This window comes from Rhinatrema bivittatum, chromosome 16 (assembly GCF_901001135.1).
Source record: "Rhinatrema bivittatum chromosome 16, aRhiBiv1.1, whole genome shotgun sequence".
Classification (NCBI taxonomy): Eukaryota; Metazoa; Chordata; class Amphibia; order Gymnophiona; family Rhinatrematidae; genus Rhinatrema; species Rhinatrema bivittatum.
In genome coordinates, this window is record NC_042630.1 from 4651229 (window position 1) to 4720820 (window position 69592).

A 69592-nucleotide genomic window follows, 5' to 3' on the forward strand; every position below is an offset into this window, starting at 1 on the left:
ACAATGTGCAGATGTGCAGCAGGATTAAAGCTCTGGCGATGGCCCGACACGGCTCGTGTTTCTGGAAACCTTCTTCAGGGGCCGCTGTATGCCAGTACTGTAATATAATACAACTAGATTAAGACTAGAAAGAAGAGATTTTTAACACAACCTGCTAAGCTGCTCAGTACCTACTTTTTTCCAAAACTGCCAGTGTGTTCTGTTACGGGGCTGCAGCGATATTCGGGCAGCAGGATCTGCCATTTTAGACTGCCTGTTTTGTACCTACCTTTGAGGGAGGAAACAATTGATGCTGACGTCAAACCACTTAACTCAAATGGACCTATGGTTAGCCACTGTATTACATTAGGCCACTCTTTTGACCAACTCCGATGGACAATCCTGGAACAAATAACGCCGAGTTCCCGCGGTGGTGACAGCAATCAATTACTGAATCTCCGAGAACAATGGTGGATCTTTACGTTATTATCTGAATCACCTCTTGGTCTTAATGAATCTGTGGAATGGTCGTCACTCATTTAGTTTATCCATTTGAGTTAAGTGGTTTGACGTCAGCATCAATTGTTTCCTCCCTCAAAGGTAGGTACAAAACAGGCAGTCTAAAATGGCAGATCCTGCTGCCCGAATATCGCTGCAGCCCCGTAACAGAACACACTGGCAGTTTTGGAAAAAAGTAGGTACTGAGCAGCTTAGCAGGTTGTGTTAAAAATCTCTTCTTTCTAGTCTTAATCTAGTTGTATTATATTACAGTACTGGCATACAGCGGCCCCTGAAGAAGGTTTCCAGAAACACGAGCCGTGTCGGGCCATCGCCAGAGCTTTAATCCTGCTGCACATCTGCACATTGTGCCACGATAAGTGTTCACCCTTTCTACTGCCCTTTATAATCTTGTGTACTTTTGACACGAGGACTTACCATTAACAATTGGCAGAGAGACCGATGATTATAACATTTTGTTACGGTGAAGCCACAATTTTATCACCGCACATTATAGATATTGGCGTTCAAGGGCAAACGAATCAATAGCCCGCCATAATATATGAGGTCTCACTGTCAAAATAATACACTAGGCTAGAGCTATCTTCGGAGTGTTGTGATGGTATTTTGAAATAGTGCGTTAGAAGAATCCATCAGCATTTTGACAGTTGTAATTTCAAAGGTAACATTGCAAAGCATTACCTCTTAAATCCAATTATTTCCTGCTACGGCATCCATAAAATAGTAACTAGTTCCAGTTTCTTATTTAATCTAGACGCCTAGACAAGCGAGATATTTTACCAAAGCACAAACTTTTCCTGGCTATAAATTTAGGAGAATGGGTTAGACACCAGGAAAAGTCCAAACGGTTCTTTATTTGAGTGGAGACAAATTTGATACAAGCGCCTTGTATCAAATTTGTCTCCACTCAAATAAAGAACCGTTTGGACTTTTCCTGGTGTCTAACCTTGTATCAAATTTGTCTCCACTCAAATAAAGAACCGTTTGGACTTTTCCTGGTGTCTAACCCATTCTTTGTTGCCTACACGGCTTTCTTAGACAACCTACCCTCTTGCTTCATCAGTCCTATAAATTTAGGAGTCCAGGTGAAAATTCCCAGGACATCACAGATGGGCAAAATAAAGAGAACTGGAGGAAATTATTTTGCTCACTGCTTCTTTACTGACTTAGGAAGAGTCTGAAAAATAGTTAAGCTATCATTTTTAACTTTCTCTTAAAGAACTTCCATCTCCTAAAAGAGCTTGATCGTGGGGGAAACTCCTTCGTGTGCAAGCTCTGCAATCTCTCTCACATCCACCTTGACTTTGTGACCTTACATTGCATTATGAGTAGTAAGGGATACTGATGGGAGCCTGTGTTAATGATCCCCGTTGGCCCCTGTTGCTTGGGTACTCACGCCACACAGGCTTCCCTAAGAAAGGATATGCTGTGATAGTGGGCACCTAACCTGCATACTGATAAGATTCAGCCAAAAAGAATCAGATAGGAGTATCGACTAAAACTATACTGAGATATTGGATCAGGGAAGAATGCCCCCTAACTGCATGTAGGGACACTGGGTCAGTGCTGGCTCAGAGGGAAGAGTGACCCCTAACTGCATGTAGGGACACTGGGTCAGTGCTGGCTCAGAGGGAAGAGTGACCCCTAACACCATGCTGGGACACTGGGTCAGTACTGGCTCAGAGGGAGGAGTGTCCCCTAACCCCATGCTGGGACACTGGGTCAGTGCTGGCTCAGAGGGAAGAGTGACCCCTAACACCATGCTGGGACACTGGGTCAGTACTGGATCAGAGGGAAGAGTGACCCCTAACACCATGCTGGGACACTGGGTCAGTACTGGCTCAGAGGGAAGAGTGTCCCCTAACACCATGCTGGGACACTGGGTCAGTGCTGGCTCAGAGGGAAGAGTGACCCCTAACTGCATGTAGGGACACTGGGTCAGTGCTGGCTCAGAGGGAAGAGTGACCCCTAACACCATGCTGGGACACTGGGTCAGTACTGGCTCAGAGGGAGGAGTGTCCCCTAACACCATGCTGGGACACTGGGTCAGTACTGGATCAGAGGGAAGAGTGACCCCTAACACCATGCTGGGACACTGGGTCAGTACTGGATCAGAGGGAAGAGTGACCCCTAACACCATGCTGGGACACTGGGTCAGTGCTGGCTCAGAGGGAAGAGTGACCCCTAACTGCATGTAGGGACACTGGGTCAGTGCTGGCTCAGAGGGAAGAGTGACCCCTAACACCATGCTGGGACACTGGGTCAGTACTGGCTCAGAGGGAGGAGTGTCCCCTAACACCATGCTGGGACACTGGGTCAGTACTGGATCAGAGGGAAGAGTGACCCCTAACACCATGCTGGGACACTGGGTCAGTACTGGATCAGAGGGAAGAGTGACCCCTAACCCCATGCTGGGACACTGGGTCAGTACTGGATCAGAGGGAAGAGTGTCCCCTAACACCATGCTGGGACACTGGGTCACTGCTGGCTCAGAGGGGAGAGTGACCTCTAACACCATGCTGGGACAGTGGGTCAGTACTGGATCAGAGGGAAGAGTGACCCCTAACACCATGCTGGGACACAGGGTCAGTGCTGGCTCAGAGGGGAGAGTGACCCCTAACACCATGCTGGGACACAGGGTCAGTGCTGGCTCAGAGGGGAGAGTGACCCCTAACACCATGCTGGGACACTGGGTCAGTACTGGATCAGAGGGAAGAGTGTCCCCTAACACCATGCTGGGACACTGGGTCAGTACTGGATCAGAGGGGAGAGTGACCTCTAACACCATGCTGGGACACTGGGTCAGTACTGGATCAGAGGGAAGAGTGACCCCTAACACCATGCTGGGACACTGGGTCAGTACTGGATCAGAGGGAAGAGTGACCCCTAACACCATGCTGGGACACTGGGTCAGTACTGGATCAGAGGGAAGAGTGTCCCCTAACACCATGCTGGGACACTGGGTCAGTACTGGATCAGAGGGGAGAGTGACCTCTAACACCATGCTGGGACACTGGGTCAGTACTGGATCAGAGGGAAGCGTGACCCCTAACACCATGCTTGGACACTGGGTCGGTATTGGCTCAGAGGGAAGAGTGTCCCCTAATCCCGTGCTGGGACACTGGGTCAGTACTGGATCAGAGGGAAGCACATCTCAACAGCACACTAGGGAATGGGACAACTGAAAAACTCAGGAGATATTTTTAAAACAAGGAGTGTAGCCAAAACCAAAACTCTTTTTCCCAGGAATGTATAAAACATGACAAAATATTTTAGGACATAAAAGAAAGGACCACAATGGCAGCCAAGAAGCAGGATAATATTTTGGTGACTCTGCCACCAGGTATTACTTAAAGCTGACATTAAAAGGTAGAACAAAGTCATCTAAACTTTGTTTTTATTCCCTAGGGAACAAGAGGAAAGCAGTCCCATAGTCACAAGTTTCCTTCCTTACTGAAAGCCTTGTTACTGGGTTTGAATGAGCCTCATTAATGTAGAGCAACAATGATTACAAATTAACAGCTAACGAGCTCCTCCGGGAATGCACACTTAGCACTGTATCTAGTGAAGATCTGCTATTAAATCCAGAAATGATTCCAAACTTTAACCTGTATCTTATAGGAGAGCTCTTTGTAAGAGGCTCTCACTCCGCTGGGACAGCTTCTCTAAGGAAATCCTTGCACGGATTCTGCTCTCTGAAAGACAAAGAGAAATGCTGGACTAAAATACTCAGCTTAAGTCTCTTACAGGAAATCCAAGCCAAAACTGCAGAGAATAAACAGTATCCCACAGCCTTTATCAATAAAACAGGTTATTCCTCAGCTCTTGCAGTGGATTTTTTCCCTCTTACACTCTCCTGATATTCCCAAAAGTTGACACCAAGATTTGCTGGTCACATCGCATCCAGAGCTGCCCAGACACTTAGCTTGGAGAGGCCAGCTCAAGGCCAGCCCAGGCTTCCTGATAAACCCCTAAAGTTGCAGTACGGGTACTGAAATCCTGAATTAAAATGAGGGAAGCAACATTTTAAGTAGAAGAAAGACACAAGATGTTAAGATAAAGGTTTAGAAATGAGCAAACGTCTGTTTTGACAATGATACACACAGTATCTGATTGTTTAATGCAGTTCTTGTAATGTCAGCTATGATGCTCTAATTTGAGCCAGAACTAATCCCAGTGTCCCAGCATAGTGTTATGGACACACAGCCCTCTGAGCCACCACTAACGCAGTGTCCCAGTGTGGGATTAAGGGAAACCCTCTCCTCTGAGCCAGTACTGACCCAGTGTCCCAGCATAGTGTTATGGACACACAGCCCTCCGAGCCACCACTAATGCAGTGTCCCAGTGTGGGATTAAGGGACACCCTCTCCTCTGAGCCAATACTGACCCAGCATAGTGTTATGGACACACAGCCCTCTGAGCCACCACTAATGCAGTGTCCCAGGGTGGGATTAAGGGACACCCTCTCCTCTGAGCCAATACTGACCCAGTGTCCCAGCATAGTGTTATGGACACACAGCCCTCTGAGCCACCACTAATGCAGTGTCCCAGGGTGGGATTAAGGGACACCCTCTCCTCTGAGCCAATACTGACCCAGTGTCCCAGCATAGTGTTATGGACACACAGCCCTCTGAGCCACCACTAATGCAGTGTCCCAGGGTGGGATTAAGGGACACCCTCTCCTCTGAGCCAGAACTAATCCCAGTGTCCCAGCATAGTGTTATGGACACACAGCCCTCTGAGCCACCACTAACGCAGTGTCCCAGGGTGGGATTAAGGGACACCCTCTCCTCTGAGCCAGAACTAATCCCAGTGTCCCAGCATCGTGTTATGGACACACAGCCCTCTGAGCCACCACTAATGCAGTGTCCCAGTGTGGGATTAAGGGACACCCTCTCCTCTGAGCCAATACTGACCCAGTGTCCCAGCATAGTGTTATGGACACACAGCCCTCTGAGCCACCACTAATGCAGTGTCCCAGTGTGGGATTAAGGGACACCCTCTCCTCTGAGCCAATACTGACCCAGTGTCCCAGCATAGTGTTATGGACACACAGCCCTCCGAGCCACCACTAACGCAGTGTCCCAGGGTGGGATTAAGGGACACCCTCTCCTCTGAGCCAATACTGACCCAGTGTCCCAGCATAGTGTTATGGACACACAGCCCTCCGAGCCACCACTAACGCAGTGTCCCAGGGTGGGATTAAGGGACACCCTCTCCTCTGAGCCAATACTGACCCAGTGTCCCAGCATAGTGTTATGGACACACAGCCCTCCGAGCCACCACTAACGCAGTGTCCCAGGGTGGGATTAAGGGACACCCTCTCCTCTGAGCCAATACTGACCCAGAGTCCCAGCATAGTGTTATGGACACACAGCCCTCTGAGCCACCACTAATGCAGTGTCCCAGGGTGGGATTAAGGGACACCCTCTCCTCTGAGCCAGAACTAATCCCAGTGTCCCAGCATAGTGTTATGGACACACAGCCCTCTGAGCCACCACTAATGCAGTGTCCCAGTGTGGGATTAAGGGACACCCTCTCCTCTGAGCCAATACTGACCCAGTGTCCCAGCGTGGTATTAGGGGTCACTATCCCCTCTGAGCAGTACTGACCCAGTGTCCCAGCATCGTGTTATGGACACACAGCCCTCTGAGCCACCACTAATGCAGTGTCCCAGGGTGGGATTAAGGGACACCCTCTCCTCTGAGCCAGAACTAATCCCAGTGTCCCAGCATAGTGTTATGGACACACAGCCCTCTGAGCCACCACTAATGCAGTGTCCCAGTGTGGGATTAAGGGACACCCTCTCCTCTGAGCCAATACTGACCCAGTGTCCCAGCGTGGTATTAGGGGTCACTATCCCCTCTGAGCAGTACTGACCCAGTGTCCCAGCATCGTGTTATGGACACACAGCCCTCTGAGCCACCACTAATGCAGTGTCCCAGGGTGGGATTAAGGGACACCCTCTCCTCTGAGCCAGAACTAATCCCAGTGTCCCAGCATAGTGTTATGGACACACAGCCCTCTGAGCCACCACTAATGCAGTGTCCCAGTGTGGGATTAAGGGACACCCTCTCCTCTGAGCCAATACTGACCCAGTGTCCCAGCGTGGTATTAGGGGTCACTATCCCCTCTGAGCAGTACTGACCCAGTGTCCCAGCATCGTGTTAGGGGACACTCTCCCCTTAGCCGGTACTGACCCAGTGTCCCAGCATGGTGTTAGAGGACACTCTTCCCTCTGAGCCAATACTGACCCAGTGTCCCAGCATCGTGTTAGAGGACACTCTTCCCTCTGAGCCAATACTGACCCAGTGTCCCAGCATCGTGTTAGAGGACACTCTTCCCTCTGAGCCAGCACTGACCCAGTGTCCCAGCGTGGTGTTAGGGGTCACTCTCCCCTCTGAGCAGTACTGACCCAGTGTCCTAGCATGGTGATAGGGCACACTTTTCCCTCTAAGGCAGACCTGATCCAGGATCCCAGCATGGAGATAGGGGACACTCTCCCCTTAGCCGGTACTGACCCAGTGTCCCAGCATGGTGTTAGGGGTCACTCTTCCCTCTGAGCAGTACTGACCCAGTGTCCCAGCATGGTGATAGGGCACACTTTTCCCTCTAAGGCAGACCTGATCCAGGATCCCAGCATGGAGATAGGGGACACTCTCCCCTTAGCCGGTACTGACCCAGTGTCCCAGCATGGTGTTAGGGGTCACTCTTCCCTCTGAGCAGTACTGACCCAGTGTCCCAGCATGGAGATAGGGGACACTCTCCCCTTAGCCGGTACTGACCCAGTGTCCCAGCATGGTGTTAGGGGTCACTCTTCCCTCTGAGCAGTACTGACCCAGTGTCCCAGCATGGTGATAGGGCACACTTTTCCCTCTAAGGCAGACCTGATCCAGGATCCCAGCATGGAGATAGGGGACACTCTCCCCTTAGCCGGTACTGACCCAGTGTCCCAGCATGGTGTTAGGGGTCACTCTTCCCTCTGAGCAGTACTGACCCAGTGTCCCAGCATGGTGATAGGGCACACTTTTCCCTCTAAGGCAGACCTGATCCAGGATCCCAGCATGGAGATAGGGGACACTCTCCCCTTAGCCGGTACTGACCCAGTGTCCCAGCATGCTCAATGTGAAAGATCCATCATTCCACACAGGGGAAGATACAGCAGGAACATTTTACAAGACACACAAATAACTACAAGATCCAAAAGAGATGCATGTGATGGGGGTGAAAAATTGATTGCACGACCAAGAGAGGGATCTTGGAAAAATAGTGACTGGAGATCTGGAGGTGGTGAAGCAGTGTGAGAAGGCGATGGCTAAAGCTAGAGGGACGCTGGGCTGCACAGAGAGAGGAATAACCAGTAAGAGAAAGGAGGTGGTGAGGCCCTTGGTGACATTATCTGGAGTCCATCTATCAAAGTAAGGAATGGAGGTGGTCCAGAGTGGGGTCTGCATGAGAAGACCTATGAGGAGAGGCTGAACCCCCCTCATGCACAGGGTGAGGAACCGAGATGGGAAACATGCCCAGAGGAAACCATTTGGGAAATGGCTCCTGCACCCCCCTCCCCCGTGCTGCATCTGTAAGGGAGGTTCACACAGCGGGTGAGGCGGGGCCCAGTCCCTTTACAGGGACGGGATAGGGCAGGAGCGGGGGGCAGTTTGTTCCAGTTTAGGGGGCAGCAGCAGGACCGTGAGGAGCTGCAGGACAGAACTGTGGCGGGCGGGTAGGGAGAGGGGAGGAGGCTCGGGGTTTAGCGAGGGCGGGAAGGCGCGCGCGGGAAGGCTCGTGGCTGAGTGGGCGGGGCGAGGGCGGGAAGGCGCGCGCGGGAAGGCTCGTGGCTGATGGGCGGGGCGAGGGCGGGAAGGCGCGCGCGGGAAGGCTCGTGGCTGAGTGGGCGGGGCGAGGGCGGGAAGGCTCGTGGCTGATGGGCGGGGGAGTTGGTAAAGGAGGGCGGTTAGAGCCGTTGCTCGGCAGTGGCGCTTCAGGCGGGGGAGCGGCCCGTGTAATGTGGCTGCTGCTGTTGTAAAAACGAGTTAGAAAAGAGAATGGGGGGAATAATAAAAGACAAGAGCAGCAAATTCCCTGCAGGGTCTCTCAGGAAGGGCGACCTGTGCGAAAGAGAAAGCAGCTGCCTGTGTGTGAAAAATAAAAAGCTTCACTTTTAACTGCAGCTATTTCCGACAGACCTTAAGTGCCCCACAGGGACACAGATTACAATAAAACAAACAAAAAAAGAGATGGGAGCCCTAGTTCTGTATGAGAGAGAGAGAAAGCTGTGTGACAGAAGAGCTGCAGGGAGAAGCTATGGCAGGTTACCTGAAAAGGGGGGGAAAATGGGAGTGACAGCTTGTGCAGAGGCAGGTAGGGCTCTGTGAAAGAGAGGGCTTAGGGGCACAGGAGAGCCTCTTTCTGCTCTTCATCAGAGCAGGGGAGAAGACTGACTTAGAAACTTTATGAAAGGAGCAAGAGTGGCTAAGAAACCACAGAGGACAGAAATCATGTTTCTCTTTCTTCTCAAGCCCAGCAGCAGGGCGGACAAGATGGGCAACTGCCCAGGATGCTAAGGCGCCTTGTCAGTGGTATTAGTATGGGGTAATGGGTACCTTTCTTTCTACGTAACCTCCGCCTGCGTCTCTCACAGGGATGCACCCCCTGAAGGGTATGTTCTGCTGTGAGCCGCTTCGGGCCTTTGTGTGCATGTACGTGTCCATTTTCTGCATGCACCTGAAACCCATCTCCGTGTCTTCCCCAGACCTTGGTAAGATCCAGTCCGTGTGCTACACAGCTGTCACACCCATGCTGAATCCCTTTGTCTACAAGGAGATAAAAAAACGCATTGCGTAAACTCCTGGGGAAGTAAGTTCCTGAAGCTCAGCAGGCGTAGAATCACAGCATGCGACATCGATCCTGTGAGAAATAGCACAGTGTGACATCATTAGCATCGACTTAAAGGTCACTGAGTTATCCGCCATTGTGACTTGTGACATCGATCCTGTGAGAAATAACACAGTGTGACATCATTAGCATTGACTTAAATGTCACTGAGTTATCCGCCATTGTGACTTGTGACATCGATCCTGTGAGAAATAACACAGTGTGACATCATTAGCATTGACTTAAATGTCACTGAGTTATCCGCCATTGTGACATGTGACATCGATCCTGTGAGAAATAACACAGTGTGACATCATTAGCATTGACTTAAATGTCACTGAGTTATCCGCCATTGTGACATGTGACATCGATCCTGTGAGAAATAACACAGTGTGACATCATTAGCATTGACTTAAATGTCACTGAGTTATCCGCCATTGTGACATGTGACATCGATCCTGTGAGAAATAACACAGTGTGACATCATTAGCATTGACTTAAATGTCACTGAGTTATCCGCCATTGTGACATGTGACATCGATCCTGTGAGAAATAGCACAGTGTGACATAATTTCCATTGACTTAAAGGTCACTGTGTCATGTAGGGAGTTATCCACCATTGTGACATGTGACATCAATCCTGTGAGAAATAGCACAGTGTGACATCATTAGCATTGAGTTACAGGTCACTGTGACATTTAGGGATTTATCCACCTTTGTTACATGTGACATCGATCCTTTGAGAAATAGCACAGTGTGACATCATTAGCATTGAGTTACAGGTCACTGTGACATTTAGGGAGTTATCCACCTTTGTTACATGTGACATCGATCCTTTGAGAAATAGCATAGTGTGACATCATTACCATTAACTTAAAGATCACTGTGTCATGGAGGGAGTTATCCACCTTTGTTACATGTGACATCGATCCTTTGAGAAATAGCACAGTGTGACATCATTTCCATTGACTTAAAGGTCACTGTGTCATGTAGGGAGTTATCCGCCATTGTGACTTGTGACATCGATCCTGTGAGAAATAGCACAGTGTGACATCATTAGCATTAACTTACAGGTCACTGTGTCATGTAGGGAGTTATCCACCATTGTGACTTGTGACATCGATCCTGTGAGAAATAGCACAGTGTGACATCATTAGCATTGACTTAAAGGTCACTGTGTCATGTAGGGAGTTATCCACCATTGTGACATGTGACATCAATCCTGTGAGAAATAGCACAGTGTGACATCATTTCCATTGAGTTACAGGTCACTGTGACATTTAGGGAGTTATCCACCTTTGTGACATGTGACATCGATCCTTTGAGAAATAGCATAGTGTGACATCATTAGCATTGAGTTACAGGTCACTGTGTCATGACTTAAAGGTCACTGTGACATTTAGGGAGTTATCCTCCATTGTGTCATCGATCCTGTGACAAATAAATGATCACATTTAACTTTAGACAGTTACGCCTTATTTTATGATTTGGATACTCAAAGAGACTTTACAATTTTCTCAATGTTAATTTTTGAATCTAGTTTTCCCTGTTTCCAAGTTCTATAACCTTGTTATATGTACCGCCTCTTGGCGTAATTTTATGTTTCAGTGTAAACCGATGTGATCTGTATTTCATACAGGAACACCGGTATATAAAAATCTAAAAATAAATAAATAAATAGCACAGTGTGACATCATTAGCATTGACTTAAATGTCACTGAGTTATCCGCCATTGTGACTTGTGACATTGATCCTGTGAAAAATAGCACAGTGTGACATCATTACCATTGACTTAAATGTCACTGTAACCCACTATTCAACTGCAAATATGATGTAACTTATAACAGTATAGTTCAAAAAACATCACACATGGAAGCTGATATTGATCTATTTGATTTTTTTGATACTTTTGTTTGGTACTTTTGTTGATAATTTTTTGATAGAGGGCAGAGACCTCATAAAATTGTGTAAAGAGCACATACAGTCTGTGCTCACATTCTTAGGTGGTCAATTCCACAACAGTTACGAGTGCCGGTCGTGACAGGACCGCGGTCGGGCCCACTTACCCCCGTTTGCCTGCTTCGGCGCCTGGTTCCACCTCTCTGGCGGCCATGGGCACTTGGGCTGCCTCCGTTGCTCCCAGCTCCGCAGCGGGCCTCCCCGCGGGAAGACGTCGCTGTCTCGCGCCATACCTCTCCCTAGGCGCATACGCAACTGGTCTACCTTTAAAGGGGCCGCGGCGGGAATCCACCCTGCGGCCCCGGATGATGACGTCACTGGGTCCTGGTATATAAGGCCGGGCCCAGCCAGTGCTTCCTTGCCTTGGCAACAGGTCTCCATGCTTGTTGTGTTAGTTGCTCGTTCCTGCGTTTCCTCTGTGTTCCTGGTTCCCGGTTTGTTCCTGATTCCTGGTCCTGCCTTACTCCTGGTATCCGTTTCTGTTCCTGAGTTCCGTGTCTACCCTGCTTGACTACGCTACTGTTTGATACCTGGCTTGACCTCTGCTTCATCTGACTACATTCCCGCTTGACTCCTGGTTCGACCTCTGCCTTGCCTGACCATCCTCTGCTTGTCTCCTGGTCTGACCTGTGTCCGTTTTTCCACTACTCCTCGTCTGCCGCCTGCCCTGATCACAGCCTGTTCTACCACGCTTCTGCTGAATCTACTCTGGCCTGTTCTTACTCGGACGCCCTCTGTCTTGATCCCAGTTCCCCTAGGCGTCCGAGTCTCTGGGATTCTGCCTCGTCTGGACTTGTTCTCCAGTCTCAGTCACCGCTGCTGGCCCCTGGCTGATTCTCACCTCGCTTCTGGGAAGAGTTCGGATGGAGACCCACCTAAGACCAGCCGGCCCCGGGGAATGAGGGTTGGTATTGGCGAAGCTCCAGCCGGTCTCCGTCAGTCAGCCAGCTCCGCCTGCTGACGGTGGGAACCCGTAGGGCTCACCCTGTGGGTAGCGTCAACTCCACCTTGGCTCAAGGGTCCACCTCCTGCGCAACAGAAGCGATCCTTAGACATTTGTAAATCAGCATCTGTGCCATTCTGTCACGCAGATACAAACGGAGTGAGAGGTTTAATTGTCTTGTAAAGATTTTCTCTCCATTTGCATCTGTAAACTGAACCTTGATATTAAACATAACTATGCAAAAACATCCCATAAAAACCACTGCCACTGTCTCACCAAACCCTCAAGAAGGAAGTGTCTCAGGAGGTGACAGAATCTCTGCACAAGGTAAGAGGGATGCACACCCTGTCGTGATTGTCTGGGTGCATGACCGTCACTTGTGCAGGGCAGCAATTTTACACAACACTTTGGGGCTTATATTATCATCCCAGTGACTCCAGATTCAGTATCATGAATTGGGTCCTGAATCAAAGTCACCTGGGGGCTGATACCTGAGTCATAAGAGTCCTGGAAACAGAAAAGGAACATCAAGTTCAGGGACCCTTGTGCAGTCCTGGTGGGGAAAGGTCCCGAAGGATCTCTCTGAAAATTCAGGAAGTGGCTGCCCCGTTGATTGTCGGCTGCTCCTTAATACCCCAAGCCCACCACTTTGCAGCATTTTAACAGATGTTGACAGTCACTGTTCTGCACCTCACTGGGTGTCCCATTAAACTCATTAGCATTGTGTTGGGAGGAGATTGTACAGACGAAGTGTTCTATTACCCAAACTTTCATCCTATTCTGCACTGGATGAAAATGCTTTGGAAATTAGGTCCAAATGCTACAATTAGTTAAAAGTAAACCAGGGATGATGTATTTTATGGGGGCAGTTTTCAAACTGTTCACATTGAAAGAAAGCCTGTGGGATCCTTTTCCTGCAGGCTGTCCACCAATTTTCAAAAAGACTGCTAATATCTCTCCATCAGGAAAGATAACCCACAGGAAGCTGAAGATCCTGACAGAGCAGGCTGTGAGTATGGCATGCACATCCATTAGGTTTTATTTGCACCATGTTGGAGGTATTTACAGGACCTTTATCAGTAGTAATCCTGCAGATGAATCTGAGGAAAGGCCCTCAGTAGGCAGGAAAGCTCCCGTCTCTATCGAGCTCTCATAGATTGATCTCACTGCCAGGTGCAAACATGGAAACTCTTGCTCTATGTAAGCTGCTAGATTTAATTACATCCTTCCTAATTTAATATCCAGTGGCCAGTCTGGGCTTATCTTGTCCTGAAATCCCTCTTCCTGACTTGCACAGATTCCTAAAGCAACGGATTTAAGTTTTGTGTAATAGTAGGTGAAAAAACTTTTAAAAATCCGTAAGTCAGTTTTCTTATGCAGTTCTTTTAATAGCACATCTCTGCTACTCTTGAAAGGGAAAATATTCCACAGAAATAATGAGCAAGAAAAACTTCAGACAAATTTCACCTCAAAATGCTAAAGTTTACAATCCGGGAAAAGACCCCACAGCTTTGACATGAATTTTTGCATGCACGGTTTCTTTTCCGAACATGTTTTCCCCTTTCCAGAAGGTGCAGACAATTATTTCCTTTAGCAAATGTTGCAGTTGGTTCAAATCTGTACAAAGAAAACCAACTCTCGGGCATTTTGTACCTCTCTTGCCTCTGCTTGCGCAGAACATAAATCTGGCAGTAATCCATGTGCATCACTACGAAAAAAGGAGCAAGTCTAACCCCATCAAAAGGTAAACTCCAAACAATTAAGTGGGTCAAAGTATTTTTTGAAAAATGCTTGTGCTCACCAAAAATGAATGGGAATATTATTTCGTGGTCGGTATCTATCTGCTTCAATCAGTGTAATGTCGCCATTGCTAAACTGAATTTCATAACAGAATCATGTGTCAACATTTGTTTTTCCAGATCTTTCTAACAATATTTTATTATGCACCGAAATTACACCAATGCTCAGAGCTCATTTACTCGTGTAACTTCGTGTTGAAAATCATCCTGGCAAAGCTCTGAGCGCACAATTACACCTGCTGTTTGCTGCTTTTAGTTTTGGTGGGAGATTTTATGTGTAGAATATTTTTTAAACCAAAAAGTGTGCTTGTAATTCCCATCCCTGCCCAGACTCCACCCCTTGGAACGCTCTCTCCCGTATGTGCGTGATTTTATGCACAGGTCATTTCAGCAATTTTCTGAAAGGCTATTTCTATGGGCAAAGCACTGCTTCACTTGAGCTCACAGAAAGCATTAAAGTCATGTGTTACAGGATTGCCTGGGGTTTCTCCTTACCTGTCAGCAGCGTCGCCTCCTCTTCTCCACTATGGATCAGGCAAGGGCAGCGCAGGAGTCTTAAATGCTTTAAGAGGGTGAGAAGGAGAAAAAACAGTGTTCTGTCCATCTGGGAAATTAAAAAGTCTCACAGACAATTAAGGGAAGTTTTATGCTCTGGGCCCGAGTTGTCTAGAAAGCTCAGAAATTATTGAGCCACGGGGAGAGTAAATTTTGAGTCTCTATCCCAGCTCTGGTAGAGGAATCTCCCCTCAGATATGGAAGGTTTGAGAAGATTAAGATCCCTTGCACTGATCAGTGGTCAACATTTGAAAATGAAAAGTTCTTTTAAATCCTTTTCCCAGACACAAAGTCCCCTTTCCACTTGCTTCTTTCTCCCTCCTCTACTTCTTCCATGTCGTACTCCATCATAATCCAACTTAAGTGTTACTGGACCAGGCTTTGCAGCCTCGATTAAGGCTCTTTACTGATTGTGGTTATAGTGGTTCGTGCAGTTAGTACAGCTGGGTTTAAAAAAGGATTGGATAAGTTCTTGGAGGAGAAGTCCATTACCTGCTATTAAGTTCACTTAGAGAATAGCCACTGCCATTAGCAATGGTTACATGGAATAGACTTAGTTTTTGGGTACTTGCCAGGTTCTTATGGCCTGGATTGGCCACTGTTGGAAACAGGATGCTGGGCTTGATGGACCCTTGGTCTGACCCAGTATGGCATTTTCTTATGTTCTTATGTGATCAGCTTAGCAGCATTTAATTTGTGCCCGCTAGAGAGGTCGATTCTATGTGGGGAGAAAATATTTCTCACTGCTGCAGCTGTGCCAGACAAAAAGAATGTTTTTCTTCAGACCCATAAATCTTTCTGGAAAGAGAAGCTGCAATGTTTTTTTGTATTATAAAAATCCCTCTCCGTTAAAGACAGGGACTGGGAGACACCAGGAATCATTAAACTGGAATAAAGTTGTAAAAGCTAAGGAAGAGCCAGACCCTCTGCCCAGAAATTACCCCCCGCACACAATCAAACACACACACGTGCCGCTGAGACCTCTGCTGAGCTGCTTAACCTCCCTGTTCTCGGTCTTTTTATGCCCTAAGCTCTTTGGGACAGGGGACACTGTAACCCTGAGAATTTTCTCACACAGCGCCCTGTGTGCTCTGCATTAGCCATGAATATCAGCTGTGGCCATGGGAGTAGGAATCGCGCCTCTGTTGACTTCTGGATTTCATTCAGTGGAACACAAGTTCAGATTCACCCCTCAGAAATGTCAACATTTTACCACAGAGATACACATTTTTTTAAAGGCTCCTTTCTCTGAGTCCCTGGGAGTAACCCTGCCTGGGGGCTAGGGCGAGGGGGAAGGACCAAATAAGCAAATCCAGTCCTGGCTTTGCCCTATTGCATGTAGGGACTTGTAGTTTTGATTCCCTATTGACCTACTTCAAAACCAGGACTGGATCAGCCTGTTCAGTTTTTCTGGAGTGAGATGACAGCCCTAGGGGCAGGGGAGGGGAATGAGCCTCGTTTTGATGTTGGTGTGATAGTGGCATCACTTCGTGAACAGAGAGGAGCACTTTTCACCCTAATCCTAAATGGGTTTTTTTATTTTTATTAAGGTCTATTCAAAGAGATACAGATACAGCCACAGACTTCCATTTGTGGGCAACGTTTTGCCCAGTGGCCACCAACAAATGAATCCCTACAGCAAGACCCCTAGCGCGGGAAGCGATGAGACCCGGTGTGGGAAACTCCCATTAAAATTAAGACTGGGTCGGATGTAAGGGAGACCTTGATGTGCCCTCTTCCCAGTGAATTGTTATCTGAGGGCTGTGTCCACCACCACAGGTGAATCACAACCCCGCCAGCACCTGTCTGAGTCACAAAGTTTCATTTTGTGCAGACGTACGGGCTATGATACCAGTGACACAATAACTTATCCAGTTTCTCTGGCGGTCAGACACAATTTTAAAAAAAGGCTTCTTCAGTGATTCCCCAAGCTGCCATCCTTCAGTGAGCCACAAAAGTGACTTTCATTTCCTGCTAATCCAGCACAAAGGTGGCCCGCGATCTCATTCGAAGGTCAGGAGGGCGGCGGAGAGGAGACACCAATACACACCAAAGGCCTGAGAGTTTAAAACGGGGCAAAAGCCCCTCAGCGCTACTTCTGCATCTTTTACCGGCTGTGAGGAGGGGGTGGGGTGAAAGCTGTTTGATTAACGCCAAGCTTATTCTTCAGGGAGGTGGGCGGGGGTGAGGAAAACGAGCTAAATGAATGTTATTTCTCCACATAACTTGCTTTTAATGGTGGGGAGTGCAGGGGGACAGGGGATGGGGTCCTCAGCACCAGCCTTCCTCTTAGCACAAGTGCAGAACAGGCAGGGCATGAACCTTGGCGGGGGGTCTGCCCCCGGATCCTTAATTCAGACCCTCATAGAGCTCATGGGGGCCCTGATGGGTACAAGGTAAGAGAAAAGGAAGTCACATCCTGAGCACATCGGGATACAGGTTACGCCCTGCCCAGGCCCACAGTTAACAGCAGAGCAGGCAGGGCTCATTCCTGCCGATGCACTTAGCATTTTCCAGCCTTTATTAAATCAGATCCCTCAGATGCAGTTTGACGGGAAGGTCCCTCTTTATTTTTCCAGGGCACTGGGCTGGCCGCCGTGCAGGGGAAGTCGCACCGCCATTCTCTTGCAGATCCATCTGTGCGCGGAGCGGCACTGCGCAGCGTGAAATTTCCCATTCCTGTAGACGCCGCAGGAGTACCCACTGCCCCCAGCGCTCACTTTAATCCTGGAAAGAAAATCAGACTCTTAGCATGAAGGAATTTAAAAACAAATTGGTTTTTATAAGGGGAAAGCTGGGCGGAGAGGGAAGGCGCCACGCTTCACCTGGTGTTCTGGAGCATGGAGGAGCCGTCCGTCCAGAACCAGGTCCCTAGGCTGCCGTTGTACTGAAGCCCTATCCAGAAGAAGTCGTCTCCCCTTCTGTCCACGAGTTCCTGCTGGGAAGGAGTTGGGAGGCTGTTAGCAGGAGGGGGAGGCTGAGCTGGGGTGATCCACAGTGCAGACGTTAAGGGACGGATTTTAAAAGCCCTACGCATGCCGGGCCTAAAGCCTCAGGACGCGCGTAAGTCCCGGAGCTTGCAAAAAGGTGCGGGGTGAGGTGGTCCAGGGGCAGGGCCAGAGGCCTCTGACAAAGCAGCCATTTCAAAAGTCATATTTGTGAAGTGATGTACCAGATGCCCCACAACCCACAGAAACATGCCCAGGCAACCTGGAAAATGCAGACACACACGCACTGTGATGCACACAGCTACATGCATTCTATGCTATATACACACACACACACACATACACACTGTCATGCACACAGCTACATGCATTCTATGCTATATAAACACACATATACACATGCACACTGTCATGCACACAGCTACATGCATTCTATGCTATATACACACACATATACACATACACACTGTGATGCACAGAGCTACATGCATCCTATGCTATATACACACACATACACACTGTCATGCACACAGCTACATGCATTCTATGCTATATAAACACACATATACACATGCACACTGTCATGCACACAGCTACATGCATTCTATGCTATATACACACACATATACACATACACACTGTGATGCACAGAGCTACATGCATCCTATGCTATATACACACACACACACACATACACACTGTCATGCACACAGCTACATGCATTCTATGCTATATAAACACACATATACACATGCACACTGTCATGCACACAGCTACATGCATTCTATGCTATATACACACACATATACACATACACACTGTGATGCACAGAGCTACATGCATCCTATGCTATATACACACACATACACACTGTCATGCACACAGCTACATGCATTCTATGCTATATATACACAGACATATACACATACACACTGTGATGCACAGAGCTACATGCATTCTATGCTATATAAACACACAGAGAAAAGCAGACATACTCATTTCTATAATGGCACAAATACACACATCTACCACTGACCTGAGATCTGTTTAGACATCAAAAGACAGTGTCCCCTGCATTCCTCAGTTAGATGAGCAGTGGGGGTATCATTTCTATAAGACAACCCCCCCCCCCCCCCCTCCAGTACCTCCCACTGATATGATCCCATAATCGCCCCACTTAATCCCCACACTTCCTGCGCCCACAATCTGAGTGGGGAGCCCTTGTGGCCAGACGCGGTACTTCACCATCTCCGAGTCCTCGTGCAGGGTCAGGAGCTGGGAATTCCGGGATCTGCAATCTCCCAGGCTGTACTGCCAGTCTCTCTCTTCTTCAGAGAAGTAATAGCATCTTCCATGGGACAGCAGCCAGCCGTAGGTGCAGAAGTCACAGGGAGAGCCTGCAGGAAGGCAGAGAAAGCCCTAGGAGATTATTGATGCTCTTTTCTGTCCTTCCAAAAATGCACACAAAGCTTTAAACGTTTCATCAGTCTGTACCATGGCAAGAGAGTATAAAGAGCTGAAGAGATACCTCAGTGGCAGGGCCAGCAGCACCCTGACATACCCAAAGAATGAATACAGCACAAACAGCTGAAGAGAGACCCCAGGCAAGATGTTTTACGGAAAGGCCTGGAGGGAGCAAATTTAACCCTGCATTCTCTGCATTCTGAGGAGAAAAATCATTTTCCCATGGAATTATTCTGACATAGGTGGAGTAATGGCTCCATCTAGTGGAGAGCGTAGAGATTGCTCCCAATCTTTTTCCTTCGTGATTTTCCTCTCCCAAGAGTTGTTTTGTAATGGGAACATAGGAACATAAGAAAATGCCATACTGGGTCAGACCAAGGGTCCATCAAGCCCAGCATCCTGTTTCCAACAGTGGCCAATCCAGGCCATAGGAACCTGGCAAGTACCCAAACACTAAGTCTATTCCATATAACCATTGCTAATGGCAGTGGCTATTCCCTAAGTAAACTTGATTAATAGCAGGTAATGGACTTCTCCTCCAAGAACTTATCCAATCCTTTTTTAAACACAGCTATACTAACTGCACTAACCACATCCTCTGGCAACAAATTCCAGAGTTTAATTGTGCGTTGAGTGAAAAAGAACTTTCTCCGATTAGTTTTAAATGTGCCCCATGCTAACTTCATGGAGTGCCCCCTAGTCTTTCTATTATCCGAAAGAGTAAATAACCGATTCACATCTACCCGTTCTAGACCTCTCATGATTTTAAACACCTCTGGCTTTGTCCCCCTGCCTACTCGCCCTCATTTGAAGTTTCCCCCATCAGGTTTCACCTTCCTTCACCTCCCCACACAGATAATCCTCCATTTTCTCCAACAGCAGCTGGTCCTGCTGGATGCTGAGGTTTGAATGCTGGCAGGTCTGCGTCAGTCCACTGCAGTTAATGGGGATCCCTGAAGACCAAATGAGTCAGATTAGAGACCTGGCAATCTTAAATCAATAGTTGTAATTAGCATTAAGTATTTTTCCAATAATAAAAATCCCTCCCTAAGTGCTGCCTGTATGTGTAGATGTCTGCTCCTTGACTCCTTGCTCACATCTGCTTTATTCACTGATTAGGAAACTCCTGCATTTTATTTTCATTCTCAGTTCCTGCATGCAGAAACCGGAGGAGGAAGCTCAGGCTGCGTTTTTTCCCTTTGCAGCTAAAGCCGTAGGGTGTTAGGATAGACACCTGTCTAGCAGCCTGGGCTTGTTTTACCATGACCTCAGCACATCACAACCACAACATCACATCCTGGACCCCACATTCCAATAGCTAAGGATGGGGAGCAGGGGGGAGAGTGTGTTAGCCTGTGAGCCGGGGGGAGTCACAGGCCAGCTGTGCACACAGGTATCACACGAAAGGATGCTTCTATCACCAGAGAGAGGATTTAAAGCTACAGGCAATGAATATCAAGTTCCTGTCACCGAGCCACTGCATGGAAAGTTATGAATGCATCTTGTTATCTAAAGCAAACTATTTTATCCCTCACTTGCTCCGGAAAGGGTGCTGTGAAGAACAAACACGTTGCCTGGAGTTTGTGTGTGAGGGGCAGGGACTTACTCAAGGCGATCAGCGATATCAAGGCGCCCGTCTGCAGAAGGAGCACGACCCCCAGAACGATGGCACAGATCCGACAGCCCCCACCCCTGGAAACATCTGTGGGTAGAAAGAGACACGGCAATGGCTGAAAAGAGAGAGGGGAGAATGAGATGGGGACTAGAAATCCACTTAACTACTCATGTGGAAATTTAAAAAGAGCTCCGCTAAGGATTTTACCATCAAATAAAATAACTGTCTAATCCATGGGGAAGCTCTGAACAGAGGAGTTGTAAGCTGAGAGTCAGAGCAATAGATTATTCTAATTCATCATATCCAGGCTTGCTTGCTTATTATCCTTAAGCCAAGTCAACTGTTGCAAAACGCTGCTGCTCGGTTGATGTCAGGACTTTCGATTCAGGAGCATATTACACCAGTGTCAGCACAGTTGCATTGGCCTCCATTTCAGTACCAAATTAAACTTATAGCTGTCTTGCTATCTAGAAATCTGTTAGCTCTATCAGCAGCAGCTCCTTGGATCACATACGTGTTAAAAAAAAAACAAAACATACTGCCCTCGAGAGCCTTATATTCTTCACATTCCTTCCCCTCGTTTGGTCCATTTATCGGAGATTGGTAGGAGTACATTTTTTGGGTGTTGCCCCTGAATTTTGGAACTTATTACCCTATGAGGTACAAAGAGCACAATGTCCAAAATATTTGAAAAAGCAATTGAAAGCATTGTTTGTATCGGCTTTTACATCATTTGCTTTTGTTTTTCATTTTAGATGATATTTTAATTATTAATGCTACCGGTGACTTGATGTTCTTGTAATTTCATTTGATCGTGTTTCATTTGTAAGTTATTTTATTGTGGGTGTTTTATTGTAAGCTGCCTAAGGTTTTGTACATATAAATAAAAGAAGCGTAGAACTATACTGCACCTGAGTTCTAATAGCAGCTCGGTCACTGAATCTCTGCCTCCCTAACCACACAGGAAGCCTGCACTGCCCTGAGCCTTACACACTTCCTCTAAGCCCTCGCCACTGGCCGCTTGGCTGACCTACTTTAGCCAATTCTTGTTACTTCCCCAATGCATCTCAGGGTCTTCTCTATCCATTCTTTTTGCTATAAACATTTCCCCTTGCATTTTGACTTTTTTCCATATTAAAAGCAAGGTAAAGGGGTTTTATCTTGCTTTTTATATGCAAAAACACTCAATATGTGATTTAATTTTTAACATGGCCCAACACTCCAGGGATCTTTCCTAAGGCACTGACCGCTGACTTTTCTGAACAGGTATTGCCCCTGTAACTAAACCCCTTTCTGATCCTACAAGCAAAACTGTTCCCAATTAAGAACATAAGGCTTGCCATACTGGGTCAGATTGTGGATTCAATGAACCCAGTATCCTGTTTGCACAGTGGCCAATCCAGGTCACAAGTACCTGGCAAGATCCCAGGCTGCCAACACCCAGAGATAAGCAGTGGCTTTTCCCGATTAATAACAGGTTACAGGCTTTTCAAAACAGTTTATGGACTCCTCACAGTGGCAATGCGTTGACAGCACATTGGATGTATTTTGGATAAAAAAATGTCATTTACACTTTTGAAAGAAGTTAATAACAGAACTGGCCTAGAGAGGTGGTTTAGGAGATCTTCTGTTTCTTCTTTTTGTAGAAACTTACGGGCCGATACAGTAAGGTCCGCGGGAGAGTGGACCTTACTGTGTGCCCGCTGTCCCGGCGCGTGCACAGGCCACTCTCCTGTACACGCGATTCTCTATTCAAATGAGGCCCGGCAGTAAAAATGGGCAAAAGGAGGCGCTAGGGACACTAGCGCGTCCCTAGCGCCTCCTTTTGGACCGGAGAGGCGGCTGTCAGTGGATTTGACAGCTGACGCTCAATTTTGCTGGCGTCGATTCTCGAGCCCGCTGACAGCCGCGGGTTCGGAAAATGGACACCGGCAAAATTGAGCGTCCGGTTTTCGACCCGACAGCCGTGAGCCGACTTCAATATTTTTTTTTTTTTTTTTGGAAACTTTCGGGACCTCCAAATTAATATCGCCATGATAGTAAGTCGGAGGATGCACAGAAAAGCAGTTTTTACTGCTTTTCTGTGCACTTTCCCGGTGCCTGAAGAAATTAGCGCCTACCTTTGGGCAGGTGCTAATTTCTGAAAGTAAAATGTGCGGCTTGGCTGCACATTTTACTTACTGAATCGCGCGGGAATACCTAATAGGGCCATCAACATGCATTTGCATTTTGCGGGCACTATTAGGTTCGGGGGATTGGACGCGCATTTTCGGCCCCTTACTGAATAAGGAGTAAGGGAAAACGCGCGTCCAATGGCGATGGAGGGCACTGTACTGATTCGGCCCGTGTGGCAGGAACAGTTAAGTCCTTTTCTGTCTGTATCACAGCGTTTGACATTCGGTTTCCTTAGGCAGTTCTGTTAGCTCTGCTGTCAGTCTCCCTCCGTTTTCTTTCCCCTCTGCAGACACATCGCTCCCACTCCCCCACTTCTCACCAATCCTTTCACTTTTCAGACTCCTTTAGCCAGCAGAAAAATGGAAGCGATGTTACCCCTCTATAAAACCTGGTGAGACCTCACTGGGAATACTGAGTACAATTCTGGAGACCCCACCTCCAAAAGGATAGAAACAGGATGGGGTCACTCCAGAGGGGGCTACTAACATGGTCAGGGGTCTTCCTTCTAAAGCGAATGGGGATGGACTTAAAGATCTTAACCATATAAACCCTAGGGGAAAGGGGAGATAGGATAGAGGCATTCAGATAAGGAAGGTGGAATAAGGGGTCAGGCAGGCTGAGCATTTTAAAGATCACTTTTCACAGCTAGAGAGGGCAGCAGGGCTGAGAGCCCAGGACAATGGAGGGGAGGGGAGGGGAGAGGGGATCTGGGGTAGATTGAAGTATGGGGAAGCAGGGACTGGGACAGGCCAATGGCCCTTTATCTGCTGCCGGCTGCTATGTGTGTGATCCAATCCCATCCGGACGATGCAGGAGAAGAAGGTTCAGTCCCAGTTCTCTGGATCTTTGGGTAAATGCTTAGCTCCTTTCAGCTTTGGGATGGGGGAAATTCATGGTTTTCCTGACAGTAACTTTCCCATCGAGACACTTCCTCTGTCTCTCCCTCCTTTATCAAATAAATCCGTCTTTTTCATTATTTTGTTTGTTTGTTTTTGGCATCAGCCTGTAACGCTCATTTAATTCTAAATTATTGGGAGGAAAGCTTGCCCTGCACGTTGCACAAGGAAATGCACGCACAGGACATGTGCACAGCAGCATTAGAGAAAAGGCGGCGGGGACCCGGCCAGAGAGCGCAACGGACTGATCCCCGCGGGAGAGGCCGAAACCCGCCCGCAGCCCCTTCTAAAGGCTCGCTGGGTAAGAGGTCAAAATAAACAAACCGTTTCACCCAGGCAAAGCTAAAAACTGAGGGAGGGGGGAGAAAAAGAGCCTCTGGTACCAGGACCCGTCCCACCCTGCAGTGTCACCGCCTCGTCCGCAGCGGGTGCAGGCTCTGCCCTTACAGCGATGGCCCTGATGCCCCTTATGGGAGGGGGGGGGGGTCACTCAGTCCTGATCCCCCTCCCCCCTGGATTCTGTAATACGGAGGGGGTGGGCGGCAGTGCTCTCTTTAAGGGCTGACGGTGGAGCAGACACCGTGGATGCGCCCTGAATTTGCTTCCTTCAATAATTCAGTTTTGCTTTGGTTTCTTTCAGTGCAGGTTATCCTCACCCTCCGCTCCGATCTTTCTAAAGCTTTTCTGATTCGGGCATCTTGGATTAGGGACTTTATCTAATTATGCGCATTCACTGTCCTTTACATTTATGGTTTGTGGGCGACTGTGAGCTCCTTGACCTTACAAACATCTCCTTTCGGAGAAGGTTCTTTCTCTTTTGGTCTCCGTCGCGTCAGTGCTCTGGGGAAGCTCCTTGGAAAACACCGATGAGAAAGATGGAACAACTCAAGCTGTACCCGGGATGCAGGGCTCCCAGGCAGCTCCAGGCGAGAAAGACAATGAAATCTTTCCTGTCAGAGGCTAAGGGTCTCCTTCACAGAAGAAAAGTGCAACAGATTCCACTGCACCTCTCTATAAAGCTCTGACGGCTGCCTGCCACTGAACGACAAGATTTCTCCTCGGCTTCTCCTTAATTTAACACATAACCCCTGATAAAGCAGCCCCTTCTGTCATCGGGGGATTTCTTTCTTTTCCTGCTTCAGGTGCTGTAAGTTTTTCCCTATCCCCAGAGAGCTCACAATCTAAGGGGCCGATGCTCAGCCAAGCGCACTGTAAAATCCGCAGTCGGACGCGGAATAGAGAGGCGCTAATCCACCCCTAATGCAACAGGGGGATTAGCGCCTATTCAACACGCATCTGACGCGGAGTGAATGAGTTAGCGTTCATCACATGCCTCTTGCTCATTCACTGCGCATGCAAAAAAATAAATGTGCGTCTGAGACGCACATTCATCGCTCAGATATTAATGCCTGCCTGGAGCAGGCGTTAGTAGCTGAGCGCATTGAAAAGAAGTACAGAAAAGTTAAAGAAAAAACTGCTTTTCTGTACTTCTTTAAAAGATAAAGAAAAAAAGAAACCTCTGCCGACCGCTTTGAACACTGACGCTGATATGCTCAGCGTCGGTGTTCATAACCGGCAGACCGCCGGTAACCGCGGGGTCGCATTAGCAAGGTTGCGCAAGCGACCCTAGCGCCTCCTTGCTAGCGCGACCCCCTAATTTGTTTATTGCATGGCGCCCCCGCGGGCACCATGCACACATTAAGAAAGCGGACGCTGAAAAATCAGTGCTCGCTTTCCGCATTTAATATTGCATCGGCCCCTAAGTTTGTACCTGAGGCAAGAAAGAGTAAAGTGACTTACCCAAGGTCTCAAGGTGCAGCAGGAACGGCCACCGCCCCGGGCCTGATGGCTCGCCAAAGTTACTGCCCAGCACCCGTTCCCCAGCACAACCACCGGGACTTCTTGTCATCGTTTTCTAACTCAGGGTCTATCTTGCAGTGAGAAGCTGGCAGAGCCATCAGAAACCCAAACCCAATTCCACCTTACTGCTATGGGCACTGTGTGACCCAGGGAGAGCGATTGCATCTCCCTGTGCCTCAGCTCTAATCCCCGGCTCTGTCACTGACTCTGAGTGTGTGACCCCGGGAGAGTGATTGCATCTCCCTGTGCCTCAGCTCTAATCCCCAGCTCTGTCACTGACTCTCTGTGTGTGACCCCGGGAGAGTGATTGCATCTCCCTGTGCCTCAGCTCTAATCCCCAGCTCTGTCACTGACTCTCTGTGTGTGACCCAGGGAGAGTGATTGCATCTCCCTGTGCCTCAGCTCTAATCCCCGGCTCTGTCACTGACTCTGAGTGTATGACCCAGGGAGAGTGATTGCATCTCCCTGTGCCTCAGCTCTAATCCCCGGCTCTGTCACTGACTCTGAGTGTATGACCCAGGGAGAGTGATTGCATCTCCCTGTGCCTCAGCTCTAATCCCCGGCTCTGTCACTGACTCTGAGTGTGTGACCCATGGAGAGTGATTGCATCTCCCTGTGCCTCAGCTCTAATCCCCAGCTCTGTCACTGACTGTGTGTGACCCAGGGAGAGTGATTGCATCTCCCTGTGCCTCAGCTCTAATCCCCGGCTCTGTCACTGACTCTGAGTGTGTGACCCAGGGAGAGTGATTGCATCTCCCTGTGCCTCAGCTCTAATCCCTGGCTCTGTCACTGACTCTGAGTGTGTGACCCAGGGAGAGTGATTGCATCTCCCTGTGCCTCAGCTCTAATCCCCAGCTCTGTCACTGACTCTGTGTGTGTGACCCAGGGAGAGTGATTGCATCTCCCTGTGCCTCAGCTCTAATCCCTGGCTCTGTCACTGACTCTGAGTGTGTGACCCAGGGAGAGTGATTGCATCTCCCTGTGCCTCAGCTCTAATCCCCAGCTCTGTCACTGACTCTCTGTGTGTGACCCCGGGAGAGTGATTGCATGTCCCTGTGCCTGAGCTCTAATCCCCGGCTCTGTCACTGGCACCGAGTGAGCTCAGGGCAGTCTCTTTACCTCCCTGTGTCTCCAGGACCCAGTTGCTAACAATCTTTACCTTTATTGGCTGCTTTCCCTCTTCCTTTGAAGCTCAGGGAGGCGTACCCAGTCTCATCTTCCATAGTCCACGAAACCCTTTGCAGGGCAAGGAATGACCAGCTCGCTAAAAGGTTCCCTGCAGCAGGAAACACTGCCTCAACCTCCAGCCCCCTCCTTCCACCCCAGCAGGGCAGGAAAGGGAAACCGCAGGGCCCTCAGGCCTGAGCTCTTATGTGAATCGGCCACCGCACACACAGGAGGTGGAAACTCCCAGACCTGAGCAGAGCTGCAGAGGAGGGAAAGACCCACTCTGTCAGAATAAAAAACTGTTGCAGAGCCTTCGGGCACGATGGCAGATAAAGGCCACGCAGTCTGCCTTATCAGAGACTGAAGCCCCTTCAGCCTGACGTTACCTAGGACAGAAAGTTACTGCAATTACTCACTAGGAAGATTTGCATACAAGAAAGAAAGGGAGAGGGCTTGAATGTCACTTTTTAAAGCTGCAACGGTGCTGTCGCCTCATTCAGGAAAGGATAAAAAAAGGCTCAGGTGGACCCCCTAGATCTGATTCCATCCCCCACCCCCCCATTAATTCTCAGCTCCCGGGCTGCCGCCTCTGAAACCCAGCGCTCAATCCATTCTTACAGGCCGATGCAATGCCAACGCGCTAATAACGTGCGTCCAAACTCAACCCATGTTTCTTTAATATGCGCGCAATCACCTCTCCTGGGCGCTCGATGCAATAAGCAGACGAGCGCTGAAAAGGACGCGCCGGGGATAGATTGTGCGCCCATGGCACAGAGCGCCCAGGGCACCTGGCTGTGCGCAGGTTAGGAAAGCGGTTGCTGGTAAAATGAGCGACCGCTCTATAGACTTTCTTTCTTCGCTGCTTCCTCCTGCTTAGTAGCGTGACAATATTAAGTCGAAGGAGGCACAGAAAAGCTGAGTATTTTCTGCTTTTCTGTGCATGGCTTGGGACGTCTCGAACCTTAGTGCCAGCTCCGGGGCTGGCATTCACTTTTTAGTGCAAAAACATGCGCGTGCAACACGCGGTAACCTTTTACATCGGGCGTACCAGCTAATATCCTCATCAACACGCATTTACATGTGATGGGCGCTATTAGGTACGCAGTGGGCTGGGCAGGCGTTTTGGACCTGCTAATCCCGGTATTACATTGGGTGTACATGGCGAGCTCAGCGGCGCACTGACCTTAGCCCCTGCTATTGCCTCGGCCTGTGCCATCCGCTGTGCCCATCTCCCAGCTAGCCTGCCCCGAAGTGGCGGGTAACACTGTGGGGCGGATTGTGGGATACTGACCCAGGGGTACCCAATTACACATGCAAGATAATTTACATATATATGCACACACCCCTTAAAACATAAAAAAAAAGCTACCCAGCATGCACGTGTTGTAAAATCCATGGGCCGGGCCCACATATATCATTTACAAAATATTTCACTAAGTACTTTCATTCAACAAGAAACCTGTTGTGCTGCTGCTCATGTGCTCACTGAGGAGGTAATTTTCAAAGGAGTTACATGTGTATACGTAACATACTAATTTAGCAATTTTCAAAAGTTCATTTATGCACTTTCATCTAAGAGCTAGTGATTATTCTTCCTCCCCATCTGGACTCCACCCGGACCTCTAGCCCTCCTAGTTAAGGCTGAAGCACAGAGAATGGGGGACCTGCGACACATTTCAAACAGTTAAATAGATTATCAGATAATTAATCTTTCATATAAAATGTATAAAAAATTTCCCAAACACCAATAAAATATTTCAAAACAGCAGACAATGCCCAACAATTAAAACCAATAAAGATTTAAAAATCCCCCATTCGTAAATAAATAACAGGTTTCAGAACATTTTCTTTTGATTCCAAAAGCTCAGAGATGGTCAGGAGTGAGGGATGTGCACAGACTTTCTCCTCTTGCTCTCATATACACACATTTAACACAGCCACACTCTCTCCAGAACTCACTGACACACACACTCATTGACTCATACGCACAGGCACTCACATACGCTCACTGACTGACACACACAAATCCTCAGTCTCACACACTTTTTCAGACATAAAAACGCTCAGTCTCACACACTTTCTCAGATACTCACTGATACAATTGCTCAGTTCTTATGTTCAGAAACTCTGTTTATTGTAACGCCTTAACCGCAACAGTTTTGTTCTATGGAAACCGACCTGATTTGATATTTGTATTGAGAATGTCGGTATATAAAAATCCTAAATAAATAAATAAATAAATTTTGTCAGATGCTCACTGACACAAATGCCCTGTCTCACACACACTTTCTCACATGCTAACACACAAATAGTCAGTTTCACACACATTTTCTCAGTGTCACACATGCTTACACACAGGCCGATAGAGTACAGTGCGCTCCAGCAGAGCGCACTGTTAACCCGCATTTGGATGCGCGTTTTCGACGTGCTAGCTTTACCCCTTATTCAGTAAAGGGTCGAAAATGCGTGTCCAACCCCCCCCCCCCCCTCCTCCGAAACTAATAGCGCCCGCAACATGCAAATGCATGTTAATGGCCCTATTAGTTATTCCCGCTCAATTCAGTACATAAAGTGTGCAGCCAAGCCGCACATTTTACTTTCAGAAGTTAGCGCCTACCCAAAGGTAGTCGCTAGTTTCTGCCGGCACCGGGAAAGTGCATAGAAAAGCAGTAACAACTGCTTTTCTGTACACCTTCCGACTTAATATCATGGCAATATTAAGTCGGAAGTCCCAAAAGTAAAAGATAATAATAAAAATGTAAAATGGGCCCGCGGCTTGAAAACCGGACGCTCAATTTCGCCGGCGTCCGGTTTCCGAACCCGTGCATGTCCAAAAAGAGGTGCTAGGGACGCGCTAGTGTCCCTTGCGCCTGTTTTTAGCGCGGGCTCTAATTATACCTCTGACTAGCCTAGCCTCCAAGTTATCTACCCTTGTTATATGTAACTTCCGCTTCTAGGGAATTGTTCTTGTTTAAGTTATACCCTTTGTTACATGTAAACCGATCTGATATGACATTTTTCATGAAGGTCGGTATAGAAAAGTGTTAAATAAATTAATGTCAATATTTTGTTTTCTGTATGGGCCTGTATGGTGGAGGGGCTCCTGGAGAGCTGACTGCCTGTGGCTGCGGGAGGAGGCAGGCTGCAAGTGGCCCAAGGAGTAGGGGGACCCTCAGCAGAGGATCAGAAGCTCTTGCAGCATGGAGCCAGGGGGGGGGGGGGGGGGGGGGGGGGGGGGGGGGGAGGGCCTGCATAGTTTCAGGCCTCCAGGGTGAAGGTGGGGGGCGGGCCTAGCTGCAGCCCTGCCTCCTCGACCTTGGGCTGCAGCACAACCCCGCCGACGCAGCTCCGGACTCGGGGCACCGATGCCCCTGAGGGAAACTCTGGTACAAGAAAGGCGACTGGGGACCCCGGGTTGGTCACAGCAGCCTTGCAGGCATGGGGGCTGCTGCGACCACCACCAAGCACCAGATTCACTGGGCCATGCTCCGCCCCCTCCGTATAGCGCGTGCTCTCTATCAGCAGGAGCCCCACCTGCATGCACTGCTTCCTTGTGTGCAGACTCATTGGGGCTGTGCTGAACGCCTGTCTGGCCGGCTGGAGGCGCCCCCCTCTGTATACCGCATGCTCTCTATCAGCAGGAGCCCCACCTGCATGCACTGCTTCCTTGTGTGCAGACTCATTGGGGCTGTGCTGAACGCCTGTCTGGCCGGCTGGAGGCGCCCCCTCTGTATACCGCATGGCTCTGGGACTCTGGGAGGGCTCCTGGGTGGAGCCGGGCAGGGGAGGAGCCGGGAGGGAGGAATTTGGACCGGAAGGTGAAAGCAGATGAGGGAGTGCTGCGGGCCTGAGGGTAAGCGAAATGGCGGGGGAGGGGGCACTATTTAAGCCTGCTTTGTATTGCTGGGCTCTTCGGGGCACTGATCCCATGCAATCGGCCCCCGGTTTAGGGCGGTTTGCTGGGTGTTTCATTGAATCCCTGAGCCTCTCTATAAGTGCGTGCGTGCTCTTACGCTGTGGGGCAGCAGCGTGGGTCCCAAACCCGCCCTGCGCCTCTGCTCCCTCTCCCCCGGCACACGGATTTCGGAGTAGGGTGACCCCCTCAGACAGAGCAGGCCCGGGTCCGGGGTGGGATTCATGCTTCTCTCTTTCCTGGGGAAAGCTTCCATGTGCAGATTATACAAGATCTAACCTTCCATGGCACCTCTAGGTCCATGCTGGCTCCTTAATGCGGAGGACCCCAAGAGATTGTAAAATCCCCAGCAGAGCACAATGTCTAGGAGCTACCACCCAAGAAAGAGATCTAGGCGTCATAGTGGATAACACATTGAAATCGTCGGTTCAGTGTGCTGCAGCAGTCAAAAAAGCAAACAGAATGTTGGGAATTATTAGAAAGGGAATGGTTAATAGTACGGAAAATGTCATAATGCCTCTGTATCGCTCCATGGTGAGACCGCACCTTGAATACTGTGTACAATTCTGGTCGCCGCATCTCAAAAAAGATATAGTTGTGATGGAGAAGGTACAGAGAAGGGCAACCAAAATGATAAAGGGAATGGAACAGGTCCCCTATGAGGAAAGACTAAAGAGGTTAGGACTTTTCAGCTTGGAGAAGAGACGGCTGAGGGGGGATATGATAGAGGTGTTTAAATCATGAGAGGTCTAGAAGGGGTAAAACAAATCAGAGAAAGTTCTTTTTCACTCAACGCACAATTAAGCTCTGGAATTTGTTGCCAGAGGACGTGGTTAGTGCAGTTAGTATAGCTGTGTTTAAAAAAGGATTGGATAAGTTCTTGGAGGAGAAGTCCATTACCTGCTATTAATTAAGTTGACTTAGAGAATAGCCACTGCCATTAGCAATGGTTACATGGAATAGACTTAGTTTTTGGGTACTTGCCAAGTTCTTATGGCCTGGATTGGCCACTGTTGGAAACAGGATACTGGGCTTGATGGACCCTTGGTCTGAACCAGTATGGCATTTTCTTATGTACTAATGATTCATTCTAGGCCAAACTACAAAAGATCTCACCAGATACTCACTATCTCCCTCTGCCTTAGCTCTGTCACTGACTTTATATGTGGCCCTGGGAGAGTCACATTGTTTCCTAGCGGGTCTTGGTCCCAGGTGAAAGAAAACTACTTATTAAAATCATTTTCCCCCAAGAACAGCTTACACTGGAGCGGAGGAGTAGCCTAGTGGTTAGCGCAGTGGAATAAGAAACAGGGAAACCAGGGTTCAAATCCCACTGCTGCCCCTTGTGACCTTCACGAGTCCCTTTGCCCTCCTTTGCCTCAGGTACAGACAGATTGTGAGCTCTCTGGGAAGTAACCCGAAGTGACAGGCTGGCAGGATTTCATTCTGTCATCACCCTGCTGTGGACTGGGACCCCCTGCTGGGGACCGCAGCACTTGTGAGTCATCCACGCTCACATGAAGTCCTCGGTTGTACTTCAAGACCACCGCAAGGCAAGGATAATCTGTCCCTGAGGCCTGATAAACTGCGGCCTCTCTCTCCTTCACTGCATGCAGGGCTCTGTAATTCCGATTTCCCCAGCATGCAGAGGGCTCGGCCTGTCCCCATCAGGTAATGCTACTCAGGCTCCAGTTTCCTGCCGCCCCCTTGGCAAGTCAAGCAGAGGTCCTAGCAATGCTGACTGATGCTTCGATTCTCTCCAACAGAGCTGACATCATAACCAATTCGGACCAGTCGGAGCCACCCAGCGCATGCAGATTGGGAGAGGGGAGGGTCTGCAGGTCACAGCCGCTTGAAGAATTTCAAAAAATGACAATTCGGTAACAACGTTGCAAAAATAAGCTCTAACCTAGCAGACCCTGGGAGGACGGGTAAAATAAAAACAATCCAAGGGCTGCTGGAGGAAGGGAGATGGAACCCCTTCAGAGGAAGATCAGCACGGAGCCCGATTCGGGGCAAAGCTCCATGGGAAATTCAGCCGCCTCTACCCCTTCCAACACCAGACACCATCCTGGCAATCCCTTGGAGACAGACAGTAGGATCCAGTCTCAGGAGCTCCAGCCTCTCACACCCTCCAATATCCAAATGGCACAGACACCAGCACCAGAAGCCCAGAGGCCTCCACAACGTCTCCTGTCTGTAATAGCGTGTGAGTACTTTATTTTACTGAGCTTTCTTTTTATTTTGTGTTGAATGGGAGGGAGGGCCATGTTTAGTGCCTGGGCACCCTCAGGGATGTTTGAACAGAAGCCCCTGGGCCACTGATCCCACAGGGTGGGAAAATGGACTGAGCAGATGTAGCAGGATAATGGCCTGCAGGTAAGAGCCTCTAGGCCCACACAGTTACTCCTTCTGCCATCTGTACATAGCCCCCTCCTCAATTTCTCATCATCTCCTCTCCCTCACCCTTTCCACCACGAGAGGTTTGCAATCTATCCCTAGGCTGCTGGCTCAGGAATTTCGCATATCCCGCTGTATTCCCCGGGGCTGCCTTCCAGACTAAGCTTTCCACTCTTGCTTATCCCCCAGATGTGGCTTCCTTCTGTGAGGCTGAAGGCCGTCCTCCTTGGTGCATGTTTCCCTTCAGTGACTGAGTTTCACTGCCTCTCTGTCTCCGAGGCTGTGATGCGGTGCTGCTGGGACTTAATGATTCTTTGAAAAGTCAGAAGATAGGGGGGGGGGAAATCCTCTGAGTAAGTGTCCTGTCTCTCAGGTTCCTGGGCTGGAGCTTATCACTTCTCTCCGTGCATGAACTCTAGCCGTGGATCAGGGAAGTCTTACGGGTGATGGGATCCCCTTACTCCCCGAACAGTCCTGCCCGAGTTCCAGGGTTCGGTCTCCTGCACCCAGCTGTGGAGATCCTGGTGAGGGCCTCCTGCACTTCCTCCTTCTTCCCAAACTTCCAGTGGATGTGACCTTTCTCTGAAGGAAGGTCTGATGTCTGTGAACATGAACCAGGCTCCTGCAGCCCTGCTTCCATTGTGAGGATGAGTGGAAAAAGCTCCTCGCCAACAAAAAGGAAAAACACTTCAAAAAATCCCCAAAAAATCTCACGCTAGGTAGTGCTGTCACTGACCTTGCCTCCTCTAGGGAGTAGAAGGATAGCTCACAGGTATTCAGCCCTGGCCTCTGGATTTGGGGCTTGTCCCTCCCCAAAGGGTCCTGGGGTTTCATCCAATACAAAAGAACTTCTAAAAGGATGAAAACTTCTCAAAGGCTCCTTTCCTTATTTGAGGTAGACCCTCAGGCAGGGAGTGCACTGATAAGCCGCCTCCTCTAAACAAACAAAAGAGAAATAACCACACCAAGCTGGCTTAATAGGGGAAACTCAAAATGGCTCCTCGCTCTGAGAGCCAACTCAAAATAACCACACCACTCCTACTCCCAGCCCCCCGAAGTACTCTGAGAGAGCACCAATTGCAGGCCACCTCACAGGAAGGGAAGGGAGCCTCTCTCTCTAAGCTGTACATTAAATGGCCAGGGTTCAGGCACTAGATCCTGACCAGGGCGTCGCCGCACCTCCCTACTGTGAAAATGTGACAGCAAATCAGGTTCATCCTTAAATGGCGCGCCTTGTGCATACCCCCGGGTTATTGCAGTCTCTTCTTCCTGCCAGTTGGAATAAGGTCCAGCACAGAGCCCTCCCTCAAGACCTGATCATAGCTGAATTTCCGTGCAACCTACTTCTCCCGAACGGACGGGATCAGGCCCTGCTAATGGATTGCACAGCCACCTCAGGGACGGGAGCCTCGTTCATCAGATGTACAGTGAAGGTCTCCTCTGCTTTCAGGTGCATCTGTGAACAAGGGCTGGAAGGCTGCTGTTTCTCTCCTGGTCGTTCTGGTTCTGGTTCTGGGTGGAATTGCCTTGGCATATTCTCAAGGTAAGTAGGAACCACTGAACTCTGCTGCCAGTTTGATTTTAAACAAAGTAAGATACAGATGAACCATCTCATGCAAGGGATCCGTGAGTCAGGAAACATGAGGGTGAAAAGATAAGATGAACCTGCATAACCCGATGACACTATACCACAGGGAGCTTCACAGCATGATCCCCTCCCTCAGTAATATCACTGCTCCCTCTAACCCCATTACAAAGCCTCTCTCTCCATAGCATGGTACCCCTCCCTCAGTAATATCCCTGCTCCCTCTAACCCCATTACAAAGCCTCTCTCTCCATAGCATGGTTCCCCTCCCTCAGTAATATCCCTGCTCCCTCTAACCCCATTACAAAGCCTCTCTCTCCATAGCATGGTTCCCCTGCCTCAGTAATATCACTGCTCCCTCTAACCCCATTACAAAGCCTCTCTCTCCATAGCATGGTTCCCCTGCCTCAGTAATATCACTGCTCCCTCTAACCCCATTACAAAGCCTCTCTCTCCATAGCATGGTTCCCCTCCCTCAGTAATATCCCTGCTCCCTCTAACCCCATTACAGAGCCCCTCTCTCCATAGCATGGTTCCCCTCCCTCAGTAATATCCCTGCTCCCTCTAACCCCATTACAGAGCCTCTCTCCATAGCATGGTTCCCCTCCCTCAGTAATATCCCTGCTCCCTCTAACCCCATTACAGAGCCTCTCTCCATAGCATGGTTCCCCTCCCTCAGTAATATCCCTGCTCCCTCTAACCCCATTACAGAGCCCCTCTCTCTCCATAGCATGGTTCCCCTCCCTCAGTAATATCCCTGCTCCCTCTAACCCCATTATAAAGCTTTTCTCTCCATAGGAAGGGACCCAGTGCTCAGTATTTAAACATTTATATTCCCTGTACGTACCTGGATCAGTCCAGACAGTGGGTTATGTCCCCAATCCAGCAGATGGAGTCAGCACAAGCTTTGAGGGGGCGTCACCCTATATACCACTACCCCCTCTGCAGGAGTTCAGTATCTTCTGACTCCAGCAGATGCGAGTAGGGTATCCTGGGTTTCTCCCATTGAGATAGGATTTTCCCTGTGCTTTTCTTACTGATTTTCGACTTTGGCCTCTGCCTATTTGTTTTTTGCTTGGATCAAGTTGTTGTGTTCTTAAAAAAAAAAAAAAAAAAAAAAAAAAAAAAACTGAAAAAGTTTACACTTTTGGGGAGCTGGGTTTCCCTTACCCTCTGTGTCCTCTCTCTTGCCTGTGCTGCGTTTTGGACGGGATAAGTTTGCATTTTGTGCTGTTTCTTTCTTTTGCAGCTCTCCAGTCCTCCGGTGCCTCGCGGGTGTCGGTGGTGCCGGCCTCCCCGCGCTGATTTCCTTGCCGGCGGCCATTTTGCAGCTCTTCAGGGGCTGCTGTGGCAGGCAGGCAGGCCGTTTTCGGCGGGTTGTGCGGCCAGGAGGCCCCCCCGCGGCACTTGGAGCTTCCTCCGGCGGGCAGTGCAGGCCGATCGGGCCCCCCCGCGGCACTTGGAGCTTCCTCCGGCGGGCAGTGCAGGCCGATCGGGCCCCCCCGCGGCGCCGTTATGCGCTCTCTCGCGGCCCCCCCCGAGGCTTAAGGATTTGATTGAGGCTGTTCTTCACACGCGATCTCCATGCCGCGGCCGTCGCGCTGCTCAGCCTGCGGGGAGCCGGGGCCCCGCATTTCTCGGGACGACATTTGCGCTCGGTGCCCCCCCGGGGGGGAGGGCACCTCGCAGTCCCTCGCCAATTTTACCTTCCTTTCCAGTTTGCCCGGGCAGCATGGGCAGGCCCCTCCCCCATTCGTGGCGGGAACGGCGGCCATTTTGCATCCACAGCGCCCTGAGGGGTCTCAGGGAGCGCTGGAGGATAGGGAAGCGGTAGCGGCTTCTCTCCCAACTCTGGTACCGGAACCGGGTCCGCAGGGACAGGGTGCCACGGCCTCTCCTTCGGCCGGAGCCTCCTCGGGCAGGCCGGGGTTTTTTCCCCGGAATTTATTTTGCTTCTGCACAAGGCACATTTGCAGGGGTTGGACGCACCGGCAGGACCTCCCCCGGCTAAGGTCCCTCGGACGGCGACTGCTTCTCAGGCCCCCCCCGTCCTGACGGGCGTGGGGGCCCCCAACCCCCCCCCCCCCCCCCCCCCCCCCCCCGTCCGGGCCCGACCCCTCTCGGGGCCGGTGGGAGCGGCACCAGACCCGGGGGCTCCTGACCCTGATGATACGGACTGGGACCAGGCGGATTCCACGCCGGAGGGGAATGATCCGCGCACGCTTCGCCTCTGCCAGAGGGAAGAGCTGGACGACCTTATCCCGCTGATTATCCAGGAACTGGATCTCGACCCGCCGCCGGATCCGCCCGCGCCTGTGGCGCCTGCGGTCGTCACCTCGTCTCCAGCTCCTCACTAGGGAATGGGACGCTCCGGAGGCTTCCCTGAAGGTCGGAAGGGCCATGGAAAAGTTGTATCCCTTGCCGGAAGATTTTCTGGACCTCATTAGGGTACCAAAGTGGACTCCGCAGTGTCGGCGGTCACGAAGAGGACGACGATCCCAGTGACGGGAGGCGTGGCCCTGCGGGATACACAGGATCGCAAGTTGGAGGTTTTCCTCAAAAAGGTCTTCGAGGCCTCCGCGCTAGGTATGCGTGCGGTGATGTGCAGTTCCCTTGCCCAGCGGGCGAGCCTCCTCTGGGTGCAGCAACTTCTCACGTCCCAGGCCCTGCCTCCCGAGGAGGCCGCCCAGTCGGATAGGCTGGAAGCCACGGTGGCGTACGGGGCGGATGCCTCGTACGATCTTTCGGGTGCTGGCGCGTTCCATGGTTTCGGTGGTGGCGGCCAGACGTTTGCTGTGGCTTCGCAACTGGGCGGCGGATATGCCCTCCAAGTCGAGTCTAGGCTCCCTGCCTTTCAGGGGTAAGTTCCTCTTCGGAGTGGATTTGGATCAAATCATCAAGTCCCTGGGGGAAACTGCGGTTCATCGTCTGCCAGAGGACAGATACCGGTCTTCTACCGGAACTACAGACCGACGGGCTCCAGGCCCTCCACTCCCAGGTCTCAGCCCTGGTCGATCGCGGGCGCCGGCCCGCACGCTCCACCCCCGGGACGGGACACCCCTCTCCCAAGACCTCGCAAGGATGCCAGGCTCGCCCACTCAGTCGTCCCCAGGATTGGGGGTCGGCGGGCGTTATTCTACAAGGAGTGGGGGCACATCACCTCAGACCAGTGGGTCCTGGACACCATAGAACACGACTACGCTTTGGAGTTTGTCCGCGTTCCGCAGGGCCGGTTCATCTTCTCCCCCGGCGGATCGGGCCCCGAGCGAAGGGCTGTGCAGTTTACGCTGGACAGGCTCCGGGAGATAGGCACTATTGCGCCCGCGAGGTGGACTTGGGCTATTATTCGATTTACTTCGTGGTGCCAAAGAAGGACGGTTCCTACAGGCCCATCCTGGATATCAAGGAAGTCAACAAGTCCCTCCGGGTGGCCCGGTTCCGCATGGAAACGCTGCGGTCGGTGCATCGGGGGGGAGTTCCTCGCCTCCTTGGATCTGACGGAGGCATACCTGCACATTCCCATCCGCCGGGAACATCATTGTCTTCTCAGGTTCAAGATTCTGGACCAGCATTTCCAATTCATAGCCCTCCCATTCGGGTTGGCGACGGCCCCGCGCACTTTTACCAAGATCATGGTAGTGGTGGCGGCTGCCCTTCGGAAGGAGGGCACTCTAGTCCACCCATATCTGGACGATTGGCTCGTTCGAGCGAAGTCTTTCTTCCATGGCCAGAAGGCGGTGACCAGGGTAGTACAGTTCCGGCAGTCCCTGGAATGGGTGGTGAATTTTTCCAAGAGCTCCCTCGTACCCTCGCAGCGCTTGACACCCGTCTGGGCAAGGTTTTTCTGCGGCAGGACAAGGCGCACTCCTTGCGGGATCACATACGGCGGTTCTCTGCGTTTCCAGATCCCACCTCCTGGGTCTACCTGCAGCTCCTGGGGGGTGATGGGCTCCACCATCGACATGGTCCCTTGGGCGTTTGCGCGCCTCCCGCCGCTACAGCGAGCTCTCCTCTCCCGTTGGAAACCGCTCTCGCAGGACTACCAGGTGATCCTCCCTCTGCCGCAAGTGGCCAGGAACAGTCTGAGCTGGGGGTTGGATCCGGCGACTCTGGCTCGCGGCATGTCCCTCGCTCTGCCAAATTGGTTGGTAGTCACCACCGACGTCAGTCTCGTCGGCTGGGGGGCAGCCTGCGACCGCAGCTCCACGCAGGGGACGTGGTCCGAGGAGGGGTCGAAATGGTCCATCAATCGTCTGGAGACCAGAGCGGTAAGGCTAGCTCTGCGCCACTTCCTGCCCCTTCTTCGGAACCGGGAGGTCAGAATATTATCGGACAACGCGACCACCGTGGCCTAGATCAACCGACAAGACGGCACTCGCAGCCCGCGGGTCGCGCTCGAGGCAGCGATGTTGATGCAGTGGGCGGAGCGGTATCTGGTCCGCCGGGCGGCCTTGCACATCGCAGGGTTGGACAACGTCCAGGCAGATTTCCCCAGTCGTCAACTACTGGATCCCGGGGAATGGTCCTATCCGACGAGGCGATGCAAACTGCTTGCCCATCGGTGGGGGACCCCTCACCTGGATCTGATGGCGTCCGCGCACAACGCCAAGGCTCCCCGTCTCTTCAGTCGCCGGAGGGAGCGAGGTGCGGAGGGAGTCGATGCTCTGGTGCTCCCGTGGCCGTCCCATCTCCTTCATAAAACCCCGCAGAATAGAGTATCATCAGGGGACTGTGATCTTCGCGGTCCTTCTACAGCTGGTGATCGACGGACCCATCCGACTCGGGCGTCTGTCCCGCCTCTTGCATCAGGGTCCGGTATTTTTCGATCAGGCGGAACTCTTCTGTCTTGCGGCCTGGCTTTTGAGAGGCGCTCCCTCCGGCGCCGGGGCTACCGGGAGGCGGTAGTGTCCACGCGGTTGAGTTCACGAAAGACGACGACGTCGATAGCCTATGTTGGGGGCTGGAAGGTGTTCGAGTCGTGGTGTGCCGGTCAGGACACGGGACCAACTGAGGCTCCTGTTCCTCAGATCCTCAACTTCTGCAAGCGGGAGTGGACAAGGGGCTCGCCTATAATTCCCTGCGGGTCCAGGTGGCCGCCCTGGTTCGCTATTGAGTGATGGGGATTCTCTACTGCAGCACCCGGATATTGTTCGATTCCTCAAGGGTATTAAACATCTGCGGTCTCCATTGCGGGATCCTTGTCCCTCCTGGAGTCTCAACCTTGTACTTCGCTCCCTGTCAGGGTCACCGTTCGAGCCACTGCGTTGTGCAATGCTTAAGGATCTCACCCTTAAGGCAGGGTTCCTGGTGGCAATCTGTTCCGCTCGTCGCATATCGGAACTGCAGGTTCTATCGTGTAGAGAGCCTTATCTGCGTTTCTCCGACTCTGGAGTTTCTATCCGCACCGTTCCATCTTTTCTCCCGAAGGTGGTGTCTGCGTTCCATGTGAATCAGACGGTGGAACTGCCGTCCTTCTCGTCTTGAGCTGAAATCTCTACGACTCTTGGAAGTCAAGCGCACTCTGCGTATCTATCTGGAGGCTACGAGTGAGTTCCGGGCGTCGGACCATCTCTTCGTCCTTGGGTCGGGTCCCATGAAGGGGTCCCAGGCCTCGCAGACGACGATTGCCAGATGGCTGAAGGCTGGCATTGCAGCTTCCTACATTGGGGTGGGGCGGACTCCCCCACCCGGCATTGTCGCGCATTCTACACGTGCTCTGGCGGCCTCTTGGGCGGAGGTCCGCTCGGTCTCTTCTCCAGAAATCGGTAGAGCAGCCACCCGGAAATCGTTGCATACGTTCTCCAGGCACTATCGCCTCCATCTCGCCTCTACTGTCTCTGGACATTTTGGCGAACAGGTTTTACGAGCAGGCCTCGCAGGACCCCACCCGATGTAGGGAAGCTTGGGTACATCCCACTGTCTGGACTGATCCAGGTACGTACAGGGAAAAGAAAATTATTATTTACCTGCTAATTTTCGTTCCTGTAGTACCATGGATCAGTCCAGACGCCCACCGCGTCTGGGTGCTCTGCCTGCTCGGTTCTTTTCTGTGGCTGTGCTTTCTTACGGCTTCCGCTCTTACTGCTTTCGCAGTTCCCCACAGGTTGTCTTGCTGTGTTTTTCACCTTTCCTACCCGTTGGTAGGATCTTTACAGTTCTAGTTCTTATAGTTACCCGGTTGTTGTTGCCGGTTCATTTTCAACTTGATCCAATAAGGGGTTCTGTTTTTTTCTACTCAGGCTTTGATATACTCGATACTGAACTCCTGCAGAGGGGGTAGTGGTATATAGGGTGACGCCCCCTCAAAGCTTGTGCTGACTCCATCTGCTGGATTGGGGACATAACCCACTGTCTGGACTGATCCATGGTACTACAGGAACGAAAATTAGCAGGTAAATAATAATTTTCTTTTTGTGTGCACTGATCCCCATAAATGAAATGCCATTGGTTTTAATGATGCACAATTGTCAAACCTTTTCCGTTGGAAAGAAATCAATAGAACTAGGGATCATGAAATGAATCTCCAGGGAGGACGACTCAGAACCAATGTCAGGAAATATTTCTTCACGGAGAGGCTGGTGGATGCCTGGAATGCCCTTCTGAAGGAGGGAGCGAAAACAAAATTGGTGAAAGATTTCAAAGGGGCAGGGGATAAACCCCATGGATCTTTAAAGGCTAGTGGATGGGAATAAGGAAAAGAGTGCATGGGGGTAACTTGCTGGTGTGGTGGTTACTGCCCTTGGCCAATAAGCCTTCATACTCTTGATGCAACTGCATCATTGCTCTCTGCTTCAGTGGTAAAGGGTAACAGGGACTGGGATTCAGGCAGTAACCCAGGGTATGGGGGTGGCCGGCGTGGCGTGTTCTGCCGTGGGCTTTCCGGGCAGCCTGGATTCTGCCATCGTTTCTCTGTTTCTGCAGGGAGAGTTTGCCCCTCCCTCCCGCGCAGCTCACCATGGCAGATGAACCTGTGTTGGCTGTGGAGAGATGGCGCCCGGGGCATGTTTGTGTTTTGAGTTTGATGCTGGCACAGTGTCTTTCTGATTCTCCCCCTCCGCACAATCTGATCAGTTACTTAACCTACAGAAAACCTTTCTGCTCTTTCGTACGGCAGACACTGTGTCACCCGGCGACACACGGAAGATGTTTTTTTTCATGTGGTTTTCCTGTTTTTAGGTAGCAGTTCCGCTGCAGATCCTTTACCTCGCCCGGACCCCTGCCCCAGTGAGGAGTGGATGTATTACAGGAAGCACTGCTATCATCATAACCTGAACGAAATGGACTGGAGCGCCAGCCAGAGCTTCTGTGCCCAACACGGCGCCAGCCTCGCAGTCTTGCACGAGGCACAGGACCTGGTGAGGGCATTAACAAAAAACAGTTTTCTGTCCTGTGGATTTCAGTACAGCAGCAGTAGCTCCCAGAAAAGGGCGTTGGGGTCCTGGTAATGCCAGAGCGGGGTTCAGCGTCTCTCCCCCCCCCAGTGAAAGCCTCACCTCTTCCTGTCCTGAACAGCAGGTCCCTAGCTTGTGGGCCTTCTCTCTGCTCCTCTTTATTGATTTGTTAAAGGCAAATCCATCCCTTGGGTGCTGCTCTCAACAGACCCATGGTTTTAAGACCGCAGTGAACAGAAACTTTGGAAGAAGAGGATAAAAGAGAGGGCCCACTGAGTGCTTCCAATGGTCTAAAAGTCATTTGAAAAATTATGGGGGGGGCGGGAACTTGTGTTGTAACATTACATGGGCAAGCTGAGCTACGAGGACACAAGTTGGTGCCAAACAGTGATGCGCCCACCTGCCCCCAGAGCTGGACTGAGACGGCCAGCACACTTCCCATGGCTCACCAGCTGGCTTTCGGATTTGGTGCCATCTGATGATAGGAGCCATGTGTGCGACCTCCGACTCACGTATTATTGCACGGTCAGCCTGGTGCACGGCCGCGCAGAAGGCCCCCGGCTCGATTCCTTCGTGAGGACGTCCACCCCCATGGGTCCGGCAGGGTTGGAGATGCGGCAGCAGCAGCATTCACAGCCCCTGAGAAGGGGAAAGGGACAATCATGGTCATTGTGTAATGGCGACACCTAGTGGCCAGACGTGGGGCCCGTGTTTGCAGGGTTCCTGAAGGAGCCCTGGTGCACGGCCCCCCCAGCCCAGAAACATCGCTGCAACAGCCAGAGTACGTGTTTATTGGGGGCTGGAAGGAAGGCATAACCCACTTCTCTGGACCGATCCGTGGTACTACAGGAACGAAAATTAGCAGGGAAGAACCGATTCTCCTCTCTCTGCACAGTGCTCTGTTATAACAGACCGAAATGTGATCTGAGCACCTCATTCCCTAAACGATGGCATCCACTTAAAAGTGGCAACTTCCATTAACACTTAATTTTGCTCCCCCCCCCCCCCCCCAAAAAAAAAAAAAAAAGTATGGATCACTATTACTTCTACTACTAAAGTTCAGCCACAGGAAATATTTTAGGAAAAAGCTACTGTTTGAGCCGAGAGAGCCGGAAATATTTACAATAGACATATTAGTGAGCCATGGCCTCAGAATGTTTTGCTTGTATCGTACAGGATACCATCATGAAAATTTGCAGGAAAGACTGTTGGATTGGATTGCACAAGCCAAAGGAAGATTTCCAGTGGGTTGATGGAACGGCCTTTAACAGCAGTCTGTAAGTTTCTTTGTAACAGCAGCATGCAGCCTCTTTCTAGAACGCTGCTTCTAGAACGGCAGTTTACAAATTCTTGCTAGCGTGCAGATGTGCTGCGTGACCGATTTGTTGTAACATGGGCTTACAGCGTCACACACAGGTCCCATCCTGGCCGAGTCTTGCACAAAAGGCATTGCAACCCACAAAAGACCCAGAAATCCTGCTGACATCTCATAGAGGTTAGCTATGTCATCCCATGAAAGTAGCTATTGATGTGCTTTATTCCAGAGATGCAAAAGAAAGCCTATACTAGGCCGGTCTTCCAATGAACTGTTACATGCTTTCTGCTCACCTCTTAGGTGCTGTGTAGCTTTATTCACCATTTGGACTCCTTTTAGGTTCAAGATCCATGGTCAAGGAGAATGTGCCTATGTGAAATCAAATGTTGTTTCCACTGATGACTGCACGCTACCCAGGCACTTCATCTGTAAGATGGAGCCGTATCAAGCCGGCAAAAGCCACGAAGTCACGCCTTGATGCACCTCCTTCCTCCTCAGGACCTGATGTGTCTCTGCGGTGGACGTTTGATACAAGACTTTTGGCTGTCCCTGGTTAACACTCCTTCCTGTCATCAGCAGCCAGCTGCAGAAAAAGAGGTTTGGGATCCACCATGGAGATAGCTCATGGGACTTGCAAGATGTAGGGGTTTGATCTATGCACACACTAATCACTTGACCATCAACAAGTCTCTTAATCAGCAGACCTATCTTGTACAGTAGTGTGCAGGATGTGTGCCAATGCCCTCTGTAAATGATTATTAGAATCGCCTGGGTTTTGTTTTTTATCAGGGAATGTGAGGGTGTATGAATTTCTAATAGCAGGGAAGAGTTAAGCGGTTACCCTCAAGCTGAAGTGAGCATTTTAACTGTGAATGATCTTATATACTCATGTGTCCAGCAGATGGTGCAATATCCACATCAAAGTGTATAGTATAGGACAGTGACCAAAGAAGAAATTGGGCCATCCGGTCCACCCAGGTTCAATTCACCCCTATGCAACCCAACACTAGCTTCCCATCTCTCCCCTGACCTTCAACCCTTCTCCCAGCACTGCCCTCCACCACCTCCGGTTCAATTCTTGCAGGATCCGTCAGCCTTCTGAGAAGCCCAGGGCAGACACAGTGCTACGGCGCATCCCCTGGGTGTTTAGGACTTGCAGCTCCTAACCCTTTAACTGTAGCTTTCACCGTGCAATAAAATGCCAGGTGGGGGCCCTCACTTTTGTACTGTATACACGTGCAGTCGGTCATCCTGAGGGCAGATGCAGTAGTGCACTTATCACCCTAGGCTGGTGGCATACATTGGCACCTCATTGGCATGGTTCCTATACAACTCGGCACTGACCCAAGCTGGCTTTATGCTGTAATTAGAACTGACCCCCATCTCTCCCCAGTAATAAATCCTGCTTGGGTGTGGTAGAGAGCAGTCAGACCCATTCCCACCTTATCTTACGTTTTCCTGACTGACTTTAACCCTTTTCTTCCTAGACAGAATTGGGGCAGAAGAATGGATTGCAGGCACAGAGATGAACTTACCCGAGTACTCAGTTGTTACAAAAGAGTATGAATTAAACTGCCTGTACATGTTCTTGGTGCTATACTTCATAGATGATTTCTCATTTTCCAACTCTGGATTTTGGATTGCAGCCCCTTACCAAATTATCCCTTTCTTTTTCATGTGAATTTTGTGCTTTTAATAGGATTATTTTTATTTATTTAAGGTTTTTTTTATACCAGCATTCATGAAATCGTTTACATCATGTCGATTTACAAAGAACAGGGGTGCGAAGAATACAACCAAGAACATAAATAAATGTGATGAAGAGAAGCAGTTACAATTAACAGGGGCTAATGAACTGGGGTTGGAAGAATAAAGAGAGATAGTGGAGGTTAATTATATACAAGTGTACAGTATAAATAAGGTTAATTATATACAAAGGTACAATAAAAAATATGTAGTTCAATATTTTTAAGTTGTTAAAATAATAAATCTTTAAGTTGTTAAAGATACTGTCAAATGACAGAGAATCTGTTGATTGCAACAGTAATAATAATACTTGACAAAGCCAAGTATTATATGCACTGATATACAGAATAAGAGAAGCCAAAGTTCATACCGGATGCAAATAATATCTTAGTTTCATGGGACAGGAACCAAAGAATGAATGCTTGAGTCACCAAGGTAATTTTATTATTTTGTGAAGTTGTTCTTTCATATAAAAAGAAAAGTAGGGACATTGAAATTATCCTTTGGTTTATACTAGCTAGATGCACAAGTAACAATAAGCTGCAACTACATCCACGTTGAGGGAACACACTGACCAGCTTACGGAAGATCTGGAGCGGTTTTAGGGAGAAAGTTTCTTTTGTTGATTTCATTTAAAGAATAAGTTAGTAGGAAGAAGAAGAAAAAGGAGAAGAAGAAGAAAAGAAAACTGGCTAGCACTGACAGATGAAGAAACAGATAAGTTTTCATACCTAAAGAACACTTTTGTACTTGAGCCAGGCCTGAGTACTTATAAACATCAACAGCGTATTTCTAAAGATAAAACACAGGAAAATACAGTGAAAGAATAAAAACTGAGAGAAAGAGAGAAAAGACTATGTTGAAAGAATAACACTTAACTGAATGACAAGGAAAGAACTAAGAAAACTGGACCTAAAATAAAAAGAAAATATAGAGAATCAATTCTTTTTAGTCAAAAGAAACAATATATACAATAACTTTAGTACAGAGTTAAAAGAGAGAATTAAAGGGTAACGCTTATCTGATAAGTTGACAAGATAGAAGCAACTGAATACTTGAGTAATTTTTCTTTATTTGTAATCTCTTGTTTAGTTATAGATTATAATTTCGTGATATTTTTTCTTTTTGTGCTATTAAAACACCCACTGGGTCTGGCTCCGGCTCCATCTTTGTGTTTCCTAAGAAAGCACAAATGAAAACTCCTGCAAAAGCAGCATGATATTTTTTCTTTTTGTGCTATTAAAACACCCACTGGGTCTGGCTCCGGCTCCATCTTTGTGTTTCCTAAGAAAGCACAAATGAAAACTCCTGCAAAAGCAGCGTGATATTTTTTCTTTTTGTGCTATTAAAACACCCACTGGGTCTGGCTCCGGCTCCATCTTTGTGTTTCCTAAGAAAGCACAAATGAAAACTCCTGCAAAAGCAGCGTGATATTTTTTCTTTTTGTGCTATTAAAACACCCACTGGGTCTGGCTCCGGCTCCATCTTTGTGTTTCCTAAGAAAGCACAAATGAAAACTCCTGCAAAAGCAGCGTGATATTTTTTCTTTTTGTGCTATTAAAACACCCACTGGGTCTGGCTCCGGCTCCATCTTTGTGTTTCCTAAGAAAGCACAAATGAAAACTCCTGCAAAAGCAGCGTGATATTTTTTCTTTTTGTGCTATTAAAACACCCACTGGGTCTGGCTCCGGCTCCATCTTTGTGTTTCCTAAGAAAGCACAAATCAAAACTCCTGCAAAAGCAGCGTGATATTTTTCCTTTTTCTCCATCTGCTGGTGCATGTGAAACTACGGGGTCTGCCTCCATCTTTCTATTTGGTAAGAAAGCACAGAAAAAAAGTCCTGCAAAAGCAGCGTGATATTTTTTTTTTTGTGCTATTAAAACACCCACTGGGTTTGGCTCTGGCTCCATCTTTATGTTTGCTAAGAAAGCACAAATCAAAACTCCTGCAAAAGCAGCTTCTCACAGCCAGTCAGGCTGCTGACTCTGCTGCTTCCTTCTCCCTGAATCAGCTGGGGCCGTCCCCACAGCTGTTGCCATGCGGTCGGTTCCTCTGCTTGATGAGGGACATCAATGCTTGATGAGGGACATCAAGCATTAGTAATAAAATGGTAGGCAAACAAACAAAAATTACAAAAGAGGTCTAATAAAAACTGCCAAATGAAGAGCACTAGAACCAAATCTCGTCTGTATAGCGACAATTCTTGAGTCTTTATAAAGAACAGAGAAGGCTTGCGGTACTGTAAGGGTCATTTTCACTGTCTGCGTTAGGTAACTTTATGTCCAAACTTTGCTCCAAGTTTTAAAGAGATTCAGTGGTACTTTTGCTACAGGCAATACATGTAGACTTGAGTTTATCTATCTGCATTATCTTCCACTTAAATGTCTCTCTCACATGTGGCAGCTGGGAAGTCATTTTCACCGTTCTCCCCTAGTCACTGTCAGAGGAAGATACCACAACCAATATTCTTCCTTCCTCTAGAAAACTGGAGCCTTTGCAGGGTTGGTCCAAAAGAGGATCCAGAGTTGATGTGCGCAAGTTTAAGACTGTGAGCCCTCTGGCGGGAGGGAAATAACCTACAGCAGCTGAATGTAATCCACTTTGAAGTGCCAAAAAGCAGAATATAAAATCCTAAATAAATAAGACCAGATCCAGACATCTTGAGGAAGGTGAGCTGTGTTTGGCCTCACCTGCCCCTTTGGATAATTTCATTGCAACAGAACTTATCAGGACCTGCAGAGACTCCACCCCTGATAGGCTGGAACATGATGCAAGCTGTCTCTCAATTATCTGACGAGGGGATTTCTGAAACCTCACTGCTTTTAAACAAAGTAAAGTTTCCCCCTCTATAAGTTTGTGGAAACATAACGCATGTGCCATCTTAAGCTAGAGTTGTATTTGTGCAGGAGCGTTTTCAATCAATTGTGTGAAACCGTAACTGGCTGGAATGTAACAGACAAGATTTTTAACATAAAAATGAAAATGTGCTTTTGATATACATTAGAAAACAGAGGAAGTTACAGGACCCACAGCAAGCCCCACACGTGGATTTATAAAGTGTATGTACCACTTAATCAGTAAAACAAGAGAAGGATACTACACTACACATTTAGACAACACTTTGATCTGAATTCTCCAGAAATACAGCTCCTGGACCTTATTTTCAAGATCTTACACCTAGGTTTGTTTTTAATCCTGAAGCCCCACCTCCCCATCCTGGGAGCCAAACTCACCAGGAAACAGAGGATCTTAATCTCAGCTCAGCTCGGAGATTGCAAAGGTGTGGACAGGAACTACAAAGGAAGGCCCACTTCGTTTATATTCCAATCGTTTGTAACAGTTCAAAACAGATTACGGAGGGTATTCCTGTAGCAGTTTGTACCCGAGGAAATGTCCCAAGCAGTGACAGTGGGATTTGACCTCTGGCTGCTGCAGACTGCTACTTAAGGCCTAGGGCAGGGGTGGCCAACTCCAGTCCTTGAGAGTCACAAACAGGTCAGGTTTTCAGGATATCCACGGCATACACATCATCTCATTCAGAGGCAGTGGGGATATCCTGAAAACCAGACCTGTTTGAGGCTCTCAATGACCGGAGCTGGCCACCCTTGCTCCTAAGATCTTCCTCCACTCCAAACGTTGATCTTCCCCGTGAAAAGAGAGCAAGGAGTTTCCTTTCTCTTCAAAAGTAAAGGAGCCATTCCAACGCAAGAACCACATTTCAAAAGACAGAGGGCCCCCTCCAAATGAATAGCCCTGCCGATGGCTGTTTAAGCTTCCATGAGAATAGTGGAACCAAATCCACAATCTGAAACAGCTGAAAAGAAAAAAAAGCAGCTGTCATTTTATTGCATCTCTGCTCTCCCACTCACTCGTCTTCAGCTTTTGACCAAAATGAAGTAACATCTCTGTAAAGCTGTTCTTGTTGGAAGGACTCTTGCTATAAGGCACATGGAGACAGCAGTTTTGATTCAGCCCAGGGCTGCCCTGATGCTAGTTTTTGGCAACTGGAAGGCAATAACCTTCGCTTGCACAGATAGGGCCCTGACCAGGGTAGCTCTGTTGCAACAAAACCAATTTTAAACCTAACTCCTCGGTGAGGATTGTGCTGTGATTTTTGCTCCATAATTTCTAAAATGATTTCAAACACCAGGAACTCAATCAGATCCAGAAGATAAGTTTAGCAGGGGTGGAATTTGGAGTCATTGCTTTTTCATCTCCACTTTTGCTCTTCCCAAGAACAAAAGGAGAACAAAAGGATTGACGTTCTTGTAACGCAAGAATTAAAGTGCAATATAACTCTTTCTGCTTACGAAGTGAAATGTATTAACATCTGATGATATGTTATGTGAAGATTTATATTTAATGGTTATATTTAAATGTTTAGAAAATTGGAAATGATTTTTATAAGGAGTTGAATGTAGAACGGATGTGTATATGTGTAGTATGGGTGGTGTGTGAATTTTGTCTATTGTTTTTATAAAGATATTATGTCTATTGTGTGGGGTATTATGGATTAATTGTGAATATTTTTCATGAATTTTTCACCAATAAAGATTATTGAATTGGATTGATGTCACAATATATGTATTAGCTTCCCAATCTAAAGCAGTAAAATCAAAACACAAAACACAAGTTGCATTTTTACATCTTTATTGTTTGTCATTAAGTCAGTTAGAAAAAATAAGTTACCTACAGTGAAATAAGGCTAACCTTGCTTTCACTGTAGGTAACTCAAAGATTTGGTAACTTCTGAGCTCCAAGGAGCACTAAAATTCTTTATAAAATGGTTAAGAAAAATCAAGCATGGGCTCAAACCTCAAGAACCCACAAACATCAGCAGCACCCCGAGCTCTGGGAGCATCTCACTCATCCATTATTTATTTATTTATTTTATTTAAGTTTTTTTATATACCAACATTCAAGACGATTGTCCCATCATGCTGGTTCACAAGAAACAGGAGTGCAATTATAATAAAACTTAACAACTTGAACAATAGTGCAGAAGGAGCAGTTACATGTAACAAGGAAATATAGAACTTGGAGTAAGAAGGAAAATGAAGATCAGATAATTACATATAATAACATTGTAGGAGATGGTTATTAATGATATTGCTAGCGACGTGTGTTGATTGATGAGGGTTAACTAATATTGGAGTTAGGAAAGGCCTGCGTGAACAGCCAGGTCTTGAGTCTTTTCTTGAAGGTTGAGATGCTGGGTTCCATTCTAAGATCTGGGGGAATGGAGTTCCATAAGGTAGGACCGGCTGTGGAGAAGGCCCGATCTCTTAGCGTAATGTGTCTGGTAGTTTTGGCTGGTGGAACTTGAAGTGATCCTTTGTAAGCATCTCTAGTCGGTCTTGTTGAGTTGTGTAATCGGAAAGGGATAAGCAGATCAATTGGGGTTAGTTGATGGATGTTTTTGAATATGGTGAGAATGGCCTTGTAGATTATTCTGAAGTGGATGGGCAGCCAGTGGAGGCCCATAAGGATAGGAGTTATGTGTTCTCTTCTCCTGGTGTTAGTGAGTATACGGGCGGAGGCATTTTGGACCATTTGCAGTGGTTTGGTGTGTGATGAGGGGAGACCAAGCAAGATGGTGTTACAATAGTCCAGCTTTGCTAAGATGATTGATTGTAGACTCGTTCTAGACAAGTTACCTGTTAGACTTCCTCCTTCTTAAAAGAAACACAAGGTTTCCATAAATATTTTCAAATCTTTGCCTGTGTCACACTGGCTTATTTAAATGTAATGCTTACAATTTGTACCTCTAGGAATGAAATGATAAAGAGTTTAGGGCAAGAGAAGAAGGAGTCACTCTCACCCTGCAGACATAAAAGCTGCCATACCCTTTTACACATGAGGCCTTGCCATAGCTAAATTGTGCACATTGCACAGAGCAGATTCTTTCCCGAGGCTGAGAAAAGTGAGAATCCCTTCTCAAGACCTCTGCAGTGTGAGCAACATGAGGAAGATTACAAGTGCTGCTTGTGATCACTGCAATTAAACTCTGTAAAGATCTGAATTCACAAAGGAGCAGAAAACTACAAGCGCATCAGCTTTTTTTCAATGTGGTTTCTAGCTCTTTGTTGGATAAGCACACCATCACCCTACACATCACAGTGCTAGATTTTTATTGAACAGTCTTATAACTCATGGTTTTGGACTTTTGACTGGGAAAAAACTAAAGTGGGGATTTGCATTCAGAGTTTCTTCCAGAGGATGGACCCTCCTCAATAGGGCTCCTTCCGACAGACCCAATTTTTCGGAACTGTGCAGCTGGACAGGTAAGCCATCTTGGACTGAATGTAGACGCACTCCCCTTTGCCATGCAGTTCAAACCTGAAAAGGATTTAAAATCTTCACCGGTCTGGAATTTACAATCAGAGAACTGGTAAGGAAGATGAGCACAGCATATTAAAACAAACATGCACCTCTCTGGCAATTCACCTTGGTAGCACAGTTTTGTCATGCTCAGTGATCCTAATCTCCATAGCAGCACAGTGAAAAGTACAAACCAAACTCACCAACATTATTGAATTACAACTGAGAAAATGACTCGGTCCAGAACAGAAAGTCATGGCACAGCCACAACTCCCATTTCCAGAGCTCTTGGCTCTGATTACTTCTGTGCGCCTTGCCCTTTTACGTGCAGGATTTGAGTCCGTGACTAGCACAAATTCATGTGGGTGCAGGAAACAGAGAGACCTCTGGTGTAACGCACCCCAAACTCTGAGGCTTGTGATCTGACCCTTCCTAAACTCCTACCATGCTGGGTGCTGCTAACAGAGGAAAGATGCAGTGCAATTACACAGAAACCTAGAAAGGAGGGCAGAAAAGGCCCAAATGGTCCATCTAGTCTGCCCAGCAAGCCGTGCCATACAGGTAGCAGAGTGTGCACAACAGCCCTTTTGGATTACTGCACCACCGATGCAGGACTCTGCACTTCTTGACACTGAATTCCAGTTGCCAAGTCTTCGACCACTCTTCCAGCTTCTTTAAATCATTTCTCATTCTCTCCACTCCTTCCCGCATGTCTACTCTGTTGCAGATCTTAGTATCATCTGCAAATATACAAACTTTACCTTCTATCTCTTCCGCAATGTCGCTTAAGAAGATGAACAGGACCTGTCCCAACATCGATCCCTGCAGCACTCCGCTTAACAGACTCTGTTCAGAGCAGATTTCATCTACCATTACCCGTTGTCTTCTGTCAACCAGTTTGTAATCCACACCAACAGCTTAGTGCTCACTCCCAAGCTTCTCATTTTATTCACAAGCCTCCTAAGCAGGACCGTATCCAAAGCTTTGCTGAAATCCAAGTAGATCACAGAGTACTCTTCCCTGATCCAATTCTTTACTCACCCAATCAAAGAAAATCAGATTAGTCTGACAGGACCTTCCCCCTGGTGAATCCCTGATGCCTGGGGTCCAGCAATTCTCCTGATTGTAGATAGGTCACGATCCTTTCCTTCAGCAGAGTCTCCATTACTTTTCCCACCACCGAGGTGAGATTAAGTGGTCTGTAGTTTCCAGCCTCCTCTCTGCTCCCACTCTTGTGAAGCGGGACCACCACCGCTCTCCTCCAATCTCTCGGCACCACTCCCGTTTCCAGGGATCTATTGAACAGGTCGTGCAGGGGACCTGCCCACACCTCTCTGAGCTCCCTCAGTATCCTGGGATGAACCTCATCAGGCCCCATGGCCTTGTCCACTTTCAGGTTTCCCAGCTCTTCCCATACATTCTCTTCTGTTAATGGAGTTTCATCTACTCCACCCCCTCCAAATGTCTTGCCAACTATCAACGTCCTTCTCCAGGTCTTCTTTACAAGTGTTTCATGATGTAATTATCTTCCACATCCCAGTCTGTATTCCTGCTCACCCACATGGCCCCCATTCATTATCTTGGCATTATTCCACATTATTCTTCCTTTTGGTTAGAACTGCTCTGATACACTGTACTTCTCAATGTACTTACAGTTGGTTGTTAAAGGCACTGCCATTCAGCCACTGAATCTCTCTCTCGTTCTTGTGAAGCCCAATCCACACAGAGGGTGCCCACATCTGAGCTGTTATAAAATTCTGTATAAATACAGAAAAGGAGAAATCAGAGGGATCCTGATGCAGTACATAAAAAAGTTCTCAGCGCGCAAGTTTCCTGTTTATTTCAGGAGTTTTATTCTTAGATCTAGGTTTCTCCCCAAAAATACAATTTATAATAAAAATTAACAAAAAAAAATTTTCTACACTTTTCTTTAAATAAAAGGTTTGCACTTTTTATAATCACCAAGCTCCACTTTTGAATCTTCCCTTGGAAGATCATCCAATGAACTGTTTTTCCTTCAGCACCACAGTAAATGAATCAGGGCAGCGCTAGCACAAACTTCTGATGACAATCAGCACAGCTGTCTCCCAAATAACTTGGGCCTACAGGCGGCAGAGCAATGCACAGAGGTTTCAGTACTGAAAAGGAAGGGGGTGCAGTGGCAAAGCGAGATATGAGAGGTTTGCAGGGAAAGAGGAAAAGAAAAATACTCTTGCAAAACAAACCCCTTCCTTTACCATTTCTTTCTTGTCATCTATCAGAATCAAACAAGCGCCCTGAGAAGAGCAGAAGTCTTCACTCCTGGCCCAATCAGCTTCATTCTCAGAGAAAAAGTAACAGCGCCTCTGGTAATAAATCCAGTCTTCAGGACATGGCTCGGCTGGGGGGAGAACTGCTGGCAAGCAGGCCTGTTTCAGTTCTAGACAATTAGAAAGAAAATCAAAATGACTTGTGTGCAGAAGTCCCAGAGTCATGATCGCTTCCACTCCATTAAGTCTGTATCAATAGGGAAGAGCTCAGGCTGAAAACCTTCCGTGTTCGGTCTTGTAAGCACCAGGAATTAAAGAATCCCGGACAATGAATCTCACCAGCTTATTGGGTCACTTCATTTTCCACTCACGGTGAGGTTCTCTCTCATTTTTTTCAAAACTAGAACTGTTTACCTAAACTGTACTACAATTCTTTATTTTGTTATAAATATAATCATTTTAATAATGTTCTCCTTACTGGTATCAAAGAGCACTGCATGATCAGCAGACATATTTGGGCTGAAAGATCACCTCAGTTCACTGAATCCAATATTTGAATCATCAGCAGTACGTAAGTTAGACAAACTTCTAAAAGTCATATTGGAGCAGGTGATAACGGCTGTGCTTTTGCAGACTGTGACAGTTTTTACTGGACCGACATAAGTATGATCCATAGATCATGACTGCAGACAATTATGTGGGTCTTGCTGTATCACTCCTAACTGTCCAGTCTTTTTTTTTTTTTTTTTAAGCATTAGACGTGAGCTTCCAGCTGGCACACCTACCTACCTAGTAGCACAGTAATCAATACAATGATGATCATCACAGTGGAAAGAATGCTAACAAGGGAATACACTCTCTGCAGCACTGGGCTTGGATCTGAAACCAAAGTCAGAAAAATGATTACTAAACAGAGTCAGGAAGACAGCAGCCACTTCATTGGCTGATTGCATCTTAAGAGTTGCACACAAAACTGATTCAAACAGCCTTATTGTCTCCTTACCCTGAAAATAAGGTTCCCACCCCACTCCCCACAGTGCATACAGAAGAATAGACAAAGGCGTGAAGAGGTGCTTCCTAGTACTGTAATAATTTAACAATTTACTTTTCTACATTTAATCAGTGTCGTTTAAAGATCTCTTTGTACTGACCAAACACAAGGGTGTCTAGCTCTTCTTGAAAGTTAACTGGAAACAGAGTGGACAAAAGGCAAGTTTTAACCCCAACTCAGCTGCAGACTTGTTTTTCTGTGTGCTCTGCAGCCAACTCACGCTGAGTGGGAGCAAGTCAGGAGCCCACCCTGCCACTCATGAGCAGAGAATTACAGACAAGACCAGCGGTTAAACCAGCGCTAGTTGTTTGTATGTATTTTCTTTACCACATGTGGCAAAAGCAGGCACCTCCATGGGATGTAGTAAGGGAGCAGCACACAAATGAGAAATACAGAAAATCTGCTCAGATAGGCGCGCTAGAACGTATTCTGAAGGCCCTATACACCAATCAACCACACACAAACCCCCATTAATAAGGTGACCCATGATGGAGTCTTGTTGAAAACCTTTAAGATAGTAATGAGTTAGTGGTCCAGGAATGGGACTGAAGGTGGGTAGCACAATGTCCAGTCCCTGCCCCGTGGGAGCTAGAATGGCAGATACCAGGGAGCGTGGGGGGGATGCAGCAGAGGTTCCCAAGTTATTAGGAAAGCATTCAGCATTTCTGCCACGTGCCTGTTCCCTCTCTCCTCTCTCTGCTGGCTTCTGCTTAGTTTTTTCCACTTCCCCAGGGGACGCTTATGTTAATTGCCTGCTTTGCATGGCATTAACATAACTTTGTTTCTTGAGCAAGTCTGCGCGCACATTCTCCCAGGCCAACCCCGTTATTACAGCCTCCTAAGATGGGCAGATGTCGTGCAGGTTATTACATGGGCGCGGAGCGCCCCATCGCACCTCGGACGCCGCTCTCCGTATCGCGCCAGCTCGTAGGCAGCTCTCCTCCTCCTCGCTGGCTCCCGAGGATCCAGTGCAGCGAATCCCCGGCGGAGCGGAGGAACTGCTTCATCGGGCCCGGCTTCCCCTCGCTGGGAGAGACACCGCCGAAGCCCGCCGGCTTCCCTCCCTTACGAAGGAAAGGACGTTTCTCTTTCGGCCTCTTCGTCGGGAGAGAGACCGTCAGCCCGTCCCATGGCCGAGGCAGCTTCCGCTTTCACCGTCGGCGCGGGATAAACAACCCTGCGCATGCGCCCAACAGCCAGGGCGGGGCGGCCTGGAAACGAGGCGTGAGCCGCACGGAACCGCCCAGGACGAGGCAGGGACAGCAAGCAGCATGGCGCTACCGGAAGAGATAGGAGAGTCTGCGGTCCCCCTCCTCACCCCGCAGCCAAGCGCTGCCGGGACAGCGGATGACAGAGCAGTGGCAGAGCACGGGGGCCGCCGGCGCCTGAAGTCCCGGGACTCCATCGGAAGCTACTCGGACTCGTCCGGTGAAAGGGGCGCGCCTTCCCCCCTGGCCCCCGAAGGCGCGTTAGGCCACCCAGACCCCGCCGTCGCCTCGGTGAACCACCTGCCGCCTCTCCGGAAGGAGCATCGCATCCTCTCACTCCTCAAGGGTCTCCGCAGCGCTCTGCCCGATAAGCAGCACTGGTGCTCGCGTAAGTCCAACGGCGCGCCGGGGGGGGGTGGGCCGAGGTCACCCAGGACCCCAAACAGACCTGGTTTTACCCCTCCCCCAGTGCATGCTGGGACTCATAGTTCTAGCGCACCGAGCCAGATGGTCCATGATTCTGTTATTTAAGGTTTCTATATCATAATGAGTTTTAAATTGAGTAACATCCCAATTCTTCATTTCCTTGTTCTCTGTAAGACTCACTTTCAGTCATTTCAATTGTTCTCTGTAAACCGAAGTGCTTAGCGATTTTGTCTCTAGAACCTCGGTATATAAAAAATGTTAAATAAATAAATAAATAAATGATTGACCGTAGGCCGGAAACTCTGGGGCCGATGCAATAAAGTACACCCAGCCTAGCGCTACACTAACACCCGATGCAGTAAGGGGATTAGCGCGTCTAAAACCCGTGTCCAAACAAACACATAACTAAGGGGCCGATGCAATACAGTGCACTCACACGAGCACACTGTTTAGCCCGCATCCCACAGTGGGTTAAACAAATAAGCGCTAATCCACCCCTTAATGCAATAGTGGGATTAGTGCCTATTCAACGCACGTCCAATGCGGAGTGAATGGGATAGCGCTCATTACATGTGAATGAGCCTATTACTCATTCACTTGCATGCAATAAAATATATGTGCGTCTCAGATATTTACGCCTGCCTGGAGCAGGCATTAATAGCTGAGCGCATGTAGAAGAAGTACAGAAAAGCAGCAAAAACTGCTTTTTGGTACTTCTTCAATAAAATTAAAAAAAAGTACCTCAGCAGACTGCCGAGTTATGAAGACCAATGCCGGGAAACTCAGCATCCATTTTCATTACTGGCATTTGGCCGGTTATGAAAACCAATACAGAGTTTACTGGCGTCAGTTTTCATAACTGGCAGCTGCCGCAGGGTCGCATGAGCAACCCTAGCGCCTCCTTGCTAGTGTGACCCCCTAATTTACATATTGCATGGCGCCCCCCCTTGTGGGCCGATGCAATAAAAATGCGGGTGCCTTGTGGGCGCCATGCGTGCACTTTCCGCAAAATTTATTGCATCTGCCCCTAACACTGCTCATCACATGTAAATGCCATGTAAATTAGGCTATTAGCTATTACCCCACCCCCCCATGCACCCCAGGCGAGCACACTGCTTAACCTGCGGTTGGACGTGCGTTCTGTAGGTGCGTCCACAGCCCCTTATGCTATAAAGGGATTAGCACCTCCACAATGCGTGTCCAATATGCCGCAAAACTAACAGTACTCGTCACATACAAATGCATGTTGATGAGGTTTTTAGTTATTCACCCCACATGCAGAAAAGAAATATGTATCCAATCCGCTTGTTTTTATGCTCAGAAATTAACGCTAATTTCTGAGCACCCCAAAAAGTTGTACAGATAAGCAGAAAGTATTGCTTTTCCGTACATCCTCTGACTTTAAAGATTTAAAAAGAAAAATAAACAAAAAAAAAAAAAGAGTGCCGGCGGTCAGGTTAGGGAAACGGATGCTCAGTTAAGCAGCTTCCATTTTCTGAACCCATGGCTGTGCGCTGTTTAGGAAAATGGACACCGATAAATTCAGCCTCTGTTTTCTTAACCCACAGACAACCAACCTGGACGCCTGCTGCCAAGGAGATACTAGAGGCCTGCAGTGGCAGTGCGACCCCTAATTTAAATATTTCATAGCGCCCCCAGAGAGGTGCCTGGGTGTGCATTAGGAAGGCGGGCACTGAACACTTAGCACCTGCGTTCGGCGCATTTTTATTGCATTGACCCTACACTTTTTAACTTGGCATACTTTACACCACCTCCGGGGCTGGAGTTAAGTCAATCTGTGAGTCACAAGGGCTCATGAGAAATGTAAAGACGCCGTCCTCTGCGGCTCCTCCTACTTAGTATTGTTGTGACACTTACATTTTCTGCTTGTGGTGTTGATTAAAAACAAACATTCTGGACGCACAATTCACATGTCCACAGCACGGGGCGCTTAGCTATGGGCGTCTTCAGCAGCCTCTGCAAGAGCGGGGTAAAAGCGGAGGATTGTACCGCTCACTCATTGTAACTGGGGGCGCCCGATGCTAGCGACGCATAATTCTCCCCTGCGCGTCCTTTTTAACGCAGCCCCTCATTTATATACCGCGTCGGGCGCCCAGGAGATGTGGCTGCGTGCGCGTTAAGAAAACGGGTGCTCACTACGAATATGCGTCTTATTGAATCGGCTCCTGCGTGAGGCGGAGGTTGCCATGAGATTCAGCGCATCGAAGCCACCTCCTTGCAATCTTATCTCCCTCCGCAGGCTGCCCTGGTGTGGTGTGGTGTGGTAGCAGCCCTCGGTATGGGCACATGTACACTAACTAGTGTGTATGAATCTTTCAGGCTAATGCAGTTCAAGGGTTTCAGTGCTGTCCAACAGGCCCCAGAGCAGGGGCAGGCAAATCTGGTCCTAGAGACAACTAGGCCAGGCTTTTCGGGATCTCCACGATTAATATGCACAAGAAATATATGCGTACACTGGCAGCTGAGCAAGCAGATATGTCATGCGTGTTCATTGTGGATCCCCTGAACACCAAATCTGTTTGTGGCACTTGAGGACTGGAGTCGCCTCCCCCTGCCCTGTAGCATTGATATAGAGCAATTCAAGGTGACCCCTATCTAAAAGAGAGTACCGTAGCAGCAGGGCATCTTGACCTAACCCCCCTTCTCCAGATGTCTCCCACCCAGATCACCACAGGCCCTACCCAGTCTCTGGTCATCGCCCATCTTTGCTAAGGATTTCCACCTCACTGCCATCCTAACCAGTCTTTGGGGGATGCAGCTGGCTGGGGAAGAAGGGAGGGAGGGAGCCGGGTGGAGGAGTGGATTTTGAAGCTTTTACTCCTGGGGGAATTCTGCGCACAAAAACGTAAAATTCTGCATTCCTTATATTGGTCAAAATAACACAATATACATGAAAGTCCCGATCTCGGCGAAAATGAAACAGGCCAGGGCCTGCCAAATTCTGCACAGATTCAAATATATAAAGTAGCCAATGCAGTCAATATTTAATCTTCTTTGTATCAATTGTCCCCAGTTTTCCTGCCTCCCCTACGGTCCATGACCTGAATACACGGTAGCACTCATAAATGCTTTTCCTGCATCCTACTCCTTGACTTTGCTGCAGGAGTAATACTGTCCAGTGGATATGTCCCCTTGGGAAGGGCAAACAGTGGGGCATATTCTTTGTGTACTGAAATGCTGCCTTCTCTCAGGCAATTGGTGGTGCATCTTGCTATGTATTTTAATTCTTGTCATCATTGCTGTTCTAAGCCTAGTGCTTCCTTTTCGTAAGTAACTTTGCTTCTTAATAGCCTGTTTCATGTTTCTTCTTTAATGACTTTTCGGCTGAAGGCTGGCAGGGCTAAATAAGATCCGTGTAACGACATTATAGACCTGCTCCTCTGTGTTGTGGTGCATGTGAGGTATTCGCAGAAATAAGTGTGCGCCTGAGAGTGACCCTGCATGTACCAGACATTTGCATTCCTGGAGCTATTGCTGTGCACAAGAAGATAGGATTGGAACATGGGGGCTGCTTATAGCGGGCTGTGCCCCTGTGCCATGTCTTCCTCATCTGTCCTCATCGCTCCCCCCACCCCCACCCCTCTCTTCTTCTACTACTCTGTCCCTCAACTGGGAGAGGAGGAAAGATTGCCACCAAATGTGGCAAAAAAAACCAACTATGATAGCTCTGTCAGATTCTTTATAGACAAATAATGCACAGGAAAGAAATCCTGTAACTGAGACTGACTGAGAACAAACTCGGGAGTAACAAAGACATTTTTCTTCACAGAGAGAGTGGTGGAGGCAAACCCTGGCACAGGTACAGATGATCCTCAGCAGTGGTGGGGGAGTGAGGGGTAAAGCCTGGGTCGGGGACAGAGGATCCTCAGAGGTGGGGGAGTGAGGGGTAAAGCCTGGGATAAGCACAGAGGATCCTCAGAGGTGGGGGAGTGAGGGGTAAAGCCTGGGATGGGCACAGAGGATCCACAGAGGTGCGGGAGTGAGGGGTAAAGCCTGGGATAAGCACAGAGGATCCTCAGAGGTGCGGGAGTGAGGGATAAAGCCTGGGATAAGCACAGAGGATCCTCAGAGGTGGGGGAGTGAGGGATAAAGCCTGGGACGGGTACAGAGGATCCTCAGAGGTGGGGGAGTGAGGGATAAAGCCTGGGACGGGGACAGAGGATCCTCAGAGGTGGGGGAGTGAGGGGTAAAGCCTGGGATAAGCACAGAGGATCCTCAGAGGTGGGGGAGTGAGGGGTAAAGCCTGGGACGGGTACAGAGGATCCTCAGAGGTGGGGGAGTGAGGGGTAAAGCCTGGGACGGGTACAGAGGATCCTCAGAGGTGGGGGAGTGAGGGATAAAGCCTGGGACGGGTACAGAGGATCCTCGGCAGTGGGAGAGGGAAGGGGTAACCTCTGGAAGGAGGACAGAGGAATCTTAGTTGTGGGGAAGTGAGTAAAGCTAGAGATCATTGTAACAGGAAGGAACTTGGACAGGCCTTGCCCTCTTTGTGCTGTCATGATGTGTTTCTATGAGAAACTGTTTGGATATGTTTTTAGGTCAATGCCCAGTCACTCCATGTTCCTGCCCAGAGCCTTGCCTTGAGGACTGGACATATTTCAGGAAAACATGTTACCATTTCAACAAGACTGAATCAAACTGGAGCATCAGCCAGGGCCACTGCAGCTCTCACAATGCATCTCTCGCTTTGTTCACCAGCAATAGAGAACTGGTAAGGGGGTAAAAAGATTATTGGGTTTTTTTTTTTGCTCTGCTGTAGGCTGCAAGAAAGTGCCCTCTGCATGCTGTTTGGTTTTAGGCCCCGATATACCAGACACAAGACTTAGAGATATTTTAGAAATGTAGTAAAATGTTTATTATAGGAAATAAATGATTGCTAATGACAATATGAGTGTCTGGGAAGGAGGAGTGCATAAGATTCCTCCTTGCCAAGTATTGATCCTTTCTAAATGCCTCACTCTGGCCTGGCTTACCCTCCCTAAACCACTTGCACCCAAACATTCAATTCTTTTTCTTTTGTGTCCAAACGTTTGTTCTCCTTCTGTACTACCTTCCCACGGCTTGTAGGAAGACATCGACGATCTCCTTTCCTTTGCAGTTGGTTTCCACACAGACCACACATGTATCCTCTGTGGGCCATTCTCATGTCCTTCACTTTCTGCTGAGCTGCTCAGTATTCTGCAACTGCACATACTATCACACATTGTAACACTAGCTGAGGTGGATACAGCTCAATATCCTGCAGCTGCACTTACTGTCACACATTGTAACACTAGCTGAGGTAAACACAGCTCAGTATCCTGCAGCTGCACATACTGTCACACATTGTAACACCAGCTGAGGTAAACACAGCTCAGTATCCTGCAGCTGCACATACTGTCACACATTGTAACACCAGCTGAGGTGGACACAGCTCACTATCCTGCAGCTGCACATACTGTCACACATTGTAACACTAGCTGAGGTGGACACAGCTCAGTATCCTGCAGCTGCACATACTGTTACCTATTGTAACACTAGCTGAGGTGGACACAGCTCACTATCCTGCAGCTGCACATACTGTCACACATTGTAACACTAGCTGAGGTGGACACAGCTCAGTATCCTGCAGCTGCACATACTGTCACACATTGTAACACCAGCTGAGGTGGACACAGCTCACTATCCTGCAGCTGCACATACTGTCACACATTGTAACACCAGCTGAGGTGGACACAGCTCACTATCCTGCAGCTGCACATACTGTCACACATTGTAACACTAGCTGAGGTGGACACAGCTCAGTATCCTGCAGCTGCACATACTGTTACCTATTGTAACACTAGCTGAGGTGGACACAGCTCACTATCCTGCAGCTGCACATACTGTCACACATTGTAACACTAGCTGAGGTGGACACAGCTCAGTATCCTGCAGCTGCACATACTGTCACACATTGTAACACTAGCTGAGGTGGACACAGTTCAATATCCTGCAGCTGCACATACTGTCACACATTGTAACACTAGCTGAGGTGGACACAGCTCAGTATCCTGCAGCTGCACATACTGTCACACATTGTAACACCAGCTGAAGTGGACACAGCTCAATATCCTGCAGCTGCACATACTGTCACACATTGTAACACTAGCTGAGGTGGACACAGCTCACTATCCTGCAGCTGCACATACTGTCACGCATTGTAACACTAGCTGAGGTGGACACAGCTCAGTATCCTGCAGCTGCACATACTGTCACACATTGTAACACTAGCTGAGGTGGACACAGCTCAGTATCCTGCAGCTGCACATACTGTCACACATTGTAACACTAGCTGAGGTGGACACAGCTCAGTATCCTGCAGCTGCACATACTGTCACACATTGTAACACTAGCTGAGGTGGACACAGTTCAATATCCTGCAGCTGCACATACTGTCACACATTGTAACACTAGCTGAGGTGGACACAGTTCAATATCCTGCAACTGCACATACTGTCACACATTGTAACACTAGCTGAGGTGGACACAGCTCAATATCCTGCAGCTGCACTTACTTTCACACATTGTAACACTAGCTGAGGTAAACACAGCTCAGTATCCTGCAGCTGCACATACTGTCACACATTGTAACACTAGCTGAGGTGGACACAGCTCAGTATCCTGCAGCTGCACATACTGTCACACATTGTAACACTAGCTGAGGTGAACACAGCTCAGTATCCTGCAGCTGCACATACTGTCACACATTGTAACACTAGCTGAGGTGGACACAGCTCAATATCCTGCAGCTGCACTTAAACACATTGTAACACTAGCTGAGGTGGACACAGTTCAGCAAGCAGGTTTATACAATGCTTGGAAAAGAAGTGACTGACACGGTGCATGCAGAGGTCACACACGACAGCCGATTGTGCCCTTAAAATGAAGCACTGAAAGCAGGGTCACATTTTCAGCAGTCATTCCTCTAAATATATTTGCTTGCTGTGGTGTTGTAAACTCACACCGTAAAATATTGCACCTACTAAAAATGCCAAGCAACCAGCCAGAGAGAACAGTGATGATGATTGATGCAGTGCCTTTAACTACCAAAACATATATAGATTAGACCCGCTTTGAATACTTCAGAGCTGGTTTGATACGGGCTACGATGTTCAGAGCGAGTACTCTTAGCTTGTTCTTTCAGTGAGAGCAGTGCTCACAACCTTCACAGGTCAAACAACTTTTAATCTTCTGCCAGCAATCATCCCAACCTTAGTATAACTTCTTTTTAGGGGTTTTTTTGTTGATCTACTGTGTATTTTAGAAACTTACCTTACAGTGATGTCGCTCTTCTCTTCAGTGTCCAAAATATAAAAGATCCATATATCTTAGCACTTCTAGATTTGGTTAAGCACTGATGTTGATGGATAGGGGTGGGATTTATTCTGCCCTGCAATTTTATATTCTTGCCTTGGGAAGTCCAGTGATCCACATGGGCAGTTATTTCATACTAATTGCCCCCCTCCTGCTGTGTGCGCTGTCACTTAAGGGAAGTAGAATTTGAAACAGCTTTAAGGCCTGCACTGAATGACTATTTGTCCTGTTCTCCCCATGTAGGACTATTTACTGACAGTGTGTAAAAATGATTGCTGGATCGGCCTCCGGAAGAAAGGCAACGCTTTCCAGTGGACAGATGGCACCCCCTATCAGTCTCCGTAAGTTTTTCAGTCCTGGGTTTGATCTGTTAGTGCTGCTTCCTCCAGGGCGCATGTTGGAACGGCATTGGATTGGCTGCTTGCTGTCATGTGACATCTCTTGCACTTTAAAAGAGGTTTGAAGCAAGCCAGTAACAGGAATTAGATCTGCTTTATGGGAACTGTCTGAGACAGGATGCTGGGCTCACGGGACCTTGATCTGACCCTGTTGGCAGCTTCCAGAGATTCAGGGGCATTGCTGGGCAGCTGTTCAAATAACCTCATAGCATTTTTAAGTGGTACAGGTTGCCGTATCAGGATTCGGGGGTACAGCTTTCCTTGAAGACATGAAGCACATTGACATCCCGTGTGGAAAAAATGTGCTGTATAAATGCAAGCTCTGATATACCAGCTGCCCTTTTATTGGCACAGTGCCCTGGCTACCATCCATCCTGATTGGTGAAGAATTAATTTTTTTCTTTTTTTGTTCCCTAGGGTTGAAATTCATGGTCAGGAGGAGTGTGTGTACATTAAAGACCAGAAAATGCTCTCGACCTCTGATTGCACACTACCCCGGACTTACATCTGTACAAGGGCTGGGGCATCCCCTGGCACCCTAGCTTGAAGGTCCCTTTCCTCAGACTTCCCAGGCTGGAATCCTGAGCCTTTGGATGTTAGAGATTTCATCTCCCTGTGAAAATACGTGGATTCCCAGGAAGTGTCTGATGTGAGCTTTACCGTTGTGCTGCCTGGTGTCCTAGGACGTACATCGTTAGTGCAGCACACATGCACTACCCCCATATTGCTCCTGTAAAAGAGCCTGTAACATGCCTGTGCCTGGGAGCAAGCCCTCCCTAGCAGCAGCCTGCTGGAGTCGTCTTGGGAACGCACTTTGAAATTATTCATTGTCTATTTGCTTCCGCTATGCCACATTCTTTCATCTTTAAAAGTACAGTATAAAATCTTTGCTGACGACATCCAACTTTTTATTCCCTATAAGTCTTCTTGGCAAGAAACATTATGCTTGGTACAGTTATATATTTCTGTCATAGAAAAATGGATGGCGCATGACCGGCTGAAACTAAACAAAAAGAAAACAGAAATCCTATTCCTGAGTTTCATATCAAATCCTATAAATACCCCCCCTGAAAATATTACGTTGGGTAAAGAAACTATCCAAATCACTAAAATCGCTCGGAGCTTGGGAGTGTGGATAGATTCAAGTTTGTCCCTTTCTCAACACATTTCGAAGGTTGTGAAGAATTCCTTTTTTAAATGACATGTATTAAAAAGATTACGGCCTCTTCTATTCATCAAAGATTTCAGATCGATTCTACAAGCCCTGCTTCTTTCTGGGCTGGATTATTGAAACGGATTATATCTGGGACTGCCGGATTCTGCCATCAGACCTCTCCAGCTCAGTCAAAATTCAGCGGCTAGACTTCTAACAGCAACCCCTATGAGACAACATATCTCTCCCATATTACAGAAGTTACACTGGCTCCCGGTGAAATATAGAATAAAATTCAAAATTTTAACACTGATTCACTCACTACTAAATAGTATCGAATCCATTTGGCTCTGTTCGGAACTACGAATGTATAAACCATCTAGGGATCTCAGGTCCGCAGGAAAAAATCTGCTGGAAGTTCCAGCAATAAAAAAGACCGCCTTAAACGTCACCAGGCAAAGGGCATTCTCTGTAGCAGGGCCTTTAATGTGGAATGCCTTACCTGACCCCTTGAGACAATTCAGAAAAAAAAAGAATTCAAAAAAGCTTTAAAAACACACTTTTTTAAAGAAGCCTTTGGAAATTTAGATCCCATCGAAGGTTAGACCTCTTTGGTTTCTAAATGTTATCTATGCTCAATCTTTTATGCTTTAGTAGGTTTTTGGGTTGTTATTGTTCTTTATCTTGTTTATAAATTAATGGTTAAGGTTATTCTATTTAACTTTTCTTTTTGAAAATTGATCCTGAGTTTAATGTAATTTTTATTCCATTATAATTTTTAACTTTTCTTTTTAATTTTTATTTACTTTAAATTAGTTGGGGAGTTAGTTTATAGCTAATTTTAATTTATTTTGGAAATGTGTATTGTAAACCGCTTCGGTCATGTCATGTATTTGGTGAAACGGTTTATAAATGTTTTAAATAAATAAATAAATGGTGCTGAAAGCTGATCTGCTGCTCCAGGTTACTGCTGGAGAAACTTGACATTTACTCCTCATACCCCAGATCTGGCTTTTGCCCCCCTGCCAGCAGGTGGATTTCTTTCAGGAGCTCCACCCTGGGGGGGGGGGGGGGTTAGGACCCTGCTGGGGGCCACCCTCCCTGGTTGAGGTGGATGGACAGGGGTTTGTCGATTGGTACTTTCTACAATTCTTTAACGTCACTTTAAACTTTACAGGTCGTAGATATTTTTAAGAGCAAGGTAAATATTTTTATGAAATTTTTTCTGTGTTTTTAAATTTATATTTTTATTGAAGTAATCAAATATTTAACATTGTAATTTTATTAGAATGTTTAATACAATGTGCTGTCAGTCATTCATTTACAGTTTTCATCAATAATATCCCTTCCCTCCCTCCCCTTTTGGTGTGTGAAACTACAATGTCCATAATAATATCCAAAGAGTTTGTCAGTCGGCATAGAAACGGGTGTCCCCAAATCTAGTCCTGTCCAGGCCTGCCAAACCTGTGATGGTTGCCAGATCTTCTGACGCCGAGCAGTATCTCGAGGCTTAGGAATCGTCAACGTTTCATGTAGCGTACGTAGCTTTCGTAACCTTTTCCTATTAAAAGTGGTCCCAGCGTCCTCCATTTCGAAGCGATTTCACACCTCGCAGCTGATAAGGTAAAGTTAATTTTCCCTGTTCCGCTGTAACATGGGAGGGCAGGTTTAATAAAGCTCGTTCAGGGGTGAGCTTAATCTCTGTTCCTAAAATGCCCCTTATAACTTCCAAAGCTGCTCTATGAAGATACAGGAGCACCACGTGTGCAAGGAGGTTCCCTGCTCCCCGCACCCCTTCCAATGTAGAGTTAAATTTGTCTCTCTGGGCTGGCGTGCAATGCCACCTTAGCAAAATCTTGTATCTGTTTTCTGCTAGTTGGGAATAAGGAGGTCCATGTTTAGTGTGGAAGAAAACCAAATCCCGAGATTCTTCAGTTAGAGACTATTCCAGATCTCTCTCCCGCGCTTGCACGAATGCTGGTTTATTCTTAGGGTCTTTATTAAGGTAATTATATATCTGGGAAATAGCCTTCTTCAAGGTATCTGCTTGATCGCACCAGGTCTCAAATTGCGTTTTTCCTAAGGTCAACTCCTGCCCCACCCGCTCAGTGTGGAAAAAATGACAAATTTGTAAAAAGGGATAAACGTCCTTTGGAGATAAATCATATTTAACCTGCAAGGTAGGAAAAGAGAGATGGCCTCCAGCTTCCCATAATTGCCCAAAACACCAAAGGCCTTTCGCTTTCCAATGAAATGAAATGGAAGATGTTCCCTCCGGGGATAGGCTATTAGTCTGAATATGGGAGCTATAATAATATCTCCTGTCTCCGGTCAATTGTCCCCTCCACTTCTCCCACACCATCAAGGTGTTATGGGTTGCAATAGGGGAAGGCGCGTATTCTTGGGTTGCCAGGTTAAAGGACCAATAGGTATTTTACCCAGTAAATTTTGCTCCACTGTTTCTCTTCCCCTTTTCTATTCCAGTCAAAAATGGCTGTGACTTGAGCCGCTGCATAATACCATTTCCGTGACTTAGGGCGGTATAACCGTCCTGGATATCCTAGGGGGTCTCCTCTTCCATATATAGGGGAAGATGCGTCTCTGCCATCCAGTGATTATGGCATTAGGTATAGGAATTGGTAAGGCCTGGAACAAGTATCCTAAGTGGGGTAAAACGTTCGTTTTTACCGATGCAATCCTGCCGAACCACGAGAGGTGTAATCCAGGCCATCGGTCTAAATCCTGAAATATTTTATGTATAAGAGACGGATAATTAAGTTGATATAGTTCCACCGGGTCTTTGCTAATGTAGACCCCTAAATATTTCATCTTAGTGGAGGCCCAACGGAATTGCTCGGGAGCAGGTAAGTGACATTCAGTAATTCCGATTTTTCTATATTAAGCTTGGAACCCGATACTGCGCTAAGTTGTTTAGTGCCTCTAGGGCTTCTTTCAGGGATGTTGCTGGTTCGGACAGGGTGAACAGGATGTCGTCAGTGAACATAGACATATGGCAATTCCCTTAATTAGTCTATGGCTGCGCACTTTAATGGCCAAGGGTTCTAGAAACGATGCAAACAATCAAGGTGACGCAGGGCCATCCCTGCCTCTTGCCCCTTTGGACGCTGAAAGCCTCTGAGTACACCCCGTTAACCTTTACTCTGGCTGTAGGCTTAGTATAGAGTTGTTGAGGCCAACTTTCTCCAAAGTTCACTGCCCTTAAGGTTTGGAACAATAAGGGCCAATGCACCATGTCAAAGGCTTTTTCTGCATCTACTGATGATAAAACCATTGACACAGATTCTTTTCGGGCCCACCATATCAGATCTACTATTTTGTGAATATTATCCGCAGCCATTCTAGCAGGGATAAACCCCGCTTGATCCGTGTGAACAAGCTTTGCCAGGATTCTGTTCATTCGGGTCGCCATAATTTTTTTTTTTTTAATTTTTTATTTATCAATTTTATAATCATTACAAGCATCCACTTGTATTAGAATATCCTACCGCACAAGATATAGAAATGAAAATATCAAATTATGCTTGTTAAACAGTAAAGACATAATACATGTTATGCTTAAGGCCAAAAATATAAGAAATAAGGGAGAGCTTACAATAGAGCGTTAAACAGAAAAACATATTATTACATATAAGTAAATAATGGTGGCCTGAACGATTCTCCTCAAATTAACAATACACCTAACAGCATGCTTATATGGGGCCAGAATGTGAATCCAGGAATGCCCGCAACTGAACAGGGTCAAAAAAGATATAACGTTGATCTTGATGTATTAAGCAACATTTACATGGAAATTGGAGTCTAAATGTTATTCCTTTCTGAATTGCCTCTCCTCTCATGCCCAAGAAAGTTTTTCTTCTCAATTGGGTCTGTTTTACCAGGTTTTGGTAGCACCAGACCTTTTGGCCAAAAAATAACATTTGACTATTTCTGAAATAGTACTTAAAGACATTATTTTTGTCCATTAGAAATGTAAATGTAACTAGTAGTGGTCTACGAGTTGTAGCATGCAAATCCTGAGATGAGTCCAATAAATTAGACAATTCTGGTGGTTCTTGGTGCTCAGCTTCTCCTCTTGCACTTGTAGGGAGGTAATATGCTTTTGATATCATTGGTTTCAATTCCTCTGGTATCTTTAATGTTTGAGAGACATACAACTTAAAAAGTTCAACTGGAGAAATATTTTTAAGAACTGGAAAGTTCAGAAATCTTAGATTGTGAGCTCTCAACACATTTTCTATTTTCTCTAGTCTTTTAACAACCTCCATTTCTTTTTGAATTATAGTTGAGTTCACATTTTCCACTACT

General features: G+C 48.1%; 4 protein-coding genes across 11 annotated transcripts; 2 read left to right on the forward strand and 2 right to left on the reverse strand.

Annotated features, from left to right (window-relative positions):
* Positions 1 to 17120: 17120 nt before the first annotated feature.
* LOC115077999 (killer cell lectin-like receptor subfamily G member 1) lies at positions 17121 to 30557 on the reverse strand. Of its 4 annotated transcripts, none has more exons than XM_029580526.1 (6): positions 30404 to 30557; positions 20647 to 20742; positions 19874 to 19993; positions 18822 to 18973; positions 17454 to 17563; positions 17121 to 17355 (listed from the first exon to the last, which is right to left on the reverse strand). In XM_029580526.1, the coding sequence occupies exons 1-6, from the start codon at positions 30492 to 30494 to the stop codon at positions 17196 to 17198; spliced, it is 729 nt and encodes a 242-aa protein (XP_029436386.1). In that variant the 5' UTR covers positions 30495 to 30557; the 3' UTR covers positions 17121 to 17195. The 4 variants fall into 4 exon arrangements, with proteins under 4 accessions (XP_029436386.1, XP_029436385.1, XP_029436387.1 ...); XM_029580525.1 differs by having other exon boundaries at positions 17454 to 17566; XM_029580527.1 differs by lacking the exon at positions 30404 to 30557 and adding an exon at positions 26746 to 26988 and having other exon boundaries at positions 17454 to 17566.
* Positions 30120 to 45146, forward strand: LOC115077998 (C-type lectin domain family 2 member L-like). Of its 3 annotated transcripts, none has more exons than XM_029580523.1 (6): positions 30120 to 30139; positions 32433 to 32875; positions 34517 to 34609; positions 41828 to 42006; positions 43219 to 43319; positions 43697 to 45146. In XM_029580523.1, the coding sequence occupies exons 2-6, from the start codon at positions 32638 to 32640 to the stop codon at positions 43833 to 43835; spliced, it is 750 nt and encodes a 249-aa protein (XP_029436383.1). In that variant the 5' UTR covers positions 30120 to 30139; positions 32433 to 32637; the 3' UTR covers positions 43836 to 45146. The 3 variants fall into 3 exon arrangements, with proteins under 3 accessions (XP_029436383.1, XP_029436381.1, XP_029436382.1); XM_029580521.1 differs by lacking the exon at positions 30120 to 30139 and adding an exon at positions 30489 to 30606; XM_029580522.1 differs by lacking the exon at positions 30120 to 30139 and adding an exon at positions 31899 to 32337.
* Positions 45147 to 49737: 4591 nt separating this feature from the next.
* On the reverse strand, positions 49738 to 55724 carry LOC115077933 (C-type lectin domain family 2 member L-like). The gene is made up of 5 exons (XM_029580373.1): positions 55596 to 55724; positions 54464 to 54553; positions 53663 to 53844; positions 53079 to 53182; positions 49738 to 51443 (listed from the first exon to the last, which is right to left on the reverse strand). Exons 2-5 carry the CDS (start codon positions 54495 to 54497, stop codon positions 51335 to 51337), a joined length of 429 nt encoding a protein of 142 aa, XP_029436233.1. The 5' UTR covers positions 54498 to 54553; positions 55596 to 55724; the 3' UTR covers positions 49738 to 51334.
* LOC115077932 lies at positions 55147 to 66216 on the forward strand. Of its 3 annotated transcripts, none has more exons than XM_029580370.1 (5): positions 55147 to 56321; positions 59572 to 59646; positions 60919 to 61091; positions 63959 to 64056; positions 64531 to 66216. In XM_029580370.1, the coding sequence occupies exons 1-5, from the start codon at positions 55577 to 55579 to the stop codon at positions 64658 to 64660; spliced, it is 1221 nt and encodes a 406-aa protein (XP_029436230.1). In that variant the 5' UTR covers positions 55147 to 55576; the 3' UTR covers positions 64661 to 66216. The 3 variants fall into 3 exon arrangements, with proteins under 3 accessions (XP_029436230.1, XP_029436231.1, XP_029436232.1); XM_029580371.1 differs by lacking the exon at positions 59572 to 59646 and adding an exon at positions 60150 to 60179 and having other exon boundaries at positions 55148 to 56321; XM_029580372.1 differs by lacking the exon at positions 59572 to 59646 and having other exon boundaries at positions 55148 to 56321.
* Positions 66217 to 69592: the final 3376 nt, after the last annotated feature.

Bases quoted from the DNA above. Each gene is read 5' to 3' on its own strand.
- LOC115077999 (XM_029580525.1), bottom strand. From the start codon at position 30,494: ATGCGGTATACAGAGGGGGCGCCTCCAGCCGGCCAGACAGGCGTTCAG. The intron at 19,994-20,646 runs GTAAGTCCCTGC...TTTGGTCTTCAG, and splicing joins GATATCGCTGATCGCCTTGA to GGATCCCCATTAACTGCAGT. The intron at 17,356-17,453 runs GTGAAGCGTGGC...TTTTCTTTCCAG, and splicing joins TCCATGCTCCAGAACACCAG to GATTAAAGTGAGCGCTGGGG.
- LOC115077998 (XM_029580523.1), top strand. From the start codon at position 32,638: ATGGAACCCCTTCAGAGGAAGATCAGCACGGAGCCCGATTCGGGGCAA. The intron at 32,876-34,516 runs GTGAGTACTTTA...CTCTGCTTTCAG, and splicing joins TCTCCTGTCTGTAATAGCGT to GTGCATCTGTGAACAAGGGC. The intron at 43,320-43,696 runs GTAAGTTTCTTT...GACTCCTTTTAG, and splicing joins ACGGCCTTTAACAGCAGTCT to GTTCAAGATCCATGGTCAAG.
- LOC115077933 (XM_029580373.1), bottom strand. From the start codon at position 54,497: ATGATCATCATTGTATTGATTACTGTGCTACTAG. The intron at 53,183-53,662 runs GTAAAGGAAGGG...GTATTTATACAG, and splicing joins TAGATGACAAGAAAGAAATG to AATTTTATAACAGCTCAGAT. The intron at 51,444-53,078 runs GTAAGTACATTG...AATCCTTTTCAG, and splicing joins AGTGCCTTTAACAACCAACT to GTTTGAACTGCATGGCAAAG.
- LOC115077932 (XM_029580370.1), top strand. From the start codon at position 55,577: ATGTCGTGCAGGTTATTACATGGGCGCGGAGCGCCCCATCGCACCTCG. The intron at 56,322-59,571 runs GTAAGTCCAACG...GCCTTCTCTCAG, and splicing joins TAAGCAGCACTGGTGCTCGC to GCAATTGGTGGTGCATCTTG. The intron at 64,057-64,530 runs GTAAGTTTTTCA...TTTGTTCCCTAG, and splicing joins GGCACCCCCTATCAGTCTCC to GGTTGAAATTCATGGTCAGG.